The 72,089-nt window shown below is 41.8% G+C and overlaps 3 pseudogenes; 1 reads left to right on the top strand and 2 right to left on the bottom strand.

Moving 5' to 3' along the window:
* Positions 1-38,032: 38,032 nt before the first annotated feature.
* Positions 38,033-38,151, bottom strand: LOC134950008 (5S ribosomal RNA; annotated as a pseudogene).
* Positions 38,152-49,920: 11,769 nt separating this feature from the next.
* Positions 49,921-50,039, bottom strand: LOC134950177 (5S ribosomal RNA; annotated as a pseudogene).
* Positions 50,040-56,019: 5,980 nt separating this feature from the next.
* On the top strand, positions 56,020-56,138 carry LOC134950095 (5S ribosomal RNA; annotated as a pseudogene).
* Positions 56,139-72,089: the final 15,951 nt, after the last annotated feature.

Genomic DNA, 72,089 nt, shown 5'->3' with positions numbered 1-72,089 from the left:
TGGTACCGGGGACACAGTATCTCAATCAAGTCTGTAGTTGTGAATTAACGGTGGATAACGGAAACACGTTTCTCACCGCCCAGGCTGCCAAGGCCTGAGTTATCCACTTTGCAGCAGGATGACTGCTGTGATATTTCATCTTCCTCGCAAAGGACTGTTGGACAGTCAATTGCTTACTGGAAGTAGTACAAGTGGTCTTCCGATTTCCCCTCTGGGATGACGATCGACTCCCAGCAGCAACAACAGCAGCACCAGCAGCAGAAGGCGTTACACTCAAGGATGCATCGGAGGAATCCCAGGCAGAAGAGGACTCGTCAGACTTGACAGTGACATGGCCTGCAGGACTATTGGCTTTCCTGTGTAAGGAGGAAATTGACAATGAGGGAGTTGGTGGTGTGGTTTGCAGGAGCTTGGTTACAAGAGGAAGGGATTTAGTGGTCAGTGGACTGCTTCCGCTGTCATCCAAAGTTTTTGAACTTGTCACTGACTTATGGTGAATGCGCTGCAGGTGACGTATAAGGGAGGATGTTCCGAGGTGATTAACGTCCTTACCCCTACTTATTACAGCTTGACAAAGGCAACACACGGCTTGACACCTGTTGTCCGCATTTGTGTTAAAATAATTCCACACCGAAGAGGTGATTTTTTTTGTAATTTGACCAGGCATGTAAATGGCCATATTCATCCCACGGACAACAGGTGTCTCCCCGGGTGCCTGACTTAAACAAACCACCTCACCATCAGAATCCTCCTTGTCAATTTCCTCCTCAGCGCCAGCAACACCCATATCCTCATCCTGGTGTACTTCAACAGTGACATCTTCAATTTGACTATCAGGAACTGGACTGCGGGTGCTCCTTCCAGCACTTGCAGGGGGCGTGCAAATGGTGGAAGGCATGGCGTCCAGTGTTGGGAAGGTCAGGCATCGCAGCCGACACAATTGGACTCTCCTTGGGGATTTGTGATTTAGAAGAACGCACAGTTCTTTGCTGTGCTTTTGCCAGCTTAAGTCTTTTCATTTTTCTAGCGAGGGGATGAGTGCTTCCATCCTCATGTGAAGCTGAACCACTAGCCATGAACATAGTCCAGGGCCTCAGCCGTTCCTTGCCACTCCGTGTCGTAAATGGCATATTGGCAAGTTTACGCTTCTCCTCAGACGCTTTTAATTTTGATTTTTGGGTCATTTTACTGAACTTTTGTGTTTTGGGTTTTACATGCTCTCTACTATGACATTGGGCATCGGCTTTGGCAGACAACGTTGATGGCATTTCATCGTCTCGATCATGACTAGTGGCAGCAGCTTCAGCACGAGGTGGAAGTGGATCTTGATCTTTCCCTATTTTACCCTCCACATTTTTGTTCTCCATTTTTTAATGTGTGGAATTATATGCCAGTATCAATAGCAATGGCCTACTACTATATATACTGCGCACAACTGAAATGCACCACAGGTATGGATGGATAGTATACTTGACGACACAGAGATAGGTAGAACAGTGGCCTACTGTACCATACTGCTATATATTATATACTGGTTGTCAGCAAACTGTGCAAAACTGAAATGCACCACAGGTATGGATGGATAGTATACTTGACGACACAGAGGAAGGTAGAGCAGTGACCTACTGTACCGTAATGCTATATATTATATACTGGTGGTCAGCAAACTGTGCAAAACTTAAATGCACCACAGGTATGGATGGATAGTATACTTGACGACACAGAGGTAGGTAGAGCAGTGGCCTTCTGTACCGTACTCCTATATATTATATACTGGTGGTCAGCAAAATTATGCACTGTACTCCTACTATATACTACAATGCAGCACAGATATGGAGCGTTTTTCAGGCAGAGAACGTATAATACTGGTGGTCACTGGTCAGCAAAACTCTGCACTGTACTCCTCCTATATAATACTGCTGGTCCCCAGTCCCCACAATAAAGCAGTGTGAGCACAGATATATGCAGCACGCTGAGCACAGATATGGAGCGTTTTTCAGGCAGACAACGTATAATACTGGTTGTCACTGGTCAGCAAAACTCTGCACTGTACTCCTCCTATATAATATACTGGTGGTCCCCAGTACCCACAATAAAGCAGTGTGAGCACAGATATATGCAGCACACTGAGCACAGATATGGAGCGTTTTTCAGGCAGACAACGTATACTGGTGGTCACTGGTCAGCAAAACTCTGCACTGTACTCCTCCTATATAATATACTGGTGGTCCGCAGTACCCACAATAAAGCAGTGTGAGCACAGATATATTCAGCACACTGAGCACAGATATGGAGCATTTTTCATGCAGACAACGTATACTGGTGGTCACTGGTCAGCAAAACTCTGCACTGTACTCCTCCTACATAATACTGCTGGTCCCCAGTCCCCAGTCCCCACAATAAAGCAGTGTGAGCACAGATATATGCAGCACACTGAGCACAGATATGGAGCGTTTTTCAGGCAGACAACGTATAATACTGGTGGTCACTGGTCAGCAAAACTCTGCACTGTACTCCTCCTATATAATATACTGGTGGTCCCCAGTACCCACAATAAAGCAGTGTGAGCACAGATATATGCAGCACACTGAGCACAGATATGGAGCGTTTTTCAGGCAGACAACATATAATACTGGTGGTCACTGGTCAGCAAAACTCTGCACTGTACTCCTCCTATATAATATACTGGTGGTCCCCAGTACCCACAATAAAGCAGTGTGAGCACAGATATATGCAGCACACTGAGCACAGATATGGAGCGTTTTTCAGGCAGACAACGTATAATACTGGTGGTCACTGGTCAGCAAAACTCTGCACTGTACCCCTCCTATATAATATACTGGTGGTCTCCAGTACCCACAATAAAGCAGTGTGAGCACAGATATATGCAGCACACTGAGCACAGATATGGAGCATTTTTCATGCAGACAACGTATACTGGTGGTCACTGGTCAGCAAAACTCTGCACTGTACTCCTCCTATATAATATACTGGTGGTCCCCAGTACCCACAATAAAGCAGTGTGAGCACAGATATATGCAGCACACTGAGCACAGATATGGAGCGTTTTTCAGGCAGACAACGTATAATACTGGTGGTCACTGGTCAGCAAAACTCTGCACTGTACTCCTCCTATATAATATACTGGTGGTCCCCAATACCCACAATAAAGCAGTGTGAGCACAGATATATGCAGCACACTGAGCACAGATATGGAGCATTTTTCATGCAGACAACGTATACTGGTGGTCACTGGTCAGCAAAACTCTGCACTGTACTCCTCCTATATAATATACTGGTGGTCTCCAGTACCCACAATAAAGCAGTGTGAGCACAGATATATGCAGCACACTGAGCACAGATATGGCGCGTTTTTCAGGCAGACAACATATAATACTGGTGGTCACTGGTCAGCAAAACTCTGTACTGTACTCCTCCTATATAATATACTGGTGGTCCCCAGTACCCACAATAAAGCAGTGTGAGCTCAGATATATGCAGCACACTGAGCACAGATATGGAGCGTTTTTCAGGCAGACAACGTATAATACTGGTGGTCACTGGTCAGCAAAACTCTGCACTGTACTCCTCCTATATAATATACTGGTGGTCCCCAGTACCCACAATAAAGCAGTGTGAGCACAGATATATGCAGCACACTGAGCACAGATATGGAGCATTTTTCATGCAGACAACGTATACTGGTGGTCACTGGTCAGCCAAACTCTGCACTGTACTCCTCCTATATAATACCGCTGGTCCCCAGTCCCCACAATAAAGCAGTGTGAGCACAGATATATGCAGCACACTGAGCACAGATATGGAGCGTTTTTCAGGCAGACAACGTATAATACTGGTGGTCACTGGTCAGCAAAACTCTGCACTGTACTCCTCCTATAATACTGCTGGTCCCCAGAATAAAGATATGCAGCCCCCTGAAACAAAGTGAGAGGACGCCAGCCACGTCCTCACACTATCATTTCCAATGCACGAGTGAAAAATGGCGGCGACGCGCGGCTCCTTATATAGAATCCGAATCTCGCGAGAATCCGACAGCGGGATGATAACGTTCAGGCGCGCTCGGGTTAACCGAGCCATACGGGAGAATCCGAGTATGCCTCGGACCCGTGTAAAATGGGTGAAGTTCGGGGGGGTTCGTTTTCCAAGGAACCGAACATGCTCATCTCTAGTAAAAAGTCCATTTGTAATGACATCAATAGGCTTTTACAGAGCTTACCACGGTTAGGTGGAAACGGGGGTGGCCGACATGGGTTGTAGCCGGGTTAAACATCCCTGATCGGACACGGTACTCAGGTGGAAAAGGGGTATAAGATATAAATACAATAGTATCTAAAGGTAAGGCTAAACAATGATCAAGTTCAGGAAAATGGTTAAGACAGATGACTGAAATTGAAAGTCAAAAGATAGGCAGGTGGTTGGCAACAGGAAATCAGTAATATTTATAGCTCTGTTGCAAAGCAACCCATCAAATACTTAAATAATATAATCAAATATTGATAATAAAAAGTAGAAAACTTAGTGGGGCAACCTTTTTGTTTGTTAACAAGAAGGCAGGGACCTGTATGTAGCTTCCATGGTAACTATAGTAGGTAAGTGCACAACAGCTCTACTATCATACTTTCATTACGGCATAAAAAAACACCAACATTTCCACAATGTGCTTTCTTTGTACTCTTTAAAACTGCATTTGGAAATTAGGTACTTGTATAAGGCTGTGCACGTTCAAAGTCCTATTAACCAATTAACAAATTCAACATTATTTCTGTTTCAAAAAGATCTCTTTTTATAAGGTTGTGAGCCAGGACTTTCATTTATATTAAACAATAAAAATAATATATACAGTATTTCCAGATATCCCATGGATTATTTAAAAGAATTAGGAAAAATTAGTCACAGCATATAATGTATAACAGATACAATTTATTACTAGATAAAAATGCAAATGTAAATGAAATTATTAAAATTAAATGTTACTTATCTAAGCAGATGTACATGATACTTCTATTGCCTCGCAATCACCATGCACTGAATCAGGATATCAAACCAATGCGTTTAATCTCTGACAATAATAGAGGTAATGCTTATTCATTGTTTTTATATATTAGGAGGTACTTACTATTAGGGTTGGATTGGCTATAGTGATCACCAGGAAGATAATTCCTGAGATGGATTAACAGAATGAATGGGGACAATGCAGTGTACTGAGTTCAGTGGGTTGCCTGTCATGTGTATATGGGGCCTGTTTTGTGTGTTTTCATGTGGCCCCACCCCCCACATGACATGCAGCCCACCTTCTCAGTACACTGCATTGTCCCCATTCATTCTGTTAATCCATCTCATCAGTAAAGCAACTCTGCCATCCAGTGATGCTGCCATGACTACACGGTGTGTGATACCTCTTGTGCTGCCCATGTCATGCCACTTCTCTAAGATTTTACAGGGCCACTTTTAGTTTCCAATCCGTCTCTGGTCTCAGACACAACTGCAGCAAAATATGCAAGGAAAGCTACAATTAGGTACAATCAGATCTTATGAGGAGGGATTCCACCCCAATCAACAGACCCCACCCCCTCATCAGTCCGCACTCCTATTAGGTCTGCTTCATAAATTTTCTCAGGCTGGTTTCCACTCCTAATCCACCCCTGCCTACTATATTTGTTTTTGTTTTCGAACAGAATGGATATCCTCACCAACAATGAGGAGATGCAATCAGAGCAGCTTCCCTAAACAAAATAAACAGAAAGTTTGGTGAACTTCAGCCCACAAAGATAGATTTCATTCACTAACGCCACAGTTTACTTTGTATATTATATCAACTGACACAGATTGTTCCAGACATTGTTTTATTGGGAACTAGTAGACTCTTAAAGTAAATTTTTAAATTTATAATTCATTATTTGCCTGAAGGATAAAAAAAAAATAAATTGAAAAAATGCTACTTGCATAATTTTCAACCCCTGAAAATTTCAACCTCTGCAAATTTTCAACCTCTGCAAAATAGTACATTTTGCTGCATCAACAGCTTTTAGCTTATTGGGCTTAGTTTCTTTCTCATGTGCCCCATGTTGCCAGCCAGCTTTTCTCTCACATGCTCCCTAATGTCAACAAGCTTTTCCTTGCCATGTGAAGTATTGCTATGTGTCGCTGCCTGTCAGCATTTTCCTTACATGAAACCTGTGAAGGTTTCATGTAACATGTTTCATCTGATGAAGTCTGTGACAAAACAAGTTAGGGCAGAGTCTGTTGACGCTGATGTATGTCTGTGTCTCGGCTGTGTAGATACCTGGCGATTGGCGGCTGGGATCCTACGGTGACAGCACCCATTTCTGGAGACCGGTGAAGGGGTTGAGGAATCCTGCCCAGCCATAAGCAGTGTTCCAGAGTCAGCCTGGGTTTTTATTTGGAATTATGTGGTAAACAGCCCATACTGGTGACCTATCGGTAAGGGCAACATCGTTTTTAACTTTTATCTATATGATTTAAATATTTTACTAAATATTGTTTTACACTATGGAGCGCATCCTCTGTATGGTTTATTAACAGATTTATACCCAGAGGATTACAGATTCAAAAGATGAGAGCGGTGGCCCACAGATTATATGACGGTCTAGTGATTATACACACTAATTTAGTGTTTTCTATCATTCCATTGCCAGAGCCTTATTTATGTTTAAATGTATACAGTTTCATTGCTAAACAAGAGTTGTATTTTGTTATTCTATATGTGTGTGTGTGTGTGTATATATATATATATATATATATATATATATTAGTGATGAGCGGGTTCGGTTCCTCGGGATCCGAATCCCCCGAACTTCACCCATTTTACACGGCTCCGAGGCAGCCTCAGATCTTCCCGCCTTGCTCGGTTAACCCAAGCGCACCAGAATGTCATCATCCCGCTGTCGGATTCTCGTGAGGTTCGTATTCTATATAAGGAGCCACGCGTCGCCGCCATTTTCACTCGTGCTTTGGAGATGATAGCGAGAGGACGTGGCTGCGTTCTCTCAGTTTATGTGTTCAGTGTGTTGCAAATATCTGTGCTCAGTGTGCTGCAAATATCTGTGCTTAGTGTGCTGAAAATGTCTACGTTCTCTGCCTGAAAAACGCTCCATATCTGTGCTGCATTGTAGTATATAGTAGGAGGACAGTGCAGAATTTTGCTGACCACCAGTATATATATAGCAGTACGGTACAGTAGTCCATTGCTCTACCTCTGTGTCATCAAGTATACTATCCATCCATACCTGTGCTGCATTTTAGTTGTGCGCAGTATATAGAAGGAGGAAAGTGCAGAATTTTGCTGGCCACCAGTATATATATGGCAGTACGGTACAGTAGTCCACTGCTCTACCTCTGTGTCATCAAGTATACTACAAAGTTCAGTAAAATGACCCAAAAATCAAAATTAAAAGCGTATGATGAGAAGCGTAAACTTGCCAATATGCCATTTACGACACGGAGTGGCTAGGAACGGCTGAGGCCCTGGCCTACAGTATGTTCATGGCTAGTGGTTCAGATTCACATGAGGGTGGAAGCACTCATCCTCTCGCTAGAAAACTGCAGTGCCACTCCTAGATGGGCCAGGTGTTTGTGTCGGCCACTTGGGTCGCTTAGCTTAGTCACACAGCTACCTCATTGCACCTCTTTTTTTCTTTGCATCATGTGCTGTTTGGGGACTATTTTTTAAATCTACCATCCTGTCTGACACTGCAGTGCCACTCCTAGATGGGCCAGGTGTTTGCATCAGCCACTTGGGACGCTTAGCTTAGTCACACAGCTACCTCATTGCACCTCTTTTTTTCTTTGCATCATGTGCTGTTTGGGGACCATTTTTTAAATCTACCATCCTGTCTGACACTGCAGTGCCACTCCTAGATGGGCCAGGTGTTTGTGTCGGCCACTTGGGTCGCTTAGCTTAGTCACACAGCTACCTCATTGCACCTCTTTTTTTTTTTGCATCATGTGCTGTTTGGGGACTATTTTTTAAATCTGCCATCCTGTCTGACACTGCAGTGCCCCTCCTAGATGGGCCAGGTGTTTGTGTCGGCCACTTGGATTGCTTAGCTTAGTCACACTGCTACCTCATTGCACCTCTTTTTTTCTTTGCATCATGTGCTGTTTGGGGACTATTTTTTAAATCTGCCATCCTGTCTGACACTGCAGTTCCACTCCTAGATGGGCCAGGTGTTTGTGTCGGCCACTTGGGTTGCTTAGCTTAGTCACACAGCTACCTTATTGCACCTCTTTTTTTCTTTGCATCATGTGCTGTTTGGGGACTATTTTTTAAATCTGCCATCCTGTCTGACACTGCAGTGCCACTCCTAGATGGGCCAGGTGTTTGTGTCGGCCACTTGGGTTGCTTAGCTTAGTCACACAGCTACCTTATTGCACCTCTTTTTTTCTTTGCATCATGTGCTGTTTGGGGACTATTTTTTAAATCTGCCATCCTGTCTGACACTGCAGTTCCACTCCTAGATGGGCCAGGTGTTTGTGTCGGCCACTTGGGTTGCTTAGCTTAGTCACACAGCTACCTTATTGCACCTCTTTTTTTCTTTGCATCATGTGCTGTTTGGGGACTATTTTTTAAATCTGCCATCCTGTCTGACACTGCAGTGCCACTCCTAGATGGGCCAGGTGTTTGTGTCGGCCACTTGGGTCGCTTAGCTTAGCAATCCAGCGACCTCGTGCACCTCTTTTTATCTTTGCATCATGTGCTGTTTGGGGACTATTTTTTAAATCTGCCATCCTGTCTGACACTGCAGTGCCACTCCTAGATGGGCCAGGTGTTTGTGTCGTCCACTTGGGTCGCTTAGCTTAGCCATCCAGCGACCTCGGTGCAAATTTTAGGACTAAAAATAATATTGTGAGGTGTGAGGTGTTCAGAATAGACTGGAAATGAGTGGAAATTATGGTTACTGAGGTTAATAATACTATGGGATCAAAATGACCCCCAAATTCTATGATTCAAGCTGTTTTTGAGGTGTTTTTGTAAACAAACACCCAAATCCAAAACACACCCGAATCCGACAACAAATTTTCAGGGAGGTTTTGCCAAAACGCGTCCGAATCAAAAACACGGCCGCGGGACCGAATCCAAAACCAACACACAAAACCCGAAAAATTTCCGGTGCACATCACTAATATATATATATAAATTTAAAGAGTGGATAGGGTAATTAGAGCGACCTATGGTGTAATTTTGCTGTAAAAAGACTATAAAAGAATATATAAACTATAAAAGATTCATTTATTTAAAAACAAAAAGAGGCAGCAAACTCAATGTCACAGAGAAAATATACAGTATAAAAAAACCTCTGAGAGGCACACAAAAGCTAAAAATCTCTTTTAAAAACAGTTTTTAGTGATTAAGCATCACTTCCTGTTTGGAATTAACAGCGCATATACAAATTGTTTATATAATCATAATATAATTTAAGATTTATACAGGGTACGGGAATTACCAAATCTTTGCTATGTCATGCAGAAATGTTCATTATATATCATAAGAATCAAGTTGTTCACAACTGCCAATATTTTCACAATGAAGTTGCAGCTGGCTTGATTTAGAGCTATAAAACACAGAATGTACAAGACATAGTGCAAAACTGTTTGATAATGAGAGAATGGGTTAAACTGTGTCAGTCCCACTCACATAGGGATATGAATATAGTCGCATGTAGATATCACAGAACATGTGAAGAGGGCAATCTCTTTGAAATCTTCCTTCTTAATGACTTTGAAAAAAATGATAGTAATGATAGTGCAACACTGTCTTTCATAAAGACAAGTATTTTAATAACAGAATGCACTCACAAAACATCAAATTAAAATGGCATATAATAATGAAGACATCCGTATGGTTAAGGACCGCCAGCCCCTGGTATAGTCACCACAAAGTCCCAGCGTTCACAGAATCTCCACCGGCTCCGGGTAGCGGCTCCTCCCCACAAGTCTCCGTCCTAAAATACCTCTCTGCTCAAGCGCTTTCGGACTTACGTCCTTCCTCATGCTTCTGAGGAAGGACGTAAGTCCGAAAGCGCTTGAGCAGAGAGGTATTTTAGGACGGAAACTTGTGGGGAGGAGCCGCTACCCGGAGCCGGTGGAGATTCTGTGAACGCTGGGACTTTGTGGTGACTATACCAGGGGCTGGCGGTCCTTAACCATACGGATGTCTTCATTATTATATGCCATTTTAATTTGATGTTTTGTGAGTGCATTCTGTTATTAAAATACTTGTCTTTATGAAAGACGGTGTTGCACTATCATTACTATCATTTTTTTCAAAGTCATTAAGAAGGAAGATTTCAAAGAGATTGCCCTCTTCACATGTTCTGTGATATCTACATGCGACTATATTCATATCCCTATGTGAGTGGGACTGACACAGTTTAACCCATTCTCTCATTATCAAACAGTTTTGCACTATGTCTTGTACATTCTGTGTTTTATAGCTCTAAATCAAGCCAGCTGCAACTTCATTGTGAAAATATTGGCAGTTGTGAACAACTTGAACTTAATGTGTACACATCGTGTAAGTTTTACTTTGATGGTATATAAGTAGCGCCACGAGGAGTTTCAAGTTTTCCATATTTTTGTACCACTTTAGAATCACGGTGAAAGGTTCTCTTTTGGGCTCCAAGGCTGCTTCTAGTATTTTAGCGCATTAGGGGGTCTTTCTTTCTTGTTGTATATCATAAGAATCGTTAAAAAACCCTCCTGGGACCAGAACTTCCTGCCCCTGCTGCGGTCGCATCATTTCCACAGTTACAAACAAATGAGTTGAATGAGGAGTTACTACATGCTATCGAGTCTAATATAATCTCTTTGACCGATGAAGATGCCGATAAAGTGTTGTTCAACCATTTGGAATTTTCACGTCTACCTGATGAAACCCTTAGGGATTTATTTCAAAAGATCATTAAATTACGTATAGGGAAACAGAATTAATGCTTCATGAACAATTTTTGTCCGAGTACTACAGAAATAAAAAAATGCCTAGGGGCTTCAGGGTTAGGAACATTCCGACTTTTGGTCGTAATAACTTGGCATTCTGTACTAAATGGTGCGGGGTGCTTAACAAGGGCTCACTGGACCTAATGGTCCTTGTTATAGAAGGAGTGGGCGCCGAACTTAAGAAAATCAGATCTGAGTTTCTTATTTTTAATGTTTCATCTCTTCCTTTATTACTTCTCGATAAGACTAATAATTGGTGTGAACAGATTACTGAAGAGATTACCGTATTTCAACAGGCATTAACAAACTTTAAACAGAAAAAACTATGCACAGTCAACTTTGATTACACAAAACATCAGATGTGTCCCTGGCTCAAAGGTAACACTGGGCTGTATATACAACGTAGTACTCACTTCAGGCAATGTTATTTTCACACTACAGATTCCTCTTCTTCATTATCCCAATCCGAGGGTGAAGTCTCGGGCTCTGGTTCTGTTATGGGTATGGGACTCAGGGTCGACAGTGTCTACATCAACACAAATTAGGTTGACACCTATTGGTCGAAAGTGACTAAGTCAACACAGGAAATGGGTCGACACAGCCATTAGGTCGACATGAACAAGGTCAACATGGGAAAAGGTCAACACAATTTTTTTATGTTTTTTGGGTGTTGTTTTTCTCCGTAAAGTGACTGGGAACCCCAATTAGTGCACCGTGGTCCCTCACATGGCTCGCTTTGCTCGCCATGCTTTGGGCAGGTTACTGTTCCCAATTGTAGTCTACATGGATCATAAAGTATGAAAAAAAAGTAAAAAAAAGAAGAAGAAAAAACTGTGAAAAAGTCATGTCGACCCTTTTCCATGTCAACCTAATGGTTGTGTAGACCTATTTCCTGTGTCAACCTAATGTGTATCGACCATTAGGCGTCAACCTAGACCTAATGTGTGTCGACCTAGACAGTGTAGACCTAGAGTCCGAATACCTTCTGTTATACATTGTGACTCTAAGTGTGTTACCTTTTTAAGGGACTGCAACCAGATCAGCCACAGGGCATGGCAGAGACTGTGGCACAGTACCCCATGTGACATGGGGGCAAAGCAAAGAAAAAGAGGTGTACGGGACAGCAGGTCCTAGACACCATCTTTAATTTATCTAACCATGTATTAACTGGACCGGAGACCGATGTTTTATCTCTAGGATTTTCTTTTGTTCCCACCTTTGCACATTATAAATTCAATATGTCTCTGGATTGTTACAAATTGGGTAGGAAATTAAGGTTACGTGAACTTTTTGGTGACCATAATTCTGAGGTGCCACGTGAACAGATTTTGAAGGCCCCTAGTACATTTGATCCTCAGAGCTCTAGTGCAAGTACCAAAATTTATGAAAAACCTAGATAAATAACCTCAGTAGGATACATCAGTCTGCTTTGAGGTATCTGATCAAGAATGATCAATTGGTTATTAGGCAGGCCGACAAGGGTGGTGCCATTGTCTTTCAAAATTGGGAGGCTTATGATGCTGAAATTTGGAGACAACTATCTGATGGGTGTAGTATTGCTGACCGGCGGTCTCCTGACCGCCGGTCAGCTTACCGACGCCGGGATCCCGGCAGCATACCGACGCCGGGATCCTGGCGGGGAGGGGCGAGTGCAGCAAGCCCCTTGCGAGCTCGCTGCGCTCGCCACACTGCGGGCTCAGTGGCGACCTGCGGTCGCCACGGGTTTTACTCCCACTCTATGGGTGTCGTGGACACCCACGAGTGGAAATAGTCCCTGTTGGTCGGCATGCTGACCATCGGGATACTGAGCCGGCGGGATGGTGGAGGAGGTCATGTGACTGTCGGTCAGCAGACCGCCAGTCACATGAATACCACCCCTATCTGACAGTAACACTTACAATAGGATTCAGACTAACCCTATGCCAATGATCAAACGTTCTGTGGACAGGTGGCTGGACTTGGCCCTTGCACAAGGATGGAGTGACATGGATCTGATTGTCTTTTTGAAGGTTGAGCATCCAGTCTGTCCAATCCTATATACACTGCCTAAGATCCATAAATCTCTGGTGGACCCGTAATTCTATTCTGCAGGATTAGCACAGTTTGTTGACACCTTTCTACAACTGATTGTGACAAATATGCTGAGCTACCTGAGGGGTACTGGATACTTTTTGGATGGTTTGAAAGCAGTGGGAAAGGTTCCACATAATGTTATGCATGCCACATTAGATGTAAATTCTTTATATACTGTCATCCCTCATGATGAGGGCATTTCCGCTATTGCGAACGCTCTGACACGATTTCCTCAACCTGGTCCCCCTTTCTACTGGAGTTGATAAGATTGGTCTTAACAAAAAACCATTTTCTCTATGGCAGTAGCTACTTCATGCAATTGAATGGCACCACTATGGGGTCGTACTTAACGCACACTTAAGCTAATTTATATATGGCCCAGTATAAACAAACCTATATACTTCCTAAATTTGGTTCAGAGATTTTATATTATAAGCAATATATTGACAATTTGTTTTTATTATGGTGTGGCACTGACACACAGTTCAATGAAATGGTGGAGTTTCTTAACACACTTGACTCCCCAATAAGATTCTCTAGTTGTATTCATGAAACTGAAATCAACTTTTTGGATGTGAAAATATTTCAGACTGGTGATATGTCATCTACTTCTTTGTTCCGGAAGGAATCGGACCGAAATACATTATTATATTCGACTAGCCAGCACCCCAGTCAACTCAAGGAAGGACTACCTATCTCACAGTTTCTCCATATACTGAGAATTAATACCACAAGGGTAGGCAGGCACACAGATAGCTTTCGATATCCTCTCGCTTCCTCGAGTCAGTCTACTCCTTTAAAACTATTAAACGCTGCCTTGACAATGCCAACACCAGATTTCTTCAGACCAGCGAAGTGCAAAACAGCTCTATTGATCCTCAATGGGTGACCTTTACAAGCACATTTGATAATGCATCTCACCAGGTAAAGAGAGCTATTAACCATCATTGGTCTATTATCTCCAGTGATACTTCTCTGCCAAGCATAATGCAGACAACTCCTCTATGTGCCTATCGGAGGAGTCCGAACCTATAAGACCTGCTGATGCGCCCTCTTTTACAGCTTTGTAAGGAACAAAGCACATGGCTAGAGTGTAAGAGGGTGGGCTGCTTTAAATGTGCCGATTGCACCACTTGCATGTCTATTCAAATTGGCACCTCCTTCTCTCATCCACACAGTGGTAAGAAGATTCATATAAAATTTCGGCTACATTGCCAGATGGATCATGCCATCTATGTCCTGATATGGCTTGGTTTATGTCAGCATGACCAAAAGGAATTTCAGAGATTGTATGGCCAATCATAGGTCTACTATTAGAGCTGCTATTGAAACTTGTGACACTGACAAACCAGTGGCGAAACACTTTGCAGTAGCTGGTCATTCTATTGCCAGCCTCAAATGTATGTTAATCGACCACATACCACCTAATGTTAGAGGGGATGACCGTCTCCATGAATTAAGGTAGAGGGTGTCCTTATGTCTTTGATACAATCTCCCCGCATGGATTAAATGAAATTAATCCATATAATTTTTTTTGAGATAATCATACTTCATTTTCTCCCCTCCATAAATGAACAGTTTTGATTAGATTTATATATTTTTTATATCTTTTTTTTGTTTTGGTATTTTTATGTACCATATGTATCGTAATTTTTATGTGTTGTTGTATAGTGTGTCTTTTCTATACATATGTAACCGATAGGAGATTTGTTTACCTTTGTACCTCGGATTACCATATTTTAACATTCTATATACTTTGCGCATCTCCCAGTGTTTCCTGCCATATAACCATAAATGTCTTATCACTGGTTATATTTGATTGCTGTTTTTGTAATTATAACTATGCTATTTGCTGAGTTTGATTTGTTAAAAAGTATATGTTGTACATTGCAGCTGCGGCTATTCCCATGATTTCCGGGTTACCACTGCTGTACTTATTTAGGTGGAACGCAAGTTGTATATCTTTAGAACGCATGACGCTTTCGGCTATGCCGGATGTATTCCACAGCACTGCTGAAGCGCAAAAGAACTTCCAGGATTGGCTCCTTCTGGTCCCAGACAATAAGTGGGGTTTAGCACTTTTTGTATAGCTATGTACACAGTTTGTGCCAATATGGACTCAGCGCTATATATTGGTGGGATCAGTGTTGTTATTGTGGCATATTGAATTTGTTATTAAATTATGTTTTGGTGATATGCTATATTTAAATTCCCATGATGCATCAGTTTTGAGGCAGGGAATTCTGGGTGATGCATTTTGGTATATATATGTGTGTTGGTGGTGATGGTGCTTCAGTCTGCTCTCTTGCTGCTCTTTTGATAGGATGCAATGTTGCTGGTCCTGATGATGGTCCTTTTTGGACCGAAATGTTACGTCGACAAACTATGCACGTTTGTACTTTTCTAGGGTTTGTGAATAGATAAAAAGACTATTATTTCTGCTGCGAGGTACACTGGGCTCCACAAGGAATAGACAATGGGGTGTAGAGTAGGATCTTGATCCGAGGCACCAACAGGCTCAAAGCTTTGACTGTTCCCAGAGTGCATAGCGCCGCCTCCTATATCACCCCGCCTCCCTGCACAGGATCTCAGTTTTGTAGTTGATGCTGCAGTAGCAGGCACTTAACAGAGGGGCTGCTCCAGGCAGCCCTAAGAATAGCGTTTTTTTCTGAGGAAAAAAGTGAAGACTTCAAGGGCAGCAGCAGTGTTACATGTCAGTGGACATTCACGGCTGCAGCTCCAGCTCTCCCCAGCGGCGATGTACACTCCCGAGCCCTGGTTGCCGGGTAACTACAGCAGGAGGCTCCGGTTTTCTTCTTGTCAGGCATACACGACGGGCGCTCGCCAGGATCACGTGGCCGCACTTCGGGAGGTGGAAAGTGGGTCCCACTTGCGGGACCCGGTCTTTATCGCAATCCGGCGCGGTCAGTGGGAGGCGGGCCACGCGCGCTGGCGGTGGACACTGTGGCCGTACAGGTGATCCCACTAGATCACTAGGACATGGGACAGGTCAGGTTTTCTCTATAAACCGTTTTATTAGAGCCCGCAGTACCCGGTGGTTTTGCCAGCAGGGGGATAGAGCTTGGACCTGAATCCCCTCCCCCAGCCCCAGGGCACCATTTTCTGCATATGTTCCCGCCCTGGAGCTGCATCTCTCCCTCACTCCCTGGCAGTGTCTGTGGCGCCATTATCCCTCATCTCACTGTTCCTGAGAATGCTTGGGCAAATCCTCCTATGTAAAGCCGCCTGGTTGTCAGTGCTGTGACTTTACAAGACACTTAAGTATTCTACCTGCCTTTTTTAGTCAGTGTTAGTTAAGAAAGAGTGCACTTAGTCAGGGTTTTCTAGTACAATTACCCTGTGATATACATCCAGTTCTTACTGTGTACTGTTATATCTATTGTTATACAGCTGTGTAAGCTAGTCCAGTGCAGTATTATTGTTAGTAATAACCTCTGCATTGTACAGACTGTGACTATTTGTGTGTACATTTGATAGCTGAGTGGTGTCCATATCGTGTCTTTCACTCAACCTGCTATCCCTATATTCTATAACCTGAGGGGGCTTGGTGCATCAGGTTTTATCTAATATAGGATTTTCACAAAGATATACTGTATTACGTATTATTCTCTGTTATTTAGTCACCATATCTCTCCTTTATCTCTGCTGGTGCTGACTACACTGCTCAGGGGTTTGGTCTAGAGGTATTGTGCTGCTGACAAATTGTACTGTGTTACCTGATACTGCAAGTTATATCATGTCTGCTTCTGAGGGTAACGGTTCTGGGGCTGAACACACTGCCAGTGTTTCTGAAGCCGCAGATACCTATGAGGAGAATATAGCGGCTTTGGGCTCTGGTTCTGGGGGCTCCTTGAACCCCAGTGGGACGGTGGCAATGGTGGCAAATAATGACCCGCTGTGGAATGCTTTTTCCACGCTTCTGCATATGCTAGTTCATAAACTAACACCCCCTATGGGACCCCCAATGCCGGTGCAACCGTTTGTGGTCCCTGCAGCTAACCCGCCGTGGGCGGACGATTTATCTGCTCAAATAAAGAAGTTGAACCAGTCCCTGACTACTAAAAAGTCTGACTGTCGCTCGCCTACGTCCAAGGGGTCCTCTAAGCGAGCGCTTGTCTCCTCACAATCCACTGCTGTCACTAACACCTCATCGGATGAAGACGGCACTTACACTGTCCCCACAGGTTCTGACTCAGATACGGCTGATGGGGAGGGTGGTTCACATGTGGATGTTCCTGATCTTTTGGAGGCTATTAAATTAATTTGACAGATTACGGATGATCCTGAGCCATCCGTTCCTACTAAGAAACCAGATAGGTTCAAGCGTCAGAAGGTGATTAAACAAGTTTTACCTCACTCTGACCACCTAATTGATATACATCAGGAACCATGGGAAAACCCGAGTACAAAGTTTGTGCCTCAAAAGAAGATGCTGGCTCGCTATCCCCTCGCGCCGGAGCTGTATAAGAATTGGGAAACGCCTCCTCCAGTGGACTCACATGTGGCTAGGATGGTGGTTTCCTCAGCTCTACCGGTCACCACCTTCATGTCTCTAAAAGAGCCTACGGATAAACATGTGGAGGGTTGTCTGAAAGCGATTTACACCCTCACGGGTGCTGCACAAAGGCCCACTATTGCAGCTACTTGGGCTGCAGAGACCATTGAAGCATGGGCCTTGGAGTTAGATGCTGAAATCTCCTCTGACCATGCTAGACAATGCTTGTCTTATATTGTCACAGCTTCTCGTTATATTAAAAAGGCGGCTTCTGATGCCGGTATCCTGGCAGCAAAAGCCTCTACTACGTCAGTCCTGGCTCGCCGGATATTGTGGCTGAGATCCTGGTCTGTGGATCTGGACTCTAGGAAAACCCTGGAGGTACTCCCTTTTAAGGTAGATATTCTGTTTGGGGTGGATTTAAATAAGATTGTGGCTGACTTGGCTACTGCCAAAACTACCTGTCTGCCAAGTACTGCTCCTTCTGTGTCGAAGGCTAAAGGTACTTCCTTTCGCCCCTTTCGTCCTTCAGGTAAAGCAAAAGGTCAGGCGTACAACAAGCAGGCCCGCACTTCCAAACCTGGTAAGCCTAGGCCCAAAAGATCCTGGGCGGACCGTCAGCCAGCTTCCATGACAGATAAGCCTGCCGCATGACGGGGCGGGCCTCCCTCTGGGTGATCCCAGGGTGGGGGTTCGGCTTCTAGGGTATACCCAGGAATGGTTGAAGACCACTTCAGATGCCTGGGTACGGGAAGTCATCACTCGAGGTTACGCCATAGCCTTCAAAAACCGAACCCCTCATCGATTTTGCCAGACAGATGTCCCGTCGGACAAGACAGAGGTAAACATTCGGTGGTACAGACCCTCCTGGATACAGAAGTCGTAGTACAGGTGCCTCTTGCGCAGAGGGGCCGGGGTTACTATTCTCCGCTGTTTCTAGTCCCGAAACCGAATGGGTCCTCCCGGCCCATTCTCAACCTCAAGGCATTGAAAAGGTTTGTGAAGGTTTCCAAGTTCTGGATGGAAACCCTTCGCTCTATAGTTCTGTGAGAAATGGATTACTAAGTAATGCCTTTGGCGCTAGCTATGAGCTGCTTTACTTAAAGCTGCTAATATACCGGGGTTAGTTAGGCCCCACAACTAGAACAACACAGAATAAAAATTAGCGCTAGGAAACTGGATATTAAATTTATCACAATTTTAATAAATTGGTTTAAAAAATAGTACTGTTGCAACAGATGATTAAAACACAATATGTATGGTTGAATTAGGGCATATCTTAGCAAAGCAGATAATGAAAAATTCCATAAACTTTATATAGTGCAAGTTTTTTGCCGGTACTCAAATGAAACAATTCATCCCCAAGAATGCTGCCACAGTCCAGGAACAATTGTAAGCGAATGGAATATTACCAACTGCTGTTGGAAGTGACCTTACGTAGCTTGGTTCAAGATGCTGCTTGGTCCAATTAGTTGCTCAGGTCCATTAGTGAAGGTATCCAATTCGCAGATGAAAGGGTTCCTATATCAGACTTCCAAGCTTTTTGTATGAGGATGAAGAGACAATGTCCAGCTATCCCACCTGGATGAAAGGAACCCTTTCATCTGCGAATTGGATACCTTCACTAATGGACCTGAGCAACTAATTGGACCAAGCAGCATCTTGAACCAAGCTACGTAAGGTCACTTCCAACAGCAATTGGTAATATTCCATTCGCTTACAATTGTTCCTGGACTGTGGCAGCATTCTTGGGGATGAATTGTTTCATTTGAGTACCGGCAAAAAACTTGCACTATATAAAGTTTATGGAATTTTTCATTATCTGCAGTGCTAAGATATGCCCTAATTCAACCATACATATTGTGTTTTACTCATCTGTTGCAACAGTACTATTTTTTAAACCAATTTATTAAAATTGTGATAAATTTAATATCCAGTTTCCTAGTGCTAATTTTTATTCTGTGTTGCTCTATAGTTCTGGACTTGAAACCTGGGGACTTCATGATCTCCCTGGAGATACAGGATGCTTACCTGCATATTCCTATAGCAGTGTCTCATCAGCAATATCTGAGATTTGCGATTGGCAACTGCCATTACCAGTTTTGGGCACTACCTTTTGGTTTAACAACGGCTCCGCCAGTCTTTACAAAAGTCATGACGGTGATGACGGTGGTACTCCGCCGTCAAGGGGTCAGGATACTGCCATATTTGGATGACTTGTTAATCCTGGCAAATTCCCCAGAACTTCTCCTGCGTCATCTAGATGTGACGGTCCGGTTTCTGCAAGTCCACGGGTGGCTCATCAACTGGAAGAAGTCATCCCTGATCCCTGCTCAGAGTATGGTGCATCTGTGAGCACTATTGGACACTCACAACCAGTGTTTGTTCCTGTCTCAGGAGAAAGTCCTGAAACTTCAGGACAGGATTCGTTGCTTCCTATCTCATCCGCAAGTGTCGATACATTTGGCGATGCAGGTGCTGGGCCTCATGGTGTCAGCATTCTACATGGTGGAGTACGCTCAATTTCACTCTCGCCCTCTCCAGAGGCTGATTCTAGCCAAATGGGATGGCCTGCCTCACCAGATCAGGTCTCAAATGATCTCATTGACTCCGGAGGTACGTCTGTCGCTGCTCTGGTGGCTCCAGGACCAACAACTGTGCAGGGGCCGTCCATTCTGGATATCCGACTGGGTCCTGTTGACAACAGATGCCAGTCTAAGAGGTTGGGATGTGGTGCTGGAGCAACACTCCCTTCAGGGGCGGTGGACCAAGGAGGAGTCCCTCCTCTCGATCAATATTCTGGAGTTGCGGGCGGTCTTCAAAGCCTTGAACCTAGCCCAGCATTTAATTCAGAACCGTCCTGTTCAAGTACAGTCGGACAACGCCACCACAGTGGCTTACATAAATCATCAAGGCGGCACTCGAAGCCGCCTAGCAATGAAGGAAGTCTCACGGTTTCTACAGTGGGCTGAACACCATCTACTGGCCATATCGGCAATATTCATTCTGGGAGTCCTGAATTGGGAAGCGGACTTTCTCAGTCGTCAGGACGTGCATGCCGGCAAGTGGGGCCTCCATCCAGAAGTGTTTCAACTCCTAGTGGAAAGGTGGGGCCTTCCAGACATAGATCTGATGGCGTCTCGACACAATCACAAGGTTCCGGTCTTCGGAGCAAGGACAAGGGATCCTCAAGCAGCATTCGTGGATGCGCTGGCGGTACCGTGGAGGTTTCGGCTGCCGTACGTGTTCCCTCCGGTGTCACTTCTGCCCAGGGTAATTCGGAAGTTCAAGCAAGAAAAAGGAATTCTGCTTCTCATAGCTCCAGCGTGGCCCAGATGGCACTGGTTCTCAGATCTGCAAGGCCTATCATCAGAGCATCCAATTCTACTTCCACAACACCCAGACCTCCTCGTTCAGGGCCCCTGTGTCTACCAGGGCCTAGCCCGGCTGTCTTTGATGGTGTGTCTCTTGAAGCTTCCGTCTTAAGGGCTAAAGGGTTTTCTGAGGTGGTCATTCAAACTATGTTGCGGGCCCGGAAACCGGCTTCGGCTTGGATTTACTATAGGGTCTGGCATTCTTACTTTGTTTGGTGCGCATCTAACGATTATGACGCTTCCAAGTTTAGTATAACCCAGTTGTTGGCTTTTCTTCAGCAGGACCTGGACTTAGGCCTGCGTCTGGCCTCCCTCAAGGTCCAAATATCTGCCTTGTTGGTGTGGTTTCAGAGAAAAATTGTGACCTTACCTTTACTCAGGGTGTGTTGCATATCCAACCTCCCTATGTCCCGCCTATGGCTCCTTGGGACTCGTCGGTGGTTTTGGAGGCGTTACAAGAGTCTCCATTTGAACCTCTTGTTTCAGCTGACCTTAAGTGGCTTTCCCTTAAGGTGGTGTTTCTGCTGGCTATTTCTTCAGCTAGAAGAGTGTCGGATTTGGGTGCCTTGTCCTGTAGTTCCCCATATCTGATATTTCACCGTGACCGGGCGGTTCTTTGGACTCGTCCCGGCTTTCTACCTAAGGTGGTTTCTTCGTTCCACCTTAATCAGGAGACTGTAGTTCCGGCACTTGTTTCTCCTGATCTGTCTCCCAAAGAGCGGTCTTTGGATGTGGTACGGGCTCTCCATATCTATGTGATGAGAACTGCTCCTATTAGGAAATATGATTCTCTTTTTGTTGTGTTTGGGTTTCACAAACGGGGCTGGCCTGCTCACAAGCAAACTCTGGCCAGATGGATTAGAATGGTGATTGCACATGCTTATGTGAATACTGGTCTCTCTGCTCCTGATCACATTAAGGCCCATTCTACTCGGTCTGTTGGACCTTCTTGGGTGGCCCAACGTGGTGCGACCCTTGAACAATTGTGCAAGGCGGCTACGTGGTCCTCTGTGAACATGTTCATAAGGTTCTATGCCTTCGATACTGCCGCTTCCCAGGATGCTTCCTTTGGACGCCGGGTTCTTGTGCCTGCTACAGTGCGTCCATAAGGAACTGCTTTAGGACATCCCCATTGTCCATTCCTTGTAGAGCCCAGTGTACCCCGCAGCAGAAAACGAGTTTTATGGTAAGAACTTACCTTTGTTAAAACTCTTTCTGCAAGGTACACTGTGCTCCACAACGCGCCCACCCTGACGCTCCTAGCTTCTTTGGGTTGGTATGGCATTAGCCGCTGACACATCTCCTGTCATGAGAATGCGGTGTTGTGGATACTAACCGTTGTTGTCTCTTTTCCTGCTACTGCATTGGACTGGTTAACTAAAAACTGAGATCCTGTGCATGGAGGCGGGGTGATATAGGAGGCGGCGCTATGAATTCTGGGAACAGTCAAAGCTTTGAGCCTGTTGGTGCCACGGATCAAGATCCTACTCTACACCCCATTGTCCATTCCTTGTGGAGCCCAGTGTACCTCGCAGAAAGAGTTTTAACAAAGGTTAGTTCTTACCATAAAACTCATTTTTTTCTTCAATCAAATGTTGTTTCTGGACAGTTAATGCCTATTTATATTTGTTATATGACGTGGTGGATACAGCTGGGTGTACTGGACGCGGCGGCGGAGGTGAAAGACGGCAGCACCGGCGGTGTGGGGTGCTACTTAAGTGAGTAAGTTTGTCCTTTTGTTTTGTTGCTGTGTTCATTCTGAGGACGGGGCTTGCTGCCCCGAAACGTTAATGACGTGATTATACTGCTTTTTTCACTCTCTATGGTCTCCGAGTGTCGTTACTACTGGACCTGTACTTTGCTTTACATACAGGCACCGGAGCAAGTTGCTTTTAGGTTTTGAGTGCCGGCTGATACTGGACATACATTATTGTGCTGATTATCGACACCCGTTGCCAGGCACTTCCATTTAATATCCATCTAATTATTTCTCTAAGGACACTCTACAGTTATTGTGACCCTGCATTGGGATCTATTTTATTGCACTAGGTGTTTGTTCCTGGGTTGGTGTGCTTTAAAGACACGATGTCAGCATCACAGGAACTCCCAGGTTGTCGTAATCTGGTCATCACTGATATAGGGGAGACATTCAGCTTCTCTGAAGCTGAAATTGAAGACATTTTGTCCAAAGAAACTGCCTTACTCTCGGACAAGTCATTGGACCCAGAGATCCTCTATCATCAAATTTGGAAACTCAAAAGCCGGGAAATAGACTTTTCTCTTCATGGCAGCACTTTGTCTGAATACTATCGTGAACATAAAATCCCACGTGGATTTCGGGTACGAAATGTACCTACTATAGGACGCAATAATCCTGATTTTGTTTGCCATTGGATTGCGATATTAAACAAGTGCGCCTTTGACCTGATGATTTTAGTGATCGATGAGGCCAATAAGGAACTTTCCAATACCAGAACAAAGATTGACACTTTTGAAAAAGATCAGTACAAAATCCTGGAAGAGGACCGTACACAGGATTGGATCCTGAAGCTAGAAAACCAATGTGCACAATATAAACGGGATCTCCTGAAATTTAAAAGGAATAAGAAATTAACGGTGGACACCGAATATGAGGATAACCAAGTCTACCGTTGGTTAGCCGTGGGAAATTCCACTGATTCCAACAAGAGAACGCCACATATGAGAAGACTATGGTTCCGTAAGTCAAATTGGAAGGAAGGCCCTCAGAAATCCAGCTCTGAGAGTGAATTCGCTACATCTGAAACGGAAGATTCCTCCGCCCCTTTGAACATCCCTTTAGAGGGCACATCACGAGAGTCCGCAACCCCCATAAGATCATTACCACCCGCAGGGGTGGCCAAAACAAAAGGGGTAAGAGCTGTAACACAACGCAAGAACCGTTGATTTTCAACCTCTCCAGTCGTGTGTTGAGTACGACTGAACTTGCGGTTCTTAACAAAGGACTCAGCTTTGTCCCCACCTATCTTCATGATCCCTTTAATTGGAATAGGGATCTACATGCATTTTCTCGGAGACTTCGCCTAAAAGAACATTTTCAAGACAGGCTGGCTTATTCGGAGACCTCTATCTTCTCTAACTTCCTCAAGAAATCTTCTAGATCATCTTATGATCCATACTCCACTAATGCCTCATTGAAAGCGTTTCATAGACTCCTTGATGAGTCCATTACCAAGTTTACTGCTGCTCCGTCTAAAATTAAATTTAATCTTTCTAGAGAAGAGTCCCCAGCCCTTATCTCACTGGGATCCTATGAGGACATAGTGATTAGGCCCGCCGATAAGGGTGGGGCAATTGTGATCCTCAATCTAGAAGATTATAAAGCGGAGATATATTCACAACTGGCACAGATGGAAGTTTACCGTAAGTTGACTACAGACCCAACATTACAATATCAGAAGGAACTGGAGTCCATCTTAAATTCGGCTGTGCTGGAGGGCAAGTAACCATCAAAGATGTTGAAAGCTCTATCCATCCGATACCCTAAAGTACCAGTGTTGTATACTTTGCCCAAACTGCACAAACATAGTTCAAAACCTCCTGGTAGACCGATCATCTTGGCCCCTGATTCTCTTTACAGATCTGTGGCGCAGTTTTTGGATTCGATCCTGCAACCTTACCTCCCTCTTCAACCAACATTTTTGAAAGACACTACCTCTTTCTTCTTGAAACTACAGGGACTTAGGCAACTCCCTGAAGCGAAGTTACTCTGCTGTTTAGATGTGTGTAGTCTTTATACTGTGATTCCGCATGCTGGGGGTATGGCAGCTATGACTACATTTCTTAACTCTCATCTCCCCTTAGATGTGTTTGATCATTACCTTTTTCTTACTTTGCTTGAATTGACTCTCCGTCATAACTACTTTTTGTTTGACGGACAGTTCTTTCTACAACTCAGGGGGTGTGCGATGGGGTCCCCAGTGGCCCCATCGTACGCTAATATATACATGTTTGCACAAGAGAACAAGATGTTTTTTAATAAACACGATATTAGTGACAATATTCTATTATATTGTCGCTATATCGATGATGTATTCCTACTGTGGACGGGTGGTGAAAGTACGTTTAGGAAGTTGATGTCAGATATCAATCTTAGTGATTCTTCTATTAAATTTACTTTTTCATGCAGCACCAGCGAAGCACATTTCCTGGATGTCGCCATTAAGGTTGACAATGGCATCTTGACCACGAATGTGTTTCACAAATCTACCGATTGAAACACCCTGCTTATGGCGTCTAGCCACTATCCTGAGTCCCTAAAGAACAGCCTTCCTCGGTCTCAGATGATGCGCATAGCACGCATTGTCAGTGTTCCATCTGTACTCAATAGGGAAATTGATTTACTGATTACTAAATTTCTGGCTCGGGGTTATGATAGTTGTCTACTACAGGCCCATAAGGCTGAGGTTCTGATGATGCCTAGACATGCGCTACTTGAACCGGTTAGGAAGAAGAGTAAACAAAAGATTCAATTTCCCTGTGATTTTTCCACCTCTAATCCCTTTATGAGACGGGCCACTCGGGCATTATGGCCCATAGTGTCCAAAGACCCGGATCTGAAAGGGTTACATCAGTCTGCCCCGATGATGGCATTTAGACCGGGGAGGAACATCAGAGACAGAGTGGTTAGAACCGATATCACGGGCATGGGATCTCCTAAAATTCACAATGTACATTATAAACCACCGGGCTGCTACCGGTGTAGCGGATACACCACCTGCAGCTTTATGTTTAACTGCAAAGCCTTTCAACACCCTCACTGCCAGAAAAAAATATGATATCAGATTTGTTCTAACCTGTTCCACTACCTATGTTGTTTACATCATAATTTGTACTTGCGGACTGTTTTATGTGGGGCAAACCATTCGTAAATTCTCTGAACGAATAGCTGCCCATAGGTCAGCAATTAAATTGATTCTTGAGGGCAAACAGGTTGACCAACCTGTGGCTTAACATTTCAAACAGGCAGGCCACTCTTTAGAGTCCCTCCGATATTTTATGATCGACCATGTCCCTCTGTCACTACGTGGGGGGGATAGAGCTAAAACATTACTGATTAAAGAAGCTCGTTGGATCACCAGACTAGGGACTACATACCCGTGTGGACTTAATGAAAAAATAAATTGGAACACATTGGTATAGCTGTGAATCCCTTTGGGTATTAGATATAAGTTCTCTTGTATTGTTCATTGCAATATATGTGGTAACTCTGTATTAAGGTGTTCCTGTGTGCTGTTGGTGTCTTTACTGCACACTGCCCTAGTTTGTCTATAATGGTTTTGTATATTTATATATGGCTGTGTAATGTTTGTTTTTTATGTAGCTGTGTATTGTTGTATTTGTTTACAGTACATGTATTGATTTCTAATACTGGCGCCTCCTATCTTTTTCTCCCCCCGCAGATCCCTCCCTAACTGATTTCCCCACGCCTGCTAACCATGGAACGCAGCGCAGGACCTAGGTGGAACGCACTCTTGTGTTCCCCAGGCAACCGCTAGCCCTGCGTCCGGACATGATGTGGCGGATACAGCTGGGTGTACTGGACGCGGCGGCGGAAGTGAAAGACGGCGGCACCGGCGGTGTGGGGTGCTACTTAAGTGGGTAACTTTGTCCTTTTGTTTTGTTGCTGTGTTTATTCAGAGGATGTGGCTTGCTGCCCCGAAACGTTAATGACGTGATTATACTGTTTTTTTCACTCTCTATGGTCTCCGAGTGCCGTTACTACTGGACCTATATATATATATAGATATATAGATATAGATATATATTTACAGGGCTGGCAACAAGGGGGGGTCAAAGGGGACACCTGTACTGGGCCCCAAGGATCAGTGGAGCACCAGATATATGTTGCTTAGTGCCCAGCAGTGATGTGAGCCATCTTATCTAAATAGGGCAGTGAGCTGTAGATGGTGTGGGCGCAGCCTCAGAGTGGCAGGGGCCTCTCATGCACAGTGACTGTGCGACATGAGTGTGCATTTACTCTTTTGGGTCCAGCTCTGTTGCAGGCAGTTAGAGGACATGGCAGTTGCTCCCATGTACAGGATTCCCATGCCATGCGTTGGCTTCTTCCGGTATGGTATTAGGGCCACGTGGATCCTGCTGTGCGGTGTTTGGCTACTTATACACTCATAGGCATGCACAGCTAATTTTATTAGGGGGTGCACTGCCAGAGGGTTGTGTTTAGCATCTCCTTTTGGGCATGTCTAGCAACGCCTTTTGGGCGTGTCTCACACCACACAGGAACATATCTGCACTATTTTACATTCTCTCAGTAAAATCACATGGCTCAATCTAATTTATCCCTAGTTCCCAATAATAAAGTAGATAAAATACACCCCAGAGAAAGAAAATTAAACATAATGGTGCGACCACCGGCAGGTACTGACTGACCGCTATGACATAACCCTGAGTCTTAGCTGCCACTGCACCCTATCGCTGCTTACACTTCCCCAACCTATCCCTTGCCCATTGTTTGAATTAGAGAGTGATGGACCTAGGTGCATATACATTCCCCTCCCCCCCACACCACATACCCTGCACCCCATCACCTACACCCTGGTTATGAGCCAAAAATCACATTACGCCACAGTATGAGCCAAGTTCACATTACTCCACACAGTATGAGCCAAAATTCACATTACGCCACACAGTATCAGCCAAATTCACAATACGCCACACAGTATGAGCTGAAATTCACATTATGTCACACAGTTTGAGCCAAAATTCACATTATGCCACACACTTTGCCCCCAGCAGTGCCAAATACACATAAAACCCCCACTCAGGAAACTACTCAATGCTTGACTCAGCTATTATATTTATGTAACCCTTCTTCTCTTTTAAAAAAAAAAATCCTGAGTGCACCCACAGATCTATTTTTTTATTTTTGGGGGGTAACTTCACTTCATTGATTTAACATAATCATATTATTCTCCCTGCCCTGGCCTTGCCCCCCTATTTCCCTTGCAGCAGGAGCAGGCTACAGCACTGAGCAGTGACTTACAGTCTCTGCTTACAGTTGTCTTCTGTTAAATGTGTCCGTCAGCAGCGGCTCCAAGTCCACCTGAGAGGAACGCTGAGGATTGAGAGTGTGGGATGGAGAGGAGAAAGAACTTGTGCAGGGCGCGTGGTGTGTCACATCGCGAGGCGAAGCCGGGATGAAGGATGTTTCAATGTGACGTAAGTCCTACCTGTGTGGCCACTAGCACATGAAGTTGACTGGGTGTCGGGTGCAGTGGGGGGAGGCACAGTGAAAGGAATGAGCAGCAGGCGTCCATGTCCAATCACACACCCGCGGGCCACTGCATTTATAAATGTGCTGCAGCAGGCGTTGCATGTGAGGGGCGCCTGTGCGCACAAGGCACCCTCCGTGTGCATGCCTATGATCACACTTTTCCTTTTTTACCATGGACCTTCAGCCAAGGTTACTTATAAGGGGTCAATGTTACCTATAATATCCTTAGGCATTTCTAGGTATGTCATCCTGAACATTGTTTACCCTCCCTTAGAGGACCAGGGGAGCAATGCCAAGTAGGATGTTGTGTTCAACATTGAGAGGGTTTTGATTTTTAATAAATGACAGACAAAGTAACTGTGGTTCCAGCTTTCTCACCTGACAAAACGACATCTTTATCATTTTTTTTTGTGGGGGGGGGGGGTATTTTCTGAATGGTTTTCTTGCGATTTCTGGAACCACTGGTATATGGGCCTGATACAAGTCCAATGGTGGGGTATCTGTGCATGCACAGGACCCACTATGTGCATGCACAGAACATGTCCTGAGGGCATTTGAGAGTGGGGTGTGGGAAGTAACTGGGTCTGTTCCACAAGATAGAGGCATGCTGCGTGGATGTGCCAAGGATAGTTTCTGTGTCTGTAGATTTACTGGCCTCAGCTGCGGATGTGAGATAGCCATGCAGATTAACCTGAAGGTTACTCAGACAACCTATGGTTCCACAGAGTGAGCAGACAGGAGGCATCTATTTACACCAGATGACTTCTTCTGCATTAGCATATTAGTTATACACTATTGCACAGATGCTTCCCTGTGACTGTGCAATACAATACAATTACAGTATGAATCAAGCCCTATATTTGTATGTTTTTATGGGAAAAATGGTAATGTTGATTTCTTTCAGAAAATGTAGTTGTTTCTGCAGTTTTGCCTTGTTAAGCTTATGAAATACAAAGAACATTAATTATTAATAAACTAATAAAAGCCATAAATTGCAGAGCAGATATGATACTGTAGGTGATATTTAAACTGTTCATGTTTTCTGAAGAAATTAGTCCTGTTATGGGTGTCTTGACTCATCTGTTACATATGCTGAATGTGCTAGACCCAGGAGCAGGGATGCCATCATTGACTTCCACTATCTTGATGTGAATAGACTTTCCAGAGATAACATTTGACTTACTTAGATTGAATTTTAAGGTTAAAACATTTTGTGGTATCTTTACTAAGATGCAATAGTTAACACAAACCACATAAACAGTACTTTGTAACATTGTATATAACAGCTATTGATTTTACATGAAAGGTTTGAAGTAATGGATACCTGAACATACCTGGATACCTGTAGAATTGACCCAAATTCTTCAGGACACATTCAGCACTGGTTCAGCAACACAAAATAAATGTAATGTTTATTCTGTTGAGAAGGTCCATTTGAATATGATTTTGAAAGTATTATCTTTTTGTCTTCTGGAAATAGATCACTGACAAATTTCTAAGAGTAAGGGTCGCTTCTGTTTAGGTGCTAAAAAGTTACATTTGTATATTGAGTGAGATAACATACATAATAATATATTTTACATGACCTACTTCACCCCATGGTTATCTATAACTGGTATATATAACTCATAATTTATCAGGTACTGTATCTAGCCTCTCCATTTTCTGTATTTCTATCACAACCTAACTTTTCCTCTCTCCTTTTTTTTAAATCTCATATTTGGGCAGATTTATTTATTACCAGCTATTTATAAAGCACACACATATTGCGCAGTGCTTTAAAGAGAATATTTGACCATTCACATCAGTCCCTGATCCAGTGGAGATTACAATTTATATTCTCTACCACATGCACACACTTATACTCTATGGTTCATTTTGTTGGGACCCAATTAACCTACCTGTATATTTTTGGATTGTAGGAGGAAACCAGAGTACCCAGAGGAAACCCACTCAAGAATATTTCCCTATGCCATTTCTCCCAGGTTACTGAAAGTGCAGATATTTTGGTGGTTTTACCGTAACATTTAAAGAGGCATTTTTTTAAAGACAAAACAAGGTTGTCAAATAATTTTCAGAAACTCGGAGACTATTAAAATTTGGCCCACTTTGTGTACCATAATCTGTTATAACACTTAATTGGCCAATGGCACATGTGCTCATTCATTCTGTCTGATCTTTCATTTAGCAAAAACTCCCCAATGACAATCTGTTGCTTTTCACAATCAAGTTTAATTTTTAGACCACACAATTGAACTTAAACAGTAAATACAGCACATTACTCAAATGACATTCATGAAAGATGCAGTATTAGAAGGCCATTGATTAACATCTCAGTATGATTACTACCACAGTTATCTTGATTTAGAGTTAACTTTTGTAATCAATACTATTATTTTAAATTACATTCAATGTAAAGTTTAACATAAAATGACAATAGACATAGAGGTTTAATTTTCAATAATGTAGTTGTAATTTCTAATCTATATACTCTCTGACTTATTCAAGGATTATTCTGTTTAAAACAGGAAATTAAACTATAAAAAAAAAATCTTGTGATCAAAATCAGAGCATGGCATTTTGCTCACACAAACAATATTCAAGGAAGATGATTCCTCATACCGAGGAAATGTTTGTCAGTTAGCGACATCTAATTGCATGAGGTGTTATGATTATGACTTGTCACTCATATGGCACATGAAAACATCTCAGTTTGCAGAGAAATGTCATAGACATAATATTAGTTTTGTTTCTAAAGAAGTGCCTGTAATAATTCAGACTGCATTTTGCAGACATAATATATACAAAAAATGCATTAACCAAGTAAGTTGAAGGTCTTATTAGTATTTTAAGTAGTGTTGTAAATTTTACATGTCTGAATTATGTATTTAAAAATAACCCATCTTTAAAAAAATTTGTGCATATGACAATAAATGTTACCCCATGACTATAGGTTTATTTAAAATAACTTTAGTTCTTAAGATGGGTACACACTCAACAACATGCAAATGATACGATATCACATACAATTTCCCTTGAAACTCCCAGACAAATTATATTGTGCATACACAGTACACTGAGCATTTTACAAATGAATAAAAATATGCAGTACGTAAGTCATCCGAAATTACCAAATTGTTGGGTTTAAGCCTAATTTAGATACTGGGCAGGAGTTTCAGGGGGGACAGCCACTACTTCAGGGCGGATAAATAGATGGCAGCCATTTTACCTCTTTACATTTATGTTCTGTGGCTAGTTTGGTTAGATTTATACTTATTGCACGCTGTTACATTGGTAGATTGGTCTGCTTTGTTTTTGGCTTGCCTAAAAAAGTTTGTCTACTTCATTCTCTTGTGAAGGATCTTTTTCACTATTGAGTTGTTGCATTATATGCTGCAGCTGTGGTGTTAGCTGATAGGGAGAGGGCACAGAATAGTAGACACTTGAGATCATGCTGGACAAAGGAATGCCTGCTGCAGAGGGATTCTCTCTCTCACATGCCACTGCTTGAGGAGATTCAGGAGAACAATCCTGATGACTTTTGCAATTTCCTGCACATTGATGATGACACCTTCCAGGATTTGCTGAATCTGGTAACTCCTTACATCCAGAGGCAGGATACTAAGTTGTGGAGGGCCATACCTGCTAAGGAGAGGCTGAACGCTACCCTGCACTTCTTGGTGATTGGCAAGTTCCTGGCTGACCTGAAGTTTGGCTTCCTCATCTCCCCTCAAGATTTGGGTCTCATCATACAAGAGGCATAAAGGTAAGAAAACACCACATTTTATTTTCAAGTCCAGAAATTGTGTACCATCTGAAGATGGATTTTATTTTTCATTACCAAAGGCACATTATAGTGCAAACAGAAATCAAACATTAAAGCACATAAAACTATAAATTGTAACACTGGGGATCTGCCTAAGTTTGAGCCTCCAAGTCATGCATTGCAGCATATATTCTGCTTAAACTGCCTGTGAAATGGATGGGGGCTGAGGGATTGTTGACGCATGACCCATCATGCTTATACTGTATGGATAGCTGGTTGGGAACAGAGGGATTGTTGGTATGTTAGCCATCATAGCTGTACTGGATGGATAGGTGGTTGGAGACTGAGGGAATGTGGGAGCATAAGGCATCATGCCTGTACTGGAGGGATTGGTGGGTTAGTGGGGTACGGCCTGTTTTTTGGCTCAACCAGTTTTGTATTTGCAGTTAATTGCCCACTTAGGGCATGCACCACTGCATCATATTCTACTCTTTTAAAATAAAGTAGATGTATTGTTGTTTGTCTATTTCCCCCAATTGACAGCCTAGGTGGGACCCAAATATCTCAAACTTATCAGGTGGGTTTTTCAGAACTTTGTATGCATTTTTAATAAAGTGTTTTTAATGGAAGTTGGAGTTGTGGTGGTTGGCTTGGGTGGCATCTACATTTTCATACTGGTATGTGGAAGGCGTGTGCTGGTTTCAGTCACACTTTTCTCCACTTCACTTGCCATATTGGTGGCAGTGTCAAATTCCAAATCTGGATTTGATGGCTGTAAAGGAATAAAGTTTTAGAAAAATTTCCCTTTTTAATTTTTTTTATTCTAGTTCCCTACAACCATGGAGGAATGGCAAAGCATTGCTGGGGAGTTTGAATCACGGTGGAACTTCCTTAACTGCAGGGAAGCTTTTGATGGTAAACATGTGAGGACAATCCAGCCTGCCAACAGTAGATCCTGTATTACAACTATAAGTAATACTTCAGTATTCTTATGATGGCCATCATCAAAGCTAACTATAAATTTCTATTTGTGGATATTGCCAAGAATGACCGTGCTTTGGATGGTCGGTCCTTGATGCATTCGGCTCATCTCCAAAACCCTCAATTTGCTATTTGCTGAGGAAACCAAGTACTGCCTAAATCATGGGTCTTCAACCTGCAGCCCTCCAGCTGCTGTGGAACTGCACATCCCAGCATACCCTGCCACAGTTTTGCTATTAAGGCATGCTAATACTGAGCAGAGCATGCTGGGATGTCTAGTTATACAAAAGCTGGAAGGCCACAGGTTGAAGACCCATGGCCTAAATTTTGTATTTGTTGGTGATGAGGCATTTGCACTGCATAAACACATCATGTAGCCGGATGTCCAAAGGGTGCTGACCAAGGAGAAGCATATCTCCAACTATAGGCTATCCAGGACATTTCGTGTTGCGGAGAATGTGTTTGGCATCCTCAGCAATAGATTCAGGGTATTCCACACAGCTATCAACCTGTGCATGGATAAGATAGATTGATTTGTGTTGACATACCTTGCCTGAATAATTTTCTGAGGCGGAAGACCAGCCAACAAAGTTTATGAAGTATAGCTGTGCCAGATGACCCAGACTACATAAAGGACATGGATCGGTGGTGTTCTTTGGGAGCATCAGGAGTTCTACAATCAGCCTCTGGGCACACAAAAAGGTCAGGGAACAATACCTGACCTATTTTAATGTAGTGGGGGCAGTGCCATGGCAGGAAGATGGCATAAAATAAACTATCTGGCACAAATCAAACATTAAGTAAAGACAAAAGAAAATTTTAGATGGTGCGTTTTTGCACTATGTATCTACCAAATCTACACTGGCTGTTTCCTCTTCTTCCATTTCCTCTCCCAAATGTGCGTCCAACATGGACCATTATGCTTGAAGGTGAACTTCAAGAGTTTATAGTACCAAAAGACAGCTGGTGAACATCATCTGCTCCTACTCCAGATCTTTGTGATTCCTTACACTTCTTGTATTTCTTCAGGAAAACTGTGCAGAGATTTTGTATTTTGAACCCAAGTGATGTCCATATCACTGTTGTGGCTCTTACTGCATTCTGGCAATTCTTGAAAGGCCCTCTCTCTCTCTCTCTCTCTCTCTCGGTACATGTCGATGAAACCAGACCAAAATTCCCTGTTCCTCTCCAAAGCCATATCTGTGAAAACAAGGCAAAAATAAAAGCTGTGTGCCATGAATGAAGCTGGAACTTTTAACGCAAATATAAAATAACTCACTTTAAAGAAAAAAAACATATAAACTATAGATTGTAGTGATGAGACATTGTTGGTGCAGGAGCCATCATGGCTGTACTGTAATGTGGATTGTTTAATTGAATGTGTCTATCCCCAGTAAGAGGATGGCCATTTACATGTATGGGGTGAGAAAAAGGTTATACCAAGGTATATTCGAGCGCTTGGTGTATGCGGACCCTTGCTAACCTGCAACCAATGGTGGAGTGAAGTCACTCCTACAATAGTACAAAATAAGGCAGAGTGGAGGCTCCTCTCTATAGATTCTAAACAGTGGTGACTCTTAATAAATTAATAAGTTTAAAATGACATTTTAATAAAAACCACAAATGCATACAAACAACATTGTGATAACATGATTCATGTATATCATTGTAAAGGTAAATATTACCCTGAGTATCTAGTCAGGAAATGTGCCAGAATTTAATTAAGGCGTCTGTTCCAAGGTTACCCTTGTTGCAAATAAAGTCCAATACAGCAAGAGACTCTTTAAATGTGGAAAGAGTCCAGTTGATATTGCAATATTCAGTTCACCGTTAGAGGAGATGGCAGCTTGAAATTGTCCTATATTGTAAATGGGTTCCTCATGCGATACGGTATCTGTGGTAAACCGGAATCCTTTCTGAGTCTCTTCTGATGGTAGGCAATTACCAAGGGCTGGTTCGGCTCCAATGTAGAATATCGTGACCAAATAGGCAACATCTGATGCATTTTGCTGTGCATAGCCTGCAGCTTTTTCAAGGGTAACCTGCAGTCTATAAAAACATGTATATATGGGACAATTTCAAGCTGCCATCTTCTCTAACGGTGAACTAAATATTGCATTATCAACTAGATTCTTTCCACATTTAAAGAGACGCTTGCTGTATTGGACTTTATTTCCAGCAAGGGTAACCTTGGAAGAGACACCTTAATGAAATTCTGGCACATTTCCTGACCTGATACTCAGGGTAATATTTACCTTTTCAATGCGAGTGGTGGTTAATGGGATGTTTTCCACCTGGGCTAAAGTAGTCAGTCTAATACTGCAGGGCTCTGTGCGGGAGCCACTATTATTTAACATATTTATAAATAATCTAGGAGAAGAACTAGAAAACACAACACAGTGTAAATCTTTGCAGATGATACTAAAATATGTAGGTTAATCAAGTCAGATGTGGATGTAAAGTCTCTTCAGAGTGATTTATTTAAACTGGAAGTTTGGGCAAGAAAATGGTGTATGAGGTTTAATGCGGAAAAAAGTAAAGTTATGCACTTTAGGACTAATAATAAAAATGCAACCTACCAATTAAATGGGGAAAATATAGTGGAAACGGTATTAGAAAAGGATTTGGGGATGCTCATTGACAGTAAATTTAGCAGCAACACACGATGTCAAAGTGCAGCAACAAAGGCAAATAAGATGTTAGCATGCATTAAAAGGGGAATTGAGACAAGGGATGAGAGCGTAATCCTGCCACTGTACAAATCTTTGGTACGGCCACATCTTGATTATTGTGTACAGTTCTGGGCACTACACTATAAAAGAGAAAAATTAGAACTTGAAAAGGTCCCAAGGCGAGCTACCAATTTGATTAAGGGGTTGGAGACACTGGACTATGAGGACAGGCTTTCTAGGATAGATAGATTTACACTAGAAATGAGATGATTAAGAGGAGATATGATTAATATTTACAAATTTAGAAAGGGGCAATATGCGGAACTATCATGTGAGTTGTTTACTAAGAGACCTCTACACAAAATGCATGGACACCCGCTAAGGCTTGGGAAGAGGAAATTTCATACTCAGCGCAGAAAGGGATTCATCACTGTAAGGGCAATATGAATATGGAATACACTGCCAGATAAGGTTGCAAAGGCGGAACTGACAGAGAAGGTTGTAATGGCGGACTCAGTCAATGCGTTTAAAAATGGGATAGATAGATTTCTAATGGAAAAAGATATACAAGGATATAGCCTTTAACAAGAATAGAATAGGGAATACAATATAATTCAGGTGTAACTCGATGGACTACTGGTCTTTTTTCAACCTCACCAACTATGTTACTATGTTAATGTTACTGTAATGCTCTTTACACAATATACCGCACACCATAGTACCCATTACATATTATACCACGCTGTAATGCCAATCACACATTATGCCACACACCATAATGCCAATTATACATTAAGCCACACACTGTAATACCAATTACACATTAAACCACACAATGTAATGCCCCTTATAACATTAAGTGTCCTTTATACATTATTAGCTGCTGATTCTAAACAATGCAGTGAGGAGACAAGTGCATGTTTGTATAACAGGCAGCAGAAACTTATCAGGCTCTAGCTCATCACAGTGTGCTCCAGCAAAGCAAATATTCACTGTGCATCTTATATAATGTATGCTCTCTATCATCAGCTGTTACTATGTTACACAGGATTGTCACTACTCTCATTTTATGCACATGGCTGCACCCAGCTAACTCTGCTCCTCACCATATCTCCCAGGTAGGTGAACTTCGCTGATTATCAGACATGCAGCTCATTTGTTTTTTCCTCCTCCTCCCTCTCATTGCATGATGCAGAGGAAATCCAGTCTGTAGCTAGACTTTACTGTTACTAGAGGTACAATTTGTCTTCTAGAATGGGCCACAGATATCTCATGTATGGGGGTGTCCATTTTGGAAGTGATATTTTTAACAGTTCCTTTCGGACAGCCAGACAATGGTTGCAGGTGCCCCATGCGATTGGCTCGCCTGACCCTTAAAATGGCCCTGCCCCTATCTCTGGATTTCTTAATGCCTTATATAGATTAGGGTATTAATGTATCTACATTAGAAGGTAAATATAATGCCATGACTACAGGTTTATTTACATTAACATTATTTTTTAGACTTGAATAACTTGGTTTTAGACTTGAATAACAAGGTGCAGAACCTATTTGGCATTGTCGTCACAATCCAGTATAATGAATTTTGGTAATTATTAATGAAGTACCTACCCAAATTATGCCTTTTTTATTGAATTTCCTAAAAGTACATGTTATTTTTCTTACCAAAGCAAAAACAAGAGAAAAAAGAAAGACTCTATGTTGGGGCACACTTTGAAATTTGTAAATTTATTAAAACGTAACTTTTAATTTAGTTCCGCATAAAAAAAAGGAGGTTTGATACAGAAAAATGTTCAAATACACAAAATATACATATATTGGTAACAATCTCCACAGAAAGATGTGTTCAAATGTATAAAGTATATAAATAAATAAATAAAGTAGTTGATAAATTCCACACAGGGAAAGAAGAATCTGATTCAAAATTAATTGACAAAAATCAGGATGAGCCTGATAACAAATTAGGAGCACCTATGGTGAAAAATATATGGAAAACAAATATATGCCTGGTTGATCAAGATAAAGGGCACAAATAAATGAAATTGAAATGTAATCACAAATGTAGTGATAGTAGGTTATTAGAAATCTATTAGCCTAATTGATCAAGATAGAGGGCACAAAAAAAGGGGGTATAATTATAATATAATTCACAATTGAAATGACAATTAACTGATGGTTATCCCCTGGTAGAAGCTATGTTTGTTACAGAGAGAATCCTAAGGTAAAAAGACATTTGTATGAATTTGATTCTAAACGACATTCATAAGAAAACAAAAGCAAAATTGCCATAAAAAGTAGTAATGATCTAGGGTTATTAAGGGAGTAGCCAAGAAATAGGTACAGACTTTGAAGATTCAGAAGTTGCTCTAACACTTCTGCTGTTTGTGATCAGAGGTTAAATCTTTACTGCACCCGATATTCCCAAGTGGTCACCCAGCTGGGTACTAATCAGGCTTATCAACGCTTAGCTTCCAAGATCGGATGAGATTGGGCATTTCCGCTGAAATATGGCAGTATTTGGAACACTATGACACAAATGAGAGAGTGTAATAGAGGATGAGCAACAAGAGTACTTCTGCTGTCCAGTTAATAGCGCAGATTCTCTGTTACTGTGGGCATTGCAGAGAGTGGTCTCACATCTGGATGAGAGGGTACAGAATTATAGGTGAGATAAGTAGAGGATAGGGAGGGGACCCCACCTTCTGCTGTCCACTGTCTTATATGTTATAGCGGACAGTGGATGAGAGAGGTAGGTTAGGCTCACCTATTGAAAATAAAGATTTGAAGACAGTATGATGTACTCAAAAAATTCGATTTATAACAGGCTACTTTGCTAGGCCAAAGGACCAGTGTACAGAAAATTATGAGAAAAAAGAGCCTGAATTAGGTTACATAATGATAGTTATAAAATAACTAGATAGCGAAATAGCCATTGATATGGTGCTGATAAGTAGCATGCACAAATTACAAATAAATAGGCTTAGAAACCAATGGTACAAAATACTGCTATGCACGTAAAAATGCTTAGAGACATATGCATTTTATATGGAAAAGAAAAAGTGGTCTATGGCAATCTAAGAAAAATTTAAGGATCACTTTAGCAAACAAAGAAAAAAATATATTAATTAAATAATTTGTAGTAATGCAGAGAGTCCCAGTGGACACATACAATACCAGGGGATACCAGAGAGTGATCTGAACTATAAAAGGTTCAGCATCACTGAGCACAGACGGCCGTTTCACCAGGGTGGCTTGTTCACTGTGTCAGGGCATTAGGAATAGCTGCCGTATTTAAGGTAGAAAGGGGAGGGGACAGAGGAGGCTTGGCATAATTCTAATTGCAGATTGGTTGGAGACCGGAAGTCAATATTAGTGACGTCATCTCCGTATTGGAGGAACTGTACTGTTAGGTAAATCGGGTGTCTGTAGCCTTTCCTGCAGTTAATGTGTAGGATTATATAGAAGTAGCTGACATGCAGCCGGATCATTCATTAGATCTGCGTTGGCGATCCCGCGATCGCATCTGAACGGAAATCACGTCTGACCGGAAGTCTCGCGATCGCGTCTGTCCGGAAGTCGCATCTGGCCGGAAGTTACGTCTGACCGGAAGTCGCTTCTCCGGTTTCACTGGTGCCTGGTGCTCAGCGAGTTTGTTGATCTTGAGTTGCTAGGTAGCTGTTGCTTGGTAACCAGATTCACAAAGTAGTTTGTGTCAGGGGCTAATAGTGGTGTGATGCGTTCATACTGGTTACTGAGTCATCGGGTGGCCACAGCATACACAGAGTGGTACCCCAAGAAATAATAAAAATCCTCAAGGTTTTATTCGGTTGTGAGTCACTGAAAGAATAAATAGAGGTTTAAAAATTTCTGAAGACATGATAGGATGGAAAAAGGGAAAAATTGGAAGGAAAAAATTCAAAAATTATTAGCTGATATTAATAAATAACAGAAAATGAATCAGTATGGACGGTTGGTTCCTGAGGAAGCTGGATGAGAGGAAAGGGCATGATTGTTGTTAATAGGATATAACTTAGTACTTTAGCAGGTGCGTTGTTAATATATGAGAAATAGACGATGGTGTGTAATAAAACCATCTTACACGAGTACAGCAGTTGCTGGGCAGCCTTAACATATAAATTCCCCAAAACGTGGGAATATGATAGGTTGTGGTTAAATTTTAAAACCTGATACCTAGGAAAAGAGTTTGAAATTAACAAACCAAAATTAACATAGTTCTTAAAGAAACATGAAATAGAGGGAAGGTCGTTGAAAATAGGTAGTTAATTATATAACCATGTAGTGATGATTGAGTTCTAATGGGGCTAAGTGGGTGAGGCGGGTGTGGGATTAGATGGGGTAACGTGTAGGTGTGTGTGGTTTAATGAGGTGTCAGTAAATTATATAGGGTACCAATAATGATGGCTAAGTGCACAAAAATGAGTAGAAGAGAAAGTATAGGGACTACAAAAAAATACATGAAAAAATAATAAAAATAAAATAAAAATAAATATAAATAATATTAAAAATAATAATAAATATAAAAAGATATGTGATGATGTGAGTATATTGGTTAGTGTGTTTAGAGAATTAAAGAAAAGCTGCATAGTTGATGTATTCATTCATGCCTTTTGGTGCTAAACAATCCAGTTTGAAAGTCCATTCAGATTCATGTCTGTGTAGCTCCTTCATGAGGTCACCACCTCGTATTCCCAAACTGATTTTCTCTAGTCCAAAGGCTTTCAAATCGTTTGGGTTACTCCCATGATGATAGTGGAAGTGCCGTGCGACAGATGTCATTTTTTTATTTTTTGAGAGATCGACTGAGGCGTTCCTCACAGATTCAACATGTTCTAAGATGCTTTGTTTAAGGGCTCTTGTAGTAATGCCCACATATTTCATGTCGCAGCTGCAGTGGATACAGTACACGACTCCAATAGCATTGCAGTTGATGAATTGTTCAATGGTGAGTAAGTTGCCATAGCGGTCCCGTATGGTGGACATCTTGGTCATATGTGAACATGCTTTTCAGTTTCCGCACGGAAAGGACCCCTTGAGAGTTGTGTTTTTCTTGGGATTCTGAGTAAAATGGCTACTGGTGAGTCTATCCTTGAGATTTCTTGACCGTCTCCAGCTCATGGATACCTTCTGTCCTATGGTCCTGGAGAGGTCCTCATCCAGGTGTAGGATTGGCCAATGTCTGTCAATAGATTCTTTGATCATCTTCCACTCCTTACAGAAGGTTCCCACAAATCTCAGGGTGTTCTCTTGTTCGGATTTATGAACAGTCTTCTTTATGGGAAAGAGCAGCGTGTCTCTTGGTATTTGGTTTGTATGCCATTTTGCTCTTTTGATAGAGCGATGGCTATAGCCTCGTTCTAGTAATCTAGTAGTAAGTTCGTCACTCTTCTGTCTGAAGGTGTTGAGGTCTGAGCAGTTCCTTTTAAGGCGCAAGAATTCCCCCTTAGGGATGTTTGTGATGGTGGGTGGAAAATGTGAGCTGGTTTGATGAAGAAGACTATTAATGGCTGTTGTTTTGCGGTACAATTCAGTTTGTATAAGGCCATCTGAGGCTTTATATATATTGAGATCCAAAAATGATACTTGATTGGTGCTAATATGGTGTGTGAGCTTAAGGTTGATGTTATTGCAGTTTAATTCTTCAATAAAGGATAGTAGTAATTTCTCATCGCCTTCCCATATCATGATGATATCATCAATGTAGCGCCACCAAGCTACTATGTGTTGGGTAAATTTGTCATTGTCAGGATGCATGACAATTTATCTTTCCCACCAACCTAAATATAGGTTGGCGTACGTGGGGGCACAGGCGGCACCCATCGCTGTGCCCCAGATCTGAAGGTAGAAGTGGTCATTGAAGGTAAAGTAATTGCGAGTTAAGACGAATTCCAGAAGTTCAATCAGTAAGTTGTGGAAATTACTGTCATCGACCATACCAAGGAAGTACTGTACTGCTTGTATACCCACCTGATGATTGATGCTGGTGTATAAAGATTCGACATCAAGGGTAACCAGGAGATGGTTATCATCCAATCTGATGTCATGCAATTTTTGAAGTACATCAGTGGTGTCACTCAAATATGAGGGGAGGTTGAGCACATGCTGTCGCAGGTGTAAATCCAAAAAAGCGCTTGGTTTTTCGAGTAGTCCCCCTTGTCCAGATACAATGGGGCATCCAGGTGGGACATTGATGTTTTTATGTATTTTTGGCAGTAGATAAAGGGTGGGAGTTTTGGGTTTATCAGTCGTGAGGTATGCCTTTTCTTCTTTAGTGAGAGTGCCCATGGAGTGAGCACGATCCAGAATCCTGTTTAGAGCAATCCTAAAGTTGTCTGTGGGGTCAAAGAGTATGCGTTTGTAGCATTGTGTGTCTCCCAGCTGTCTCATGGCCTCAGTGGTATACATTACCGTCGGCCATAGTACTATATTTCCCCCTTTGTCGGAAGGTTTAATTACTATATCCGACCAGGATTGTTTCTCTCGTAAGGTTTTCCGCTCTGTTGTGTTCAAATTGTCTCCATAGTTAGGGTTCTTCCTTGATTGTAAGTATATTTTGTCTAAGTCTCTAGAGACAAGTTCTTGAAAGATCTTTATTTCAGCTGAGATGTGTTCTGGCGGGAAAAAAACAGATTTATTCTTGCATCGTGGTCTGGACTGCTTGTCTGTAGAGTTTTGGTTAGACATTTGCAGTTCTTTCAGAGTATTAATGGCTTCTAGCTCTTCAGTGGTCAATGATTGAGAAAAGGAGAGTTCGTCTGGATCCAAAAATGTTGAGGGCAAAGTTCGTGAAGCAAAGAATTTTTTCAGGAGTAGTTTACGCCGAAAGAGTTTTAGGTCTTTTTCCCATGTGAAACGGTTTAAATGTTGTGAAGGTGAGAAGGAGAGTCCCTTGGTAAATACCTTGATGTGATCATCGGTCAGAGTTCTGTTGGATAAATTGATCACTTTGAGATGGTCAGTTATTTCCTCCGGTTGGTTCTAATGGGATATCTTGGTGGTCCCGGTTGCTGCCATTCTGTTGGATCTCATTGATTTTTTGCTCCCCCTCCTCGTCTTCCACTTTGACAAAATCTTGGTCTTCCTCCACCCCTGCCAGCCCCTAAAAAATGGGCTGATGTGTTGGTGCTGAGATCATCTCGGAAATTATATAGATCGACCTCCCTATCACCTGAATCTGGGAGGTCTTCACCTCCAGATGATTCTGCTTTTGAAGAGAAATACCTGTCCTGGAATTTGGAGTATTCTCTACGTGTGTTAGTATTCTTCCAGCTAAAGACGTTTCCAGTCTTGAAGTCTTTCATATCACGAATTAATTTATGTTTTTTACGGTCAGTAATCCTTTGTTCATAGGGTTCTCATTCTTTTTTAATTTTTTCAAAAGTTTCTTGGAATTTGGCATTTTTTTCCCATTCCTCCAAATTTTTGGTGAGTTCTTCTATTTCTTTCTCACAATCATTGAGTACCAGGTGGTTATGTTTAAGTAGTACAGCCATAAGATCTTGCGAGCATTTAAGGAGTACTCCCTCCCATTCTGTTGTCAGACTTTCAGTAATCAGTTGGAAAGTGGGAAATATTTTCGGTCTCAGGCCCCGTGGGGTAATTTTATTCTTGTTGTAGCTTTCCAAAGTTTTTATGTCCCAAGATGATCGTAGTCTTTTTTGTAGACAGGATCTCAATTTATGCAGATCTGATTCCCATCCCTTATCACCGGGTGATGTTTCCGAGATATTGGCAAATATATCATCAAGGTTTTCTGGCATGGTATGTCTGCTGGTCAGTTCATTTCTTAAGCTAAATGATGCCATCTTGTGGTGTATGTTGGCAGCGTGTCCCTAATGTCCTGAATTCTAAATTTCATATAAGATTATAATGTGTTATGTAACATGTGTACCTGATGAGCATTCAAAGGTATCAAAAATAAAGACCAATGTCGAACATTAGAATACAATTTATATGTTATCCGTGCTGGAGCCTGAAACTGAAGATTTAATCAGCAAGTGTTACAAGATTAACAGAGAGGGTTGGTTTGGTTCCGCACAGGAAAGTTATTATAGTAATGAGAAAAAAGTATGAGGAATATATACTCCTTTACATCGGGCGCTGACATTTTTAAAAATTTAAAAAGCACACCAGATTGACAATTAGTTAATATAATAGCAGCTCCTAAAAGGCACCTGGATGCCTGATACAAAGATATAGCAATTAATGTTCTATAGAAAACATTAAAAGGGCGCTGTTTACAGATAAAAAGTCATTTAATGATAAATATGGTGGAGAAGACCACCTAAATGATAAAATTAAGTTAAGAAAAAACAGTGCAAATACAATTGCATATACAATAATCACATACACAATTAGCGATATGTTAGCTGTGATCGGCCTATACGCCAATAATAATTGTTACAGTCCACAGTAGTATGTTAGGCTGGTATCATCCATACTGAAAAGAGGCATATGAAAGAAATGTCTCGACAGGTTATAAGAAAAAACTGCTGATAATTGTCGGCTATGGGGTTTTTTGTTTGCTATATCTCACCCCTCACATTCAGGACCGTTCTCACCCGTAGTTGTGAATGCTGATTCCCGTCAGTAGCAATTAGCGGAGGTGGCTCTCGGCAGCCGACAGTGGCTGTATCAGATTATCCGGCAGAGAGAGTCGTGGTTGCTGCATAACACCTTAGCAGAACGGGGCTTTTCAAGCACAGTAGGGAGAGTGTAGTTGCGGTGTGTCCAGTTAATGGAGGTGGTGAGAAAGCATCTCAATCTCTCAATAGCAGTAGCGGATGGTCCATAAGAATCTCCAGCAGTGGACAGGTTACAATGGTGACCCTCTACGCGTTTCTCCGCCCACAATACCGGCGGTTTCTTCAGGAAGTGTGAATACCCATTTTGGCAGGTGTGAGTGTATTTAAATGGACAGCAGCCAATCAGCTTTAAAGTCTCTTTATTCACACCTGAGAGTTGTAATTGGGTTTCACACTATGTTGGGTCCTTTGCACATGTTTCCTTCACTAGTTTTTAATCTTTAATCAGGTGTATAGGTTACATAGATTCCGAATAAAAATACAAATACAAAATACAAGGAGATAAAAACAAACGCATTATATTGCCGCTGTCGGTGAAAAGTATGCCGAATAAGTAAATATAGGTGGTCTCGTGGTTTACAAGAATATATATATATAATGCATAACGGAATTTAGTTCAACCAAATGAATTTAAATCACCTGCAATATAAATTATGGTGAGTTTAGCATCAAACATGATATATCTTTGGTACTTGGCTACCCCAGGTTTATCATAATTGAAATTATTTATATATTTTTATTATTTTTATTTTTATTTTTATTTTCATTTTCATTTTATAGTAATCAGCATTGTTTCACCATCCTTATACCGAGAGCGGCAGTAAGCATGGGTATGGCATCCCAGAGGATTTTATCTACATAAGGAACCAGCACTAGTTCTCCCGGCTATGATAGCCCAGTGGATAGGGACATGGACTGCGACCAGAAGGTCACCGGTTCGAGACCAAAAATAAAGGAGCATATTTTCATAATCTATTTTTTATTTTTTATATTTTAGATGATTTGATTTTTTATTATTATTAGTATTATCATTTTTATAGATAAATAAAAAGAAGAAATATAATATTCTATAGAGAGAGGGGTTTAATACATATATTTCATTAATATAGTTATGCAAAGCCCAGGTTATGACCAGAGCTACATACTCTAGAGAGGAAAAAAAGAAAGAAAAGGCAAATTGTGTGGACAGACAGAAAATGATTACCTATAAACGTATTCTGGATCTCAACTTCAGTGTTGAGCTTAGCTAGAATCTGATTCATAGTTAGACCTGTAGTTATATAGATACCAGAGATGTAGAGCCAGTCCATCTGTATCTAATATATGTGTGGGCGCCCAGATCAACAAACACACATATATATATACATCTATTTCACATAGCAGCATATAGGTATATACATATGTATCCCCACATGCATACTACAGCCTATAGGGAGAGAGGAATTATATGCCATTAAGTTCAATATTTTCATTGAGACCCATAGGGTACAAGGTTTCCAGGTTACAAATCCAGAAGGCTTCTCTATTGCAGAGATAGTTATATCTATCACCACCCCGTGAGGTCGTATTGATATGTTCTATTCCCTGCAAAGATAAAACTCTGCAATCCCCATCATGTAGGAAATTGACATGTTGGGGTACACTGTGTTTCGTAGATTTATTTAGGACTAATCTTCTATGTTCTAAAAACCTGGTGCTAAGTTGTCTAATGGTCCTGCCTACGTATTGTATCCCGCAATTGCAGGTAATTAAGTATATTACAAAGGTTGTTTGACAAGTAATTTGACCCAAAATATCAAAGATCTTCCCAGTTTTGGATGAAGAGAATTGATTACTCTCAGTGATGAACTTGCACGTCATACATCTGGATCTATTACATCTTTGGCATCCCATTCTGGATTTCCCATGTCCAGAAATGGGAGTGGATATCAATGCACTGGCTTCTAATTTTGAAGAATTGTGACTGGATCCCAAAGGATCATTTGATTTAACAAAGTGACTAGGGGACAAAAGGTTTTGAAGATTTCTTGTTTTCTTAAAAATAATCTTTATTTCCTTTTCTAGAGAATCTGCAAGAATTCTGTCCATTTTAAGTATGGGAAGATTTTTATTTAAAATTGTCCTTACCGAGTGCGAAGCACTATTACATTTTGAAATAAAGATGGGTTCATTATCCTTAAATTCTGAGGGGGGAAGGGTAACTGGTGTTTACCAGTTACCCTTACCCCCTCAGAATTTAAGGATAATAAACCCATCTTTATTTCAAAATGTAATAGTGCTTCGCACTCGGTAAGGAAAATTTTAAATAAAAATCTTCCCATACTTAAAATGGACAGAATTCTTGCAGATTCTCTAGAAAAGGAAATAAAGATTATTTTTAAGAAAACAAGAAATCTTCAAAACCTTTTGTCCCCTAGTCACTTTGTTAAATCAAATGATCCTTTGGGATCCAGTCACAATTCTTCGAAATTAGAAGCCAGTGCATTGATATCCACACCCATTTCTGGACATGGGAAATCCAGAATGGGATGCCAAAGATGTAATAGATCCAGATGTATGACGTGCAAGTTCATCACTGAGAGTAATCAATTCTCTTCATCCAAAACTGGGAAGATCTTTGATATTTTGGGTCAAATTACTTGTCAAACAACCTTTGTAATATACTTAATTACCTGCAATTGCGGGATACAATACGTAGGCAGGACCATTAGACAACTTAGCACCAGGTTTTTAGAACATAGAAGATTAGTCCTAAATAAATCTACGAAACACAGTGTACCCCGACATGTCAATTTCCTACATGATGGGGATTGCAGAGTTTTATCTTTGCAGGGAATAGAACATATCAATACGACCTCACGGGGTGGTGATAGATATAACTATCTCTGCAATAGAGAAGCCTTCTGGATTTGTAACCTGGAAACCTTGTACCCTATGGGTCTCAATGAAAATATTGAACTTAATGGCATATAATTCCTCTCTCCCTATAGGCTTTAGTATACATGTGGGGATACATATGTATATACCTATATGCTGCTATGTGAAATAGATGTATATATATATGTGTGTTTGTTGATCTGGGCGCCCACACATATATTAGATACAGATGGACTGGCTATACATCTCTGGTATCTATATAACTACAGGTCTAACTATGAATCAGACTCTAGCTAAGCTCAACACTGAAGTTGAGATCCAGAATACGTTTATAGGTAATAATTTTCTGTCTGTCCACACAATTTGCCTTTTCTTTCTTTTTTTCCTCTCTAGAGTATGTAGCTCTGGTCATAACCTGGGCTTTGCATAACTATATTAATGAAATATATGTATTAAACCCCTCTCTCTATAGAATATTATATTTCTTCTTTTTATTTATCTATAAAAATGATAATACTAATAATAATAAAAAATCAAATCATCTAAAATATAAAAAATAAAAAATAGATTATGAAAATATGCTCCTTTATTTTTGGTCTCGAACCGGTGACCTTCTGGTCGCAATCCATGTCCCTATCCACTGGGCTATCATAGCCGGGAGAACTAGTGCTGGTTCCTTATGTAGATAAAATCCTCTGGGATGCCATACCCATGCTTACTGCCGCTCTCGGTATAAGGATGGTGAAACAATGCTGATTACTATAAAATGAAAATGAAAATAAAAATAAAAATAAAATAATAAAAATATATAAATAATTTCAATTATGATAAACCTGGGGTAGCCAAGTACCAAAGATATATCATGTTTGATGCTAAACTCACCATAATTTATATTGCAGGTGATTTAAATTCATTTGGTTGAACTAAATTCCGTTATGCATTATATATATATATTCTTGTAAACCACGAGACCACCTATATTTACTTATTCGGCATACTTTTCACCGACAGCGGCAATATAATGCGTTTGTTTTTATCTCCTTGTATTTTGTATTTGTATCTCTATTCGGAATCTATGTAACCTATACACCTGATTAAAGATTAAAAACTAGTGAAGGAAACATGTGCAAAGGACCCAACATAGTGTGAAACCCAATTACAACTCTCAGGTGTGAATAAAGAGACTTTAAAGCTGATTGGCTGCTGTCCATTTAAATACACTCACACCTGCCAAAATGGGTATTCACACTTCCTGAAGAAACCGCCGGTATTGTGGGCGGAGAAATGCGTAGAGGGTCACCATTGTAACCTGTCCACTGCTGGAGATTCTTATGGACCATCCGCTACTGCTATTGAGAGATTGAGATGCTTTCTCACCACCTCCATTAACTGGACACACCGCAACTACACTCTCCCTGCTGTGCTTGAAAAGCCCCGTTCTGCTGAGGTGAAATGCAGCAACCACGACTCTCTCTGCCGGATAATCTGATATAGCCACTGTCGGCTGCCGAGAGCCACCACCGCTAATTGCTACTGACGGGAATCAGCATTCACAACTACGGGAGAGAACGGTCCTGAATGTGAGGGGTGAGATATAGCAAACAAAAAAACCCCATTGCCTACAATTATCAGCAGTTTTTTCTTATAACCTGTCGAGACATTTCTTTCATATGCCTCTTATCAGTACGGATGATACCAGCCTAACATACTACTGTGGACTGTAACAATTATTATTGGCGTATAGGCCGATCACAGCTAACATATCGCTAATTGTGTATGTGATTATTGTATATGCAATTGTATTTGCACTGTTTTTTCTTAACTTTATTTTATCATTTAGGTGGTCTTTTCCACCATATTTATCATTAAATGACTTTTTATCTGTAAACAGCGCTCCTTTAATGTTTTCTATAGAACATTAATTGCTATATCATTATAGCAATGAACATGGGTTTGTACAAAACTTGTAGAAAACTGTTAAATTGACCAACAATACTAAGCATAGAGATCCTTTAAAAAGGTACCTGATAATTATTATAGGTTGGTGGTGCTCCCAGAATCAGTAATAAATTGGATAGAAAATAGAAAAAAGAAAGACTCTGTGTTGGGGCACACTTTGAAATTTGTAAATTTATTAAAACTTAACTTTTAATTTAGTTCCGCATAAAAAAAGAAGGTTTGATACAGAAAAATTTTCAAATACACAAAATATACATATATTGGTAACAATCTCCACAGAAAGATGTGTTCAAATGTATAAAGTATATAAATAAATAAATAAATAAATAAAGTAGTTGATAAATTCCACACAGAGAAAGAAGAATCTGATTCAAATTAATTGACAAAAATCAGGATGAGCCTGATAACAAATTAGGAGCACCTATGGTGAAAAATATATGGAAAACAAATATATGCCTGGTTGATCAAGATAAAGGGCACAAATAAATGAAATTGAAATGTAATCACAAATGTAGTGATAGTAGGTTATTAGAAATCTATTAGCCTAATTGATCAAGATAGAGGGCACAAAAATGGGGGTATAATTATAATATAATTCACAATTGAAATGACAATTAACTGATGGTTATCCCCTGGTAGAAGCTATGTTTGCTACAGAGAGGATCCTAAGGTAAAAAGACGTTTGTATGAATTTGATTCTAAACGACATTCATAAGAAAACAAAAGCAAAATTGCCATAAAAAGTAGTAATGATCTAGGGTTATTAAGGGAGTAGCCAAGAAATAGGTACAGACTTTGAAGATTCAGAAGTTGCTCTAACACTTCTGCTGTTTATGATCAGAGGTTAAATCTTTACTGCACCTGATATTCCCAAGTGGTCACCCAGCTGGGTACTAATCAGGCTTATCAATGCTTAGCTTCCAAGATCGGATGAGATTGGGCATTTCCGCTGAAATATGGCAGTATTTGGAACACTATGACACAAATGAGAGAGTGTAATAGAGGATGAGCAACAAGAGTACTTCTGCTGTCCAGTTAATAGCGCAGATTCTCTGTTACTGTGGGCATTGCAGAGAGTGGTCTCACATCTGGATGAGAGGGTACAGAATTATAGGTGAGATAAGTAGAGGATAGGGAGGGGACCCCACCTTCTACTGTCCACTGTCTTATATGTTATAGCGGACAGTGGATGATAGAGGTAGGTTAGGCTCACCTATTTAAAATAAAGATTTGAAGACAGTATGATGTACTCAAAAAATTCGATTTATAACAGTCTACTTTGCTAGGCCAAAGGACCAGTGTACAGAAAATTATGAGAAAAAAGAGCCTGAATTAGGTTACATAATGATAGTTATAAAATAACTAGATAGCGAAATAGCCATTGATATGGTGCTGATAAGTAGCATGCACAAATTACAAATAAATAGGCCTAGAAACAAATGGTACAAAATACTGCTATGCATGTAAAAATGCTAAGATACATATGCATTTTATATGGAAAAGAAAAAGTGGTCTATGGCAATCTAAGAAAAATTTAAGGATCACTTTAGAAAACAAAGAAAAAAATATATTAATTAAATAATTTGTAGTAATGCAGAGAGTCCCAGTGGACACATACAATACCAGGGGATACCAGAGAGTGATCTGAACTATAAAAGGTTCAGCATCACTGAGCACAGATGGCCGTTTCACCAGGGTGGCTTGTTCACTTTGTCAGGGCATTAGGAATAGCTGCCGTATTTAAGGTAGAAAGGGGAGGGGACAGAGGAGGCTTGGCATCATTCTAATTGCAGATTGGTTGGAGACCGGAAGTCAATATTAGTGACGTCATCTCCGTATTGGAGGAACTGTACTGTTAGGTAAATCGGGTGTCTGAAGCCTTTCCTGCAGTTAATGTGTAGGATCATATAGAAGTAGCTGACATGCAGCCGGATCAATCATTAGATCTGCGTTGGCGATCCCGCGATCGCATCTGAACGGAAATCACGTCTGACCGGAAGTCTCGCGATCGCGTCTGTCCGGAAGTCGCATCTGGCCGGAAGTTACGTCTGACCGGAAGTCGCTTCTCCGGTTTCACTGGTGCCTGGTGCTCAGCGAGTTTGTTGATCTTGAGTTGCTCGGTAGCCGTTGCTTGGAAACCAGGTTCACAAAGTAGTTTGTGTCAGGGGCTAATAGCGATGTGATGCGTTCATACTGGTTACTGAGTCATCGGGTGGCCACAGCATACACAGAGTGGTACACCAAGAAATAATAAAAAATCCTCAAGGTTTTATTCGATTGTGGGTCACTGAAAGAATAAATAGAGGTTTAAAAAATTCTTAAGACATGATAGGAGGGAAAAAGGGAAAAATTGGAAGGAAAAAATTCAATTTTTTTTAGCTGATATTAATAAATAACAGAAAATGAATCAGTATGGACGGTTGGTTCCTGAGGAAGCTGGATGAGAGGAAAGGGCATGATTGTTGTTAATAGGATATAACTTAGTACTTTAGCAAGTGCGTTGTTAATATATGAGAAATAGACGATGGTGTGTAATACAACCATCTTACACGAGTTCAGCAGTTGCTGGGCAGCCTTAACATATAAATTCCCCAAAACGTGGGAATATGATAAGTTGTGGTTAAATTTTAAAACCTGATACCTAGGAAAAGAGTTTGAAATTAACAAACCAAAATTAACATAGTTCTTAAAGAAACATGAAACAGAGGGAAGGTCGCTGAAAATAGGTAGTTAATTATATAACCATGTAGTGATGATTGAGTTATAATGGGGCTAAATTGGTGAGGCGGGTGTGGGATTAGATGGGGTAACGTGTAGTTGTGTGTGGTTTAATGAGGTGTCAGTAAATTATATAGGGTACCAATAATGATGGCTAAGTGCATAAAAATGAGTAGAAGAGAAAGTATAGGGACTACAAAAAAATACATGAAAAAATAATAAAAATAAAATAAAAATAAATATAAATAATATTAAAAATAATATCTTGGACATATGTGAACATGCTTTGCAGTTTCCGCAGGGAAAGGACCCCTAGAGAGTTGTGTTTTTCTTGGGATTCCAGTTTGAAAGTCCATTCGGATTCATGTCTGAGTAGCTCCTTCATGAGGTCTCCACCTCGTATTCCCAAACTGATTTTCTCTAGTCCAAAGGCTTTCAAATCGTTTGGGTTACTCTCATGATGATAGTGGAAGTGCCATGCGACATGTCATTTTTTTTATTTTTTGAGAGATCGACTGAGGCGTTCCTCACAGATCCGACATGTTCTAAGATGCGTTGTTTAAGGGCTCTTGTAGTAATGCCCACATATTTCATGTCGCAGCTGCAGTAGATACAGTACACGACTCCAATAGCATTGCAGTTGATGAATTGTTCAATGGTGAGTAAGTTGCCATAGCGGTCCCGTATGGTGGACATCTTGCAGTTTCCGCAGGGAAAGGACCCCTTGAGAGTTGTGTTTTTCTTGGGATACTTAGTAAAATGGCTACTGGTGAGTCTGTCCTTGAGATTTCTTGACCGTCTCCAGCTCATGGATACCTTCTGTCCTATGGTCCTGGAGAGGTCCTCATCCAGGTGTAGGATTGGCCAATGTCTGTCAATAGATTCTTTGATCATCTTCCACTCCTTACAGAAGGTTCCCACAAATCTCAGGGTGTTCTCTTGTTCGGATTTATGAACAGTCTTCTTTTTGGGAAAGAGCAGCGTGTCTCTTGGTATTTGGTTTGTATGCCATTTTGCTCTTTTGATAGAGCGATGGCTATAGCCTCGTTCTAGTAATCTAGTAGTAAGTTCGTCACTCTTCTGTCTGAAGGTGTTGAGGTCTGAGCAGTTCCTTTTAAGGCGCAAGAATTCCCCCTTAGGATGTTTGTGATGGTGGGTGGAAAATGTGAGCTGGTTTGATGAAGAAGACTATTGGTGGCTGCTGTTTTGCAGTACAATTCAGTTTGTATAATGCCATCTGAGGCTTTATATATATTGAGATCCAAAAATGATACTTGATTGGTGCTGATATGGTGTGTGAGCTTAAGGTTGATGTTATTGCAGTTTAATTCTTCAATAAAGGATAGTAGTAATTTCTCATCGCCTTCCCATATCATGATGATATCATCAATGTAGCGCCACCAAGCTACTATGTGTTGGGTAAATTTGTCATTGTCAGGATGCATGACAATTTATCTTTCCCACCAACCTAAATATAGGTTGGCGTACGTGGGGGCACAGGCGGCACCCATCGCTGTGCCCCGGATCTGAAGGTAGAAGTGGTCATTGAAGGTAAAGTAATTGCGAGTTAAGACGAATTCCAGAAGTTCAATCAGTAAGTTGTGGAATTCACTGTCATCGACCATACCAAGGAAGTACTGTACTGCTTGTATACCCACCTGATGATTGATGCTGGTGTATAAAGATTCGACATCAAGGGTAACCAGGAGTTGGTTATCATCCAATCTGATGTCATGCAATTTTTGAAGTACATCAGTGGTGTCACTCAAATATGAGGGGAGGTTGAGCACATGCTGTCGCAGGTGTAAATCCAAAAAGCGCTCGGTTTTTCGAGTAGTCCCCCTTGTCCAGATACAATGGGGCGTCCAGGTGGTACATTGATGTTTTTATGTATTTTTGGCAGTAGATTAAGGGTGGGAGTTTTGGGTTTATCAGTCGTGAGGTATGCCTTTTCTTCTTTAGTGAGAGTGCCCATGAAGTGAGCATGATCCAGAATCCTGTTTAGAGCAATCCTAAAGTTGTCTGTGGGGTCAAAGAGTATGCGTTTGTAGCATTGTGTGTCTCCCAGCTGTCTCATGGCCTCAGTGGTATACATTACCGTCGGCCATAGTACTATATTTCCCCCTTTGTCGGAATGTTTAATTACTATATCCGACCAGGATTGTATCTCTCGTAAGGTATTCCGCTCTGTTGTGTTCAAATTGTCTCCATAGTTAGGGTTCTTCCTTGATTGTAAGTATATTTTGTCTAAGTCTCTATATTTTGTCTAAGTCTATATTTTTTTGTAGTCCCTATACTTTCTCTTCTACTCATTTTTGTGCACTTAGCCACCATTATTGGTACCCTTTATAATTACTGATACCTCATTAAACCACACACACCTACACGTTACCCCATCTAATCCCACACCCGCCTCACCCACTTAGCCCCATTAGAACTCAATCATCACTACATGGTTATATAATTAACTACCTATTTTCAACGACCTTCCCTCTATTTCATGTTTCTTTAAGAACTATGTTAATTTTGGTTTGTTAATTTCAAACTCTTTTCCTAGGTATCAGGTTTTAAAATTTAACCACAACCTATCATATTCCCACGTTTTGGGGAATTTATATGTTAAGGCTGCCCAGCAACTGCTGAACTCGTGTAAGATGGTTGTATTACACACCATCGTCTATTTCTCATATATTAACAACGCACTTGCTAAAGTACTAAGTTATATCCTATTAACAACAATCATGCCCTTTCCTCTCATCCAGCTTCCTCAGGAACCAACTGTCCATACTGATTCATTTTCTGTTATTTATTAATATCAGCTAATAATTATTGAATTTTTTTCCTTCCAATTTTTCCCTTTTTCCCTCCTATCATGTCTTCAGAATTTTTTAAACCTCTATTTATTCTTTCAATGACCGACAACCGAATAAAACCTTGAGGATTTTTTATTATTTCTTGGAGTACCATTCTGTGTATGCTGTGGCCACCCGATGACTCAGTAACCAGTATGAATGCATCACATCGCTATTAGCCCCTGACACAAACTACTTTGTGAACCTGGTTACCAAGCAACGGCTACCTAGCAACTCAAGATCAACAAACGCGCTGAGCACCAGGCACCAGTAAAACCGGTGAAGCGACTTCCGGTCAGACGTAACTTCCGGTCAGATGCGACTTCCGGACAGACGCGATCGCGAGATTTCCGGTCAGACGTGATTTCCGGTCAGACGCGATCGCGGGATCGCCAACGCAGATCTAATGAATGATCCGGCTGCATGTCAGCTACTTCTGTATGATCCTACACATTAACTGCAGGAAAGGCTACAGACACCCGATTTACCTAACAGTACAGTTCCTCCAATACGGAGATGACGTCACTAATATTGACTTCCGGTCTCCAACCAATCTGCAATTAGAATGATGCCAAGCCTCCTCTGTCCCCTCCCCTTTCTACCTTAAATACGGCAGCTATTCCTAATGCCCTGACACAGTGAACAAGCCACCCTGGTGAAACGGCCGTCTGTGCTCAGTGATGCTGAACCTTTTATAGTTCAGATCACTCTCTGGTATCCCCTGGTATTGTATGTGTCCACTGGGACTCTCTGTATTACTACAAATTATTTAATTAATATATTTTTTTCTTTGTTTGCTAAAGTGATCCTTAAATTTTTCTTAGATGCCATAGACCACTTTTTCTTTTCCATATAAAATGCATATGTCTCTTAGCATTTTTACGTGCATAGCAGTATTTTGTACCATTTGTTTCTAAGCCTATTTATTTGTAATTTGTGCATGCTACTTATCAGCACCATATCAATGGCTATTTCGCTATTTAGTTATTTTATAACTATCATTATGTAACCTAATTCAGGCTCTTTTTTCTCATAATTTTCTGTACACTGGTCCTTTGGCCTAGCAAAGTAGCCTGTTATAAATCGAATTTTTTGAGTACATCATACTGTCTTCAAATCTTTATTTTCAATAGGTGAGCCTAACCTACCTCTCTCATCCACTGTCCACTATAACATATAAGACAGTGGACAGCAGAAGGTGGGGTCCCCTCCCTATTCTCTACTTATCTCACCTATAATTCTGTACCCTCTCATCCAGATGCGAGACCAATCTCTACAATGCCCACAGTAACAGAGAATCTGCGCTATTAATTGGACAGCAGAAGTACTCTTGTTGCTCATCCTCTATTACACTCTCTCATTTGTGTCATAGTGTTTCAAATACTGCCATATTTCAGCGGAAACGCCCAATCTCATCCGATCTTGGAAGCTAAGCATTGATAAGCCTGATTAGTACCCAGCTGGGTGACCACTTGGGAATATCAGGTGCAGTAAAGATTTAACCTCTGATCACAAACAGCAGAAGTGTTAGAGCAACTTCTGAATCTTCAAAGTCTGTACCTATTTCTTGGCTACTCCCTTAATAACCCTAGATCATTACTACTTTTTATGGCAATTTTGCTTTTGTTTTCTTATGAATGTCGTTTAGAATCAAATTCATACAAACGTCTTTTTACCTTAGGATCTTCTCTGTAGCAAACATAGCTTCTACCAGGGGATAACCATCAGTTAATTGTCATTTCAATTGTGAATTATATTATAATTATACCCCCTTTTTTTGTGCCCTCTATCTTGATCAATTAGGCTAATAGATTTCTAATAACCTACTATCACTACATTTGTGATTACATTTCAATTTCATTTATTTGTGCCCTTTATCTTGATCAACCAGGCATCTATTTGTTTTCCATATATTTTTCCCCATAGGTGCTCCTAATTTGTTATCAGGCTCATCCTGATTTTTGTCAATTAATTTTGAATCAGATTCTTCTTTCCCTGTGTGAAATTTATCAACTACTTTATTTATTTATTTATTTATTTATATACTTTATACATTTGAACACATCTTTCAGTGGAGATTGTTACCAATATATGTATATTTTGTGTATTTGAACATTTTTCTGTATCAAAGCTCCTTTTTTATGCGGAACTAAATTAAAAGTTAAGTTTTAATAAAGTTACAAATTTCAAAGTGTGCCCCAAAACAGAGTTTTTCTTTTTTCTCTTTTCTATCCAATTTATTACTGACTCTGGGAGCACCACCAACCTATAATAATTATCAGGTACCTTTTTAAAGGATCTCTATGCTTAGTGTTGTTGGTCAATTTAACAGTTTTCTACAAGTATTGTACAAACCCATGTTCATTGCTATAATAACTTTCCTGTGCGGAACCAAACCAACCGTCTCTGTTAATCTCAAAGCAAAAACAAGCTAGCCAAAATGGGTGAAACAGTGCAAGCAGATGACCACCATAAAACAGTTTGGTGTTTTTTTCTTTGTTATTAGTCCACCTTCCCAAAATAACAATAGACTTGATTCTACACGTAAGTGTTCATAATAAAATCAGCACTCGGAAATAATAGATTTTTTTATAGTGTTGAATGAAATGCATGAAAGTGTAGGAATAATACAGTATGATAGATCAATAAGGAATTCCATTTTGTCAAATGGAGTAATGAGCACTGGTGAATAAATACAATATTTATAACTGCAAATGAACCACTCAAAGTACGTAGATGATTACAATTCTCTAGGACTGTTCCTTTAGTAGCATTGATATGTCCTGACTCCCCAGGAGACAATGGAAAGTTGCCTGTTATAGTGGGCACCAATACGAATATGTATCAGAACCTTATACGACAGTGTGAGAAACTTGACCAAGAGCACACAGGTAGCAAGGACCAGGGGTCCTCGGACAGCATTTGTAGGTGTCGGAAGGTAGCTGATGAGAGGCAGCTACATACAAGAATGGAGCAAACCGCTTCAAAGTTTGATTTAGAATCCTGTTTCATTGGAAGCAATATTAATGAGGGTAGCAAACAATGCCTGATGGAAAAAGTACAACAGAGAGTGTACACCCCCTCTAAAAGCGAATGGGACTTGGGCACCGCTGTCGGCGTGGAACACCATATCAAGTTGACAGACGACACGCCTTTCTAAGAAAGATCAAGACGCTTGGCTCCAGCGGACTTTGAGGATGACTGGAACCATTTACGGGGACTGCTGGAAAACAATGTAATCACTGATTCCGAGAGCCAGCATGCTTCCCCAGTAGTGGTAGCTCAGAAGAAGAATGGTAAAATCCAACTGTGTATTGATTATCACACTCTTAATAACCGCACTGTCCCCAACCAATATACCGTACCAAAGGTCGACGAAGCCCTAGATTGCTTCCAGGGAAGCAGGTGGTTCTCCATATTAGACACACAGTGTGGTTATTATCAGATCCCGATGAGTGCGACTGATCGATCCAAAATGGCATTCATATGTCCTATTGGATTCTTTGAATTCTTAAAGATGCCTCAGGGGATAACCGGCGCCCCAGCTACATTCCAAAGGACCATGTAAAAGACAGTCGAGGATATGTGCTACCGGGAAGTATTGCTGTACTTGGACAACATCATTGTGTTTGGGAAGACCATTGAGGAGCACAATCAGCATCTGATTAGGGTGTTGGATTATTTAATTGCCCGAGGGTTAAAGCTTTCCATTGAAAAATGAAAACTGTGTCGGTCTTCAGTGAAATATCTTGGCCATATCGTTAGTAGACAAGAGGTAGCCACCCATCCAGATAAAATAGAGGCTGTAATGAAGTGGCTGCGACCTGACAACCTTCAGGATCTGAGATCTTTTCTTGGATTTTGTGGGTACTACCGGAAATTTGTGCCCCAATACTCTAAACTTGCACGTGTCTTAACCGAGCTGACTAGAGGTTAACCACCGCATTGAAAAAAAAACTGGTACTCACTCCCAGGGAGTGACCGATTACTTTAAACCAAGTGCAGACTGACAACAATCCTCAAACTTATGTTCAGACAATGGCAAATTTGGATGCTACTGGCCATAGATGGTTGGCCGCATTGAATAACTAAAATTTTACCATAAAATATCGACCGGGAATTGCTAACCAGGATGCGGATGCGTTGTCCAGAATGCCCCATTTGGAAGTTACTGGGGACACAAATGAATGGATTGAGGTCCCAGCTGTAGCGGTAAAGTGGCTATGCCATCATATCAGTAGCATAAGATTTATAAAGGTGTCAGCTATACACTTAGTGGGAGCCTCTGAAAAAGGCATACCACCCAAGTATCATAGGGTAACTTAGTCAGATCTGAATGGTTTGGAAGTCATTGAGTCAAAACAACTGGCTAGGGAGCAGAGAGCTGATCCAGATTCTACATATCATCCAGATTTTGGAGAACTCTCAACCCATTATGAATAACAGACCTCTGTCGAGATGCATTCTACATCAGTTAAAAAAATTGAGGATAAAGGAGGGTGTAATCTACTACAGTAGCCAAAGGCGAGATGGTAGAGATATAGGCTGCAGATAGTATTACCAGCCAGCTATAGACGGCTTTTGATGACAGAGCTGCATGATAGACATTGGCCATTTAGGGTATGACAAGACTCAAGGCTTGATTGCTGAACATTTCTTTTGGCCTTTTATGAACCAGGAGATCGACCATTTCTGTAAAACCTGTGAAATCTGCATTCTACAGAAGGCTCTACCAACAAAAGCTGCTCCATTAGTAAACATTCAAAGTTCTGGGCCCATGGACTTGATATTCATCGACTTCCTTTCGCTAGAAGAACCGGGAGGTCAGGATGGGAAAATTCTAGTGGTTACAGACCATTTCACATGGTATGCACAAGCATATGTGATGGCCAATAAGAAGGCGGTAATTGTCGCTAAGACTTTGTATGAGAGATTTTTCCAACATTATGGGTTGCCTGCCCGGTATCATTCCGATCAAGGCCGAGATTTCGGGAGAAAACTTATTGATGAACTATGTTATTGTTGTGGAATAAAAAATTCTCGAATGACTCCTTATCACCCGCAGGGTGACCCCCAACCTGAATGGTTTAACCGGACCCTATTGAAATTGCAGTGGAAACAGTATGTCTCAATGTTGGTGCATGCATATAATTGCACCCAAAATTAGTCCACCGTGTACATACCATATTTTCTTATGTTCGGTCGAGAGGCTAGACTACCAATTGATGTTTGCTTGGGGACACAGATCAATTCCCCAACAGTGTCCTCCCATACCTAGTATGTGCAATGGTTACGTACACAGATGAAAGAGGCATATTAGCTAGCTCAAGCTGCTGCGGAAAGACTAGGAGAAAAGAATAAGCTCAGATACAACAGCCATGTAAGAAAAAACTGCTTGTTCCCCAGAGATCGGGTGCTGATTAGACTGTTAGGCACCCCTCAGTGAAGAAAGCTCACAAATCATTGGTGATCAACGCTGAACCTCATAGTAAAGCAACTCACCAACCTCACGGTATATCAATTAATGCCTGAGGATGGATATGGAAAAATGGTGATGTATCATCGGCAACATTTGTTACCAATTGCGTTCGATATGCGATGGCGTTTGATATGCAATGGGGAGATGATGACCTTGAGTCCCCTAGTCCCGGTCTTGAATCCCAGCCAACCAACTCCAATGCTGTAAAACCCATCCACTTTGAAGGGGAGATTGAGAGGAAGGATGAGGATCACTACAGAGGATACTATTACAAGGACAATGAATTTCCCAAAGTGGAAAGTGTCCCTGAAGTACCTGAAGAGGTTAGAGAAACCTCAATGAATCCTTATGAGTGGGGAATGGATGGGAGCCCTGGAAATGAAGAAGAGGATTGGGAAAAAGATAGTGATATTAAACTATCAAGTAACCTAATGGAGAATAACGATATTGAGTCAGACATAATAGGAATACCGACCCCCAGACCACAAAGACTTCGCAAGCCTCCCCGGATACTCACGTATGATAAATTGGGAAGTCCTACCAAGGTACCCTAGTTAGTACACCCTTTTAATAATCCTGCCTTGGCCTTACTTTGAGCCTGGGGCATATTAGCATAATAGGGGGAAACACACAGCATACACTACAGTAGTGATTTATATGTCTATGTGTGGTGATTCCTTCCTGTAGTCACTCAGGCTCACCAGGTGGAGAGTGTAGCCCCATATGGGTTCTATAGTATTAATTATTGCTGCTTTTGTTTAAGTAAGGAGAGCCCCGCCAATAACACTAATTATATTATCTCCCACTGGGTGACTGCTGACGGATTTATGTATATAGTGATAGTTATTGAATAAATATATGTATAAGTATATTTATTTAACTAACAGTGTAAATACCAGAATGATTGGTAATGAGCTATGTGTTAGGTATACCATTTTGAGGCATGTGATGATACATTGGTGGACAGTGTGTTTGGAGAAGGCTCTAGAAGCCTCACGAGCTGGGTTGCAAGACCCACTACATTGGGAGAAGGGAGCAGCATGAGCAGACTGGTGTAGAGGGGATAAATAGAGGTAATGAGGAGAGTGGAGGAGGACTCCTGGGGATCCAGTGGCAAGAGCACTGTTAGTGAGAGCAGGGACAGAGAGCACTTACCCGAAGGCCAGGTCGAAGCTGCGGGTGGTGAGGGAACCGGTCGGAGGAGCATAGCGGCGCCGGGAGGCTGGTAATTGAGAACGAGTTACAGTCTGTGGTTCCTCTGCTGGCGCCCATGTCTGGAGCCCCACCGCTGCCTGCTTAGCTGAACTGTGACAGTTGTATACATATACAGCCGTGGCCGGGAACTCCAGGAGCAGTATCCATGCAGGCAGCATAGAGGTGGTGATAGGGTGAGGAGGCAGGGGACTGGACATCTGGACATGTAATGCCATTGGTGGTGTTGTCGCCCTGCAGTGTAGCGGAAGCTTCAGAGCAGGGTCAGTGGTAGTAGGAAAAGAGCTCCGCTAGTGTCCTGGCAACAGTGGTGAAGGAGGCGCTGCTGATCTCCATGGTAACCCTCCTGTATATCCTGTGAGAGGGAGGCGGTAATACAGTACATGCTTGGCAGCCTTCCGGGCCAAGCTCTGAGCTAGGAGGAGAAGTTGGGGGAATGTCTCTCCGCTGTATACAGGATTAGAAGAGTAAGTACAACCAAAGCAATGCTGTCACACTTACACCTACTATATCAATAATAGCCAGTGGAGCCCAATACTATGTAACTAGCAGCGCATAGAAAATTCAGTGACAGAGAAAAGATATTAGCCCCAGCAAGTGCCTAGTTATATTCTAGCAGCATACAGCTAGATCAGATACAGAGGATATTCTGTGCCAATATAAGCCTATGGTGGGACTGTATAAGTGGATATAATATTGGTATATACAGGAATGCCGATGGGAGTGTTCAGTGGGACATTTACCTTGGTATAACCGAGAGCCTGATAGAGAAGCAGAAAACGGTGTCCATATATATAAAATTGCATAGTTGCATGAAATATTCAGCTTCATGATAAGGGCTAGAATGAGGTACTACTGATGAACAGATGCTATAGATTATCACTAACATTGCTTTAAACTTGAAATCTGGGCCTAGCTAAGTTAATAATTACTTATTTATAGAAAGAGATTCAACATCAATTGCTTCATAGTAACCTGGTTTGGCTACTGTAGTGTGTAGCCAGTGGACTGGTGGAAGAAAGTAAGAAGTAACTAAGTAAAATACACAGAGGAAAGCTACAGAATATAATTAACAAAGTTTTTATACAGCCTGCCAACCTAAATCTGTTTATATTTGAGTTTCCCCCTGGAGAACTGGATTAAATATATTTAAGAGTAATTCTATATTTAACCGTGTGCTAACAGTCTTACAGTAACTAAGCCCAGACTACATGATACATGAGAAAGCTGCCAGTTGAAATTAAAGAGGCTCCCTTGTGACTGGCTACCAACTCATATTGCTTAAAATCTGAGTCCGATAAGTATAAGAAGGACCAAGGAGTTACAAAAAGCCCTGATAAACCAAAAGCGCAGAATTCATGATTGTACACAACTTACCCTCCTAGGAGCACAATCATTCAGAAGTGGTTGGGCAGCACCAGGGAAAAGGAGAGAAAGAGGGGATTTGGAGCTTAAGGAATGGTCTGCACTACTATGGCTTTACATGAAGAAGTTTATAACTAATAAGGATTTGTTAATACAATCTTGGCAAAATCTCACCAACCTACAGTGTGCACTTTACAGAAAAAGGGGCCCAAGTGACTTTACATATATTTTTATTTTGTACCTGGGTCACTCATTATATTACTGGTGATATAAGAATGTTTTTTTTTGTATTGCACGCATTATCCTCTGTATAGGTAGGTGTATCTTATTAGGGTAGTTCTTGGTGTATTAAATATAAATATAAAGCGATAAGGTTGACTAATGCATAACCTGTTAGTAATAAAAAACTAGTATACCTACCAGTGGCATTCTCGTCGAATCCGTTGGAGGAGCCTGTGATGAAGAAAGAGAAAGTATAAGAGGTAACTCTGTTAGTCCGAGCACCTTGATATTTGGCTTTACCACATCATACCCCATTCCCTAATAACCACAGGTGTAGTGACATTATATAGGGATTGGCATCTGGGGGGGGGGGGGTAGATTTTCACTTACCTACTCACGATTGGCCTTCCTGAGCTAGCCAAGGGAAATAAGATCATCCCAAATAGCTTAAGTGGAGGCACATTGCGCTAATACACCGTATCCCCAGGGTATAAAAACGTGGTTACATATATAATAAGTCCCTTACAATGTCGCTGTGTTGTCCTGCATCAGACCAGTGGTAGTGTCCTATGCATGAGTCAGTCCAGTGACCAGTCACAGTGGTGGTGTCCTCTGCTGCCATAAGTCCAGTGCTGCTGTATAATAAGTACCTTACAGTGTCGCTGTGTTGTCCTGCATCAGACCAGTGGTAGTATCTTGTGTATCAGTCAGTCCAGTGACCAGTCACAGTGGTGGTGTCCTCTACTGCCATAAGTCCAGTGCTGCTGTATAATAAGTCCCTTACAGTGTCGCTGTGTTGTCCTGCATCAGACCAGTTGTAGTGTCCTGTGCATTAGTCCAGTGACCAGTCACAATGGTGGTGTTCCCTGGTGTCATATGTCCAGTGCTGCTGTATAATAAGTCCCTTACAGTGTCGCTGTGTTGTCCTGCATCAGACCAGTGGTAGTGTCCGGTGCATTAGTCAGTCAAGTGACCAGTTACATTGGTGGTGTCCTCTGCTGCCATATGTCCAGTGCTGCTGTATACTAAATCCCTTACAGTGTCGCTGTGCTGTCCTGCATCAGAGCCATGGTAGTGTCCTGTGCATCAGTCTGTCCAGGGTCCAGTCACAGTGGTGGTGTCCTCTGCTGCCATATGTCCAGTGCTGCTGTATAATATGTACCTTACAGTGTCGCTGTGTTGTCCTGCATCCGACCAGTGGTCGTGTCCTGTGCATCAGTCAGTCCAGTGACCAATCACAGTTGTGGTATCCTCTGATCCCATATGTCCAGTACTGCTGTATAATAAGTCCCTTACAGTGTCGCTGTGTTGTCCTGCATCAGACCAGTGGTAGTGTCCGGTGCATTAGTCAGTCAAGTGACCAGTTACATTGGTGGTGTCCTCTGCTGCCATATGTCCAGTGCTGCTGTATACTAAATCCCTTACAGTGTCGCTGTGCTGTCCTGCATCAGAGCCATGGTAGTGTCCTGTGCATCAGTCTGTCCAGGGTCCAGTCACAGTGGTGGTGTCCTCTGCTGCCATATGTCCAGTGCTGCTGTATAATATGTCCCTTACAGGGTCGCTGTGTTGTCCTGCATCCGACCAGTGGTCGTGTCCTGTGCATAAGTCAGTCCAGTGACCAATCACAGTTGTGGTGTCCTCTGATCCCATATGTACAGTGCTGCTGTATAATAAGTCCCTTACAGTGTCACTGTGATGTCCTGCATCAGACCAGTGGTAGTGTCTTGTGCTCTATATTATTTACTCCAAATAAAGGAGTTATTAACATTTAATCCAAATATAATTTTTGCAGGGTTTGCCCTGTGTGGTGTAGGGGTACGCTCTCCTGTGCCACAGATTGTTTAATTTAACTCCAGAAAAATAATGGAGATCAAAAATTTGGAGGATAAAATAGGGAAAGATCAAGAACCACTTCCTTCTAGTGCTGAAGCTGCTGCCACTAGTTATGACATAGAAGATGAAATGCCATCAACGTCGTCTGCAAAGGCCGATTCCCAATGTCATAGTAGAGGACATGTCAAATTTAAAAAGCAAAAGTTCAGTAAAATGACCCAAAGAAATAAATTTAAATGGTCTGAGGGGAAACGTAAACTTGCCAATATGCCATTTACGACACAGAGTGGCAAGGAACGGCATAGGTCCTGGCCTATGTTCATGACTAATGGTTCAGCTTCACATGACGATGGAAGCCCTCATACTCCCGCTAGAAAAATTAGGAGTTAAGCTGGCAAAAGCACAGCAAAGAACTGTGCATTCTAAGATGGTATTACAAAGCCTCAAGGAGAGCCCAAGTGTGTCAGCAGTTGCGATGCCTGACCTTCCCAACACTGGACGGGAAGAGGTGGCTCCTTCCACCATTTACATGCCCCCTGCAAGTGCTGGAAGGAGCACCCACAGTCAAGTTTCTGATATTCAAATTGAAGTACACCAGATGAGGATATGGGTGTTGCTGGCGCTGAGGAGGAAGTTGACGAGGAAGATTCTGATGGTGATGTGGTTTGTTTAAATCAGGCACCGGGGGAAATACCTGTTGTCCGTGGGATGAGTAAGCCCATTGTGATGCCTGGGCAAAATACCAAATAAGCCACCTCTTCAGTGTGGAATTATTTCTCCACAAATCCGGACAACAGGTGTCAAGCCGTGTGTTGCCTCTGTCAATCTGTAATAAGTAGGGGTAAGGAAGTTAACCACCTAGGTACATCCTCCCTTATACGTCACCTGCTGCACATTCATCAGAAGTCAGTGTCAAGTTGTAAAACTTTGGATAAGAGCATAAGCAGTGCGCTGACACCTACATCCCTTCTTCCCCTTGTAACCAAGCTCCTGCAAGCCATACCACCAACTCCCTCAATGTCAACTTCCTCCTCAGTCAGGAACGTCAGTAGTCCTGCAGGCCATGTCACTGGCAAGACGGAGAAGTCTTCTCCTAACCGGGATTCCTCTGGAGGATTCTTGAGTGATACGCCTACTGTTGCTGCCGCTGCTGTTGTTGCTGTTGGGAGTTGATCGTAATCCCACAGGGGAAGTTTGAAGACCACTTATACTACTTCAACTAAGCAATTGACTGTCCAACAGTCCTTTGTGAGAAAGATGAAATATAACTCATTCATCCTGTTGCAAAGTGGATAACTGAGGTTTTGACAGCTATGTTGGTGTTAGACGTGTGTCTGGTATCCAGCAATAGTTCAGTTGGACTTAGAGAATTGTTTGAGGTAGCGTGTCCCCGGTACCAAATCCCATCTAGGTTCCATTACACTAGGCAGGCGATAGCGAGAATGTACAGAGACGTCAGAAAAAGTGTCCTCAGTGTCCTAAAAAATGCAGTTGTATCCACTGTCCACTTAACCACGGACATGTGGACAAGTAGAACAGGGCAGACTAAGGACTATATGACTGTGACAGCCCACTGGGTAGATGTTTTGCCTTCAGTAGCAACAACAGCAGTGGCACCAGTAGAAGCATCTCGCAAATGGCAACTTGTTCCTAGGCAGGCTACGCCATGTATCACCACTTTCCGTAAGAGGCACACCGCTGACAACCTCTTACGGAAACTGAGGGCCACCATCGCACAATGGCTTACCCCAATTAGACTCGCCTTGGAATTTGTGATATCAGACAACGCCACCAATATTGTGCGTGCATTACAGCTGGGCAAATTCCAGCATGTCCCATGTTTTGCACATACAATTAATTTGGTGGTGCAGAATTTTTTGATAAATAACGGGCATGCAGGAGATGCTGTCAGTGGCCCGAAAAATTGCGGGCCACTTTCGACATTCAGCCACCGTATGCCGAAAACTGGAGCACCAGCAAAAACTACTGAACTTGCCCTGCCATCACCTGAAGCAAGAGGTGGTAATAAGGTGGAATTCAACACTCTATATACTTCAGAGGATGGAGGAGCAGCAAAAGGCTATTCAAGCGTATTCATCCACCTATGATATAGGCAAAGGAGGGTGAATGCACCTGACTCAAGGGCAGTGGAGAATGATTTCCGTCTTGTGCAAGTTTCTCCAACCCTTCGAACTTGCCACACGGCAAGTCAGTTCAGACACTGTCAGCTTGAGTCAGGTCATTCCCCTCATCAGGCTTTTGCAGAATCAGCTGGAGAAATTGAAGGAGGAGCTAAGACGGAGCGATTCCGCAAAGTATATAGGACTTGTGGATGGAGCCCTTCCATTCACTTTGCCAGGATTCAAGGGCGGTCAATCTGTTGAAATCAGAGCACTACATTTTGGCCACCGTGATCGACCCTAGGTTTAAAGCCTATGTTGTATCTCTCTTTCCAGCAGACACAAGCCTGTAGAGGATCAAAGACCTGCTGGTGAGAAAATTGTCAACTGAAGCGGAACGTGACCCATCAACAGCTCCTCCTTTATTTTCCTTTGTAACTGGGAATGCAAGGTAAAGGATAAGATTTCCTGGCAGTGATGCAGGGCAGTCAGGAGCAACTGCTGACATCTGGTCCAGACTGAAGGACCTGCCAACGATTAATGACATGTCTACTGTCACTGCATATGATTCTGTCACCATTGAAAGAATGGTGGAGGATTATATGAGTGACAGCATCCAAGTAGGCATGTCAGAAAGTCTGTATGTATACTGGCAATTTGGATGCCCTTGCACAAACTGGCTTTATTTTACCTAAGTTGCCCCCCCCCCTTTCTCCAGAGTGTATTCCGAAAGAGTGTTTAGTGCAGCCGGTAACCTTGTCAGCGATCAGCATAGCATATTATTTCCACAAAATTCCTCCGGGAAGACCTTGACTAGCAACTGCCTCCAGAAAGTACACAGGGACCTGTGATGGTGGATTCCACTGGGGACGAATTATTACTCTGTGAGGAGGAGGATATACACACTGAAAGCGGTGAGGAATCGGAGGATGAGGATGAGGTTGACATCTTACCTCTGTAAAGCCAGTTTGTGTAAGGAGAGATTGATTGCTTCTTTTTTGGTGGGGGCCCAAACAAACCAGTCATTTCAGCCACAATCATGTGGCAGACACTGACGCTGAAATGATTGGTTTGTTAAGTGTGCATGTCCTGTTTATACAACATAAGGGTTGGTGGGAGGGCCCAAGGACAATTCCATCATGCACCTCTTTTTCTTCTTTGCATCATGTGCTGTTTGGGAAATAGTTTTTTAAAGTGCCATCCTGTCTGACACTGCCGTACAACTCCAGGGGTACTGCCGTATAAGTCCAGTCCAGTGGTGCTGTCTTGTGCTGCATCAGTCCAATGGTGGTGACTTGTACTGTCATAAGTCCAGTGGTGGTATACTGTGCTGTGTATTATTTACTCCAAATAAAAGGGTTATATACATTACTTATATTATTATCCAAATAATTTTTACAGGTTTTGCCCTGTGTGGTGTAGGGGTACGCTCGCCTGTGCTGCATATTATTATAATATCTCCAAATAAAAGGGATATTATTATTAAAATTAATTTTACAGGCTTTGCCATGTGTGTGTGGTTTAGGCATATGCTCTCCTGTGCCACCAATATTGTGCGTGTATTACATCTGGGCAAAATCCAGGACATCCCATGTTGTTTGTGCTGCACACTTGTGTCGCTTAGCTTGATTTGCTGTTTTGTGGCCTAGTTTTTTTAAGTGCCTTCCTGTCTGCCATTGCAGTGCCACTCCAAGATGGGACAGGTATTTGTGCTGTACACTTGTGTCACTTAGCTTAGTCATCCAGCCACCTCAGTACAACCTTTTGGTCTAAAAACAATATTGTGAGGTGTGAGTTGTGAGGTGTTCAGATTAGACTAGAAATTAGTGGAAATAAATGTTATTGAGGTTAATAATACCGTAGGATCAAAATTACCCCCAAATAATGTGAATTTAGCTGTTTTTATGTTTCCCCCCCCCAAAAAATCATCCAGATCCAAAACCAAAACCAAAATCTGAAAGGGTGGTTTTGGCAAAACCAATCCAGATCCAAAACACGAGCATGGAACCAGAACCAAAACCAAAACACAAAACACGAAAAGTGCCCACCGCACATCTCTAAAATATATAATCTGTGATATCTTCAAAATAAATAAATAAAAGTAAAAGTAGCAAGAATTCATGCAATAGTGATATTATCGAATCCCCCCAATTAAGAGCTTACTTGCAAACTTCTTTGTGTAGGCACATCAAAATAAACAGGTGATACACAAGATAAATGCCTCTTTCCATTTTTGCAATAGTCACAATGGCCTTTAATCCCCGAGTGCTCCACAGGGAGGCACCATTTATTAAAGGGGGAAGGTAGGGCGTGAGAGTGGGCACCTGCTTCTTTCCTTGTTTGCTCAGGCAGCGGGTCCATGCTCCTCTCAGGCACCATCTTCCCTGTGATATTTGCTTTCAAAGTGCAGTGGCCATCTCCTCAAAGTTATCACTGGGAAGATAGCACCACCCAGCATGGATCAGTTTGTTATTATATTGGGGGGCAGTGTACCAAGACCCCTCCAGGAGCCTGGGCCTGGATTATTAGTACCCACTCCACCCCTTGGTGCTACTGAGCCAGAGACAGAGACATGAGATGGTGGGAAGGACAGCATGGTTTATGCTGGGGGAAACAGGGAATACTGTGGGCAGCAGCAACCACCATAGAAGTGGCAATGGAGTGGTCTGCAGGACCTCTGCATGCGCACTGTTGCACTGTTATGTGTAGATTTGCAGCACTCTGGGTTCTGACAATCCCCCAGAAAGAATTCTGTCTGCTGCTAGGGTCAAAGTTCTGTATTCAAGAGGAAGTCTGTTGCCTGAGAATAGGCACAAGTGTGCTTAGTGTAAGAAACTTTGTTGTTCCTCTAAATGTGGGAAGCTCTAGTTTTTTTTAGTCTGATCACTAGTGAAGTGCTGCCGGACACTAGCGCTGGCAGTAACAGAGACATACCAGATTCAGTCTAAGCCAGATTAAGGAGGTCACAGGACTGCATTCCATGGCTTTGAGTTGTATTAGGGAAGTGGAGTGGAAGCATGGGGGGTGAGGCTACATGGCACTAGGTCAGTGCCAGGCCAGCCCAGCAGCATGGACAGACATAAAAGGAGTACAGATGAGCTACTACATATGGTGAGTGTACCATGTTTGTGATGTGAAGGGGAGAGGGGTGGGAGCACTATATAGTCTGGCTGTATGTGAGTCTGAGACTGCATTAATGTATGTGTATGACTATGCATGTATGTGTGTTTGTGTGTGTGTGTGTGTGTGTGTGTGTGTGTGTGTATAAGTATCTGACTGTATTTATGTGTGTCCTAGTGTGTGAGTGTATGTATGTGAATAAGTGTGTAAGTATGTGTGTAGCTATGTAGGTATGTGACTGTATATACTGTATGTGTTTAACTACTTATTTGTATATACTGTATGGGTGACTTTATACATATGTACAGTATGTGTTTTGTGTGTGAAGTATGTATGTAAGTGTATATGTGTGTGCCTATGGGTTGGATCAGATGTACTACTGGCAAAATGCGGGTTAACTGCATTCCCCATGTTAAGTAGGCTTTTATTAATTGGCATTATTTATATTTATTAGCACTGGACAACATTTCCAATTTCTATTTGCATTCCCATATGCCTTGTATAGATGGTGTTTCCAATAGGGATAGTACTGTGTGGCATAACGTGAAAAAGAGACACTACTTTGAGATGTAATGTAATTGACATTACTATGTGGTGTAATATGAATAAGACACACTACTGTGTGTAATTTGAATTGAAGATACTATTGTGTGGCCACCTCCCTTCCCCATGAGATCACACCCCAGTCACAGTTGGACAGTCACAGCTCTCTTATTTCAAGTAAGTGGGGGGGGGGGGCTCCATCTCCTTCCTTTGCCAGGAGAGCTCGAACCCCTAGCTACAACCCTGAGAGTGCAGCTGCCAATCTAGATACACTGCCAGCACATATGTTACATACATCTTCACATATATGTTTGTATGTGCTTAATGCCCCTCCCCCCTCTTGCATTAGATCCCTCTTGCATTAGGTAGTTGGCTCTGCTGGCCACAATCTGCCACCACTGATAGTACCGTATGTTAAATTCCAACTGTTTTTATACTGGCATGTACCTGTTTCTCATGTTCATCCTGCTTAATCAAGTTCCAATTAATATGTGGGTTCAGTACTGTAGCTTACATCACAATCCACTGTTTTTGTATTAGCAAAGGGTCTATTTACTAAGCCCTGAATGGAGCTTAGTGATGCCAATAATGCAGGCACACCTGCGTTGCCCAGACTGCGCCCCCTAAACAGCGGCTAAACGCCGCCAGCCCTCCCCCTCCTGCCCAGCGACCGCCTCTGCCTGTCAATCAGGCAGAGGCGATCGCAGGGCTAAGACAACCGTCGGCTGTCTGCCATGCGCCGGCGCACTGCGGCACAGGTGCATGTGCAGTTCAGGCCTGATTGCTGCTGTGCGAAAATGCACAGTACCGATCAGGTCTGAATTAGCTCCAAAGTACAAGCCATCCAGCTTCTAACTGTCATTTTTCAAACCTAGCCTGTGGCATGGCAGTTAGGAGCTGATTGGCTGGTACTTTATCTCCATCCACTTTAACTCCTTTCAAGGCTCAATAAATAGACCCCTAAATTTTAACAAATACCTATAGTTTATATACTGTATTAGTTTTCACACATACACAAGTAGCCAGTCTTGGCAGATTATGTTATTCTTTGAGTTTTCTGTTAAAACATTACTGATTTTCACCAATATGTGTGTGAATTGTTGTTTAGTTTGGAAACTCTGAGAAAAGGGACTATGGGATTTATAGTATATGAAAAAATTTAGTTATGGTTTCTGAAACAAATCATGGCTAAGTTATAAAATGTCGGGGGAATGTGTCCTGCTGCTATAATGTATTGTTCTCTCTGCATCCCATCACTCCAAGAGGGCAAAAAGTGCCACTTGCCACTAAACTACAGTAATACTAAGCATTCTTATCTGTCAAAAAGATAAGAGTGGGGTCTGGAAATGTAATGAAGGTACAGTAAGTCCATGTTTCCCATTTTTGTGGTGATCTGGCATTACTGCTTTTTACACATCATGCAAGAGTTAAATTGTTATGCATTTAAGGACAAAATTGTTTTTCATGTTGTCTTTGGCAAACTATAAAAAGGATGGTGATTTTCCATGAGCATCAGTATGCATTAGCTGCTTCTACAGAATCTTTACAAAATGA

Source organism: Pseudophryne corroboree, chromosome 8 (assembly GCF_028390025.1).
Source record: "Pseudophryne corroboree isolate aPseCor3 chromosome 8, aPseCor3.hap2, whole genome shotgun sequence".
NCBI lineage: Eukaryota > Metazoa > Chordata > Amphibia > Anura > Myobatrachidae > Pseudophryne > Pseudophryne corroboree.
The sequence above is the reverse complement of the archived record's forward strand: the minus strand, read 5'-3'. Positions and strand labels throughout refer to the sequence as shown.